The sequence below is a fragment of the Arachis hypogaea genome, chromosome 8 (genome assembly GCF_003086295.3).
Source record: "Arachis hypogaea cultivar Tifrunner chromosome 8, arahy.Tifrunner.gnm2.J5K5, whole genome shotgun sequence".
In the NCBI taxonomy this organism is placed as follows: domain Eukaryota; kingdom Viridiplantae; phylum Streptophyta; class Magnoliopsida; order Fabales; family Fabaceae; genus Arachis; species Arachis hypogaea.
Genome location: NC_092043.1, coordinates 41368239 through 41440327, shown reverse-complemented (window position 1 = coordinate 41440327; position 72089 = coordinate 41368239). Strand labels below are relative to the sequence as shown.

Genomic DNA, 72089 nt, shown 5'->3' with positions numbered 1-72089 from the left:
TTCCGACCTGCATCTGAAAAGCAACAACATAGTATGGAATGAGAACCAGCGGTTCTCAGCATAGTAAAGGTGTCCGCATAGTTAATATAAAAAGGTCCCGGGAAAGCCAGAGGCATTCCTAGGACTCCGACACTCAGATTTCAGCTTAAGGGTTCAACTAAACGAGAAATTAGGTAAGTTATCTAAGGTATTCAAGTTCTGAATCTAACTTTAACCTAATACTTCACGTTCTGTCTCCTCCAATCCTCCGAATCACTGGTGGAACAACCCTCGTCATTCCTTCGCCAGACAAGGGGCCTCTTAGTTGCATAAACAAACATTACAGACAAGAAAAACACAAATAGAAAAGCATTTACAGCAAGTAGAACAAGTAGCAGACAAGCAGAATTTAACAGTTAAGCAAACTAATACAATGCACACTTAAACAAAAAATACAAATGCATATGATGTATGCCTGTCCTATGGTTGATGAGTCTCATCTGTCAGTTATACAGCCAACCCGATATGTCATGGTAGTTAACCATTAGACAGTCCCTCTGTGCGCGCATCCGCAAGCTCAATAATTTTCCATGGAGTCAAACTCCAAGCTCAAATATAATATTCCATGGAGTCAAACTCCAAGTTCAATAATATAGTATTTCATGGAGTCAAACTCCAAGCTCAAATATAATATTCATAACTCATATATATGCATGCCCATGGGAGACCCGAGGAGTTAAAGTGCCCGGTCACATCTTGCGACAGAGGGTCAACAAATAGTCTCAAATACGCAAGCTACATAATAATCTCTTTCCTTTTTAAAATAACACTTCAAATCAAAACTCCAATTCTTATAGAAATTTTGGCAGTATCTCCTCTAAATTTCGAATTTCTGCCACCCTTCAAGGGTCCTAATTATCAAACCAAATACCTCTCAGTCATTCAAATAATTTCCAGTAACAAATTATTTCAAAATCAAATAAATACCAATATTAATTTTTTTTCAAAACCAACCAACTTCAACAGCAAATTACTAACAACAAATAAACCACACATTCTATTCCATATACACAATCCATCAATTATATATTCAGTTCATTCCTATCTTAAGGTCTTCTAGTCTAAGTTTTCACGTGACATTAAACATTAACTACGAGAAACCAAAACCATACCTTCGTACAGAATCAAAATATTCAAAGCTCCGGATAAGCTTTCTGACTGAGCTATCGAAAAAGAAAACGTCCAGAATCGTCCGTGCTTCCTATAACTCCAGTTGGCCGAAGTCAAAGGGGGTAAAGAAGTTACGTTATCGTCATCTTCTACCGATTAAAAGTGGTGCCAACATATAGAGAAGAAGGATACAAATACTTGTACCGGATTAGATTTTTTATTAGAATTACGAATTGTAAGAAATCGAAGCCAAAAAGTTAGAGGAGGTTTACGTTCTCACGCTTCACTCTCTCAGTCACTCTTCTCTTTCGCCACTTCTTCTTTCGTATTATATATATATATATATATGGCAGCGCAAGTATAATAATGATAATAAAATAAATACTATTTATTCTTTCAGATGATACTATTATATATAAAGCTAATGATATAATAAAGTTAATGATACTCATTAATTATATATTACATATATGTATACATATACAACGACTTTTCATTAGGTAAATGGCTGCCGCTATATATATATATATGCGTACCTGCATAAGATAATAATAATAATAATAATAATAATAATAATAATAATAATAATATATGCAACGTAATGCATAATCGAAGCTGTCTTTTGTTTTCGTGCTTTATGATTAATAATAATAATAATAATAATAATAATTTATATATTAAATTAATAATATATGAGTTATTAATTTAAATGGTATTAATAATTTAAAGGTAGAAGGTATTTGGTGAAGCATTAGCAAAGTTAAGCTCATAAAAAAATACCAATATTTATTTATATCGACAAATATCGAACTCAATAATAATATTATTAGTTAAACTCTATTTTTTAAATTAAAATATCGTTTACTTAAATTAAAATATACATATAAGTTTCATTACTTATAAATTACTAAAATTATAGTGTTAATTATGTAAAATATTTCATCATAAAATATACATATATAAGAATGTGAATTTGATTGAATTCAAATAGTTATAAAATTAGTTCAATTACTGATAATAAAATAATTTCTAAAAATAGAAAACTCCAATTTATAAAATAAATTATAACTTATTTATATTTATATTTTTAAAACTGAGGGTTGCTACAAGTTAAATCTCGACACTCTGTTGACCCTACGTCGTAAGAGTGACTGGGCACGTATAAATTTCTGGGTATGGATAGTCCCAATTGAGCGATTACTTGATGTTGAATGTAAAATATATGCATAAACTCTTGGGAATGCGCGACGGGGGACAATCTAAGATTTTCGGACTTGTCAGGTTGGCTGGATAACCGACAGATAAGCCTCATTAGCCATAGGATAGTTATGCTTCATATGCATTTGCTTGTTTTGATTGCTATGCATTTTCTGGGTTTGCCTAATTGATATATACCACCTGCTACCTGTTATACTTGCTACTTGCACTATCTGCTCATTGCTTGTGCGTGAACTTGTTTTGTTGCTTGTTTCTGTTGCATTATGGATGATGGCGGGATGGAGGAAAAGGTGAAATGGTTTGGTGTTATGTTAGGTTTGAAATTGGGTAAGTTAGGCAGATTTAGAATACCTACCCCTATTTATGGCTTCTGTTTAGTAATTAAGTTGGATAACTGAATAACAGAGTTCTAGGATTGCCTATGGCATTCTCAAGACCTTATTTATTATACGCGTGGCACTTTTACCATGCTGAAAACCTCCGGTTCTCATTCCATACTGTGTTATTATTTTTCAGATGCAAGTCGAGAGGCCCCTCGCTAGGCGTCTAGATCCGATTTTTATATAATAGAATAGATGCTCATACTTTGAATGTTGTTCTGTTTTGTTTTAAGGCTGTGTTTAGAAGAGGTGATTGATTTCTGAGTGTTGTTTTGTTTTTGTTTTAAATCTATGTGTTGTGTTCAATTTTCATTTTGTAGAAAATTCTTTGAGGTATATAAGAATTAAGAAGGGAGACTATTTTAACGGTATTATTCTGTTGATTCTGGTATGCTACAAGCTTGAACATAGAATTGAAGAGAGAAACCCCTTTTTATTTTATCATTGGCCTATTTTTGGCATTGCATATCATTGTAGTTTGTTTATTCATAAAACTAGTTGTTTATGATCCCCTTTTGAAATAAACAAATGCTGTAGAAGAGTGTTTAGAACCAATTGCTTTATTCATTGAATTTTTATAGAATCAAGTGTTTATTTTAAAACGGTTTTTCCAGTTAAATCGGTTAAATTAATAAACTACTGAATCAGTAATTAAAGTGGTTCGATAATCGATCCGATTTTCTGAACCTTGATATTGATCCAATTAAAATTAATCTATATTTAGTTATTTACACAATATTTGTTTCTTCTTTTTTAATTTTTAAACAGTGTCTAACAATTACTTTAAAAAACAGCAAAATTCTTAACAATTTTTTTTTTTAATTTCTGATCTTTACTTTTATTAAATTGATTAAATCACGTGTCAATATTAACAATAGAAATAACGAATCCCACAAAGTTACATATCCAAAATCGAAAAAGGTATTTTTCTTTTGGCCTGGTAGTCCCTCGAATAAATTGATTTAGGTATTCACTCTTATTTCTATCAAAATCCATCCAATGGTCTTGGATGAGAGTTCAGCGGAAGACAAATTGGATAACTTCATTGGAGTATCCGCTTTAAGACAGAGGCCGAGAGGGAAGGCCAAAGGGAGTGGCGTGGAAGTGTTGGCGGTATTGTAATTGTTGCACGTACGTAAGAGTCGTGGATAGCAGAGGAGAAGTGAGACCGTGAGAAAGGGAGGTTGAGAAGAGAGAAGAGGCGAGCTCGAAAAAGAGGAAGAGTCGCTGGGAGAAACCATTGCTGCTACTACGCCCTGCCGTCCCTGTCCGCTGGAACTGCTGCCGCTGAAGCTGCCGGAACCACTGCCGATTCTGCTTCTGAACCTGTTCCAACGCCGTCACCTCTGCCTTCTCTCTTCCACCGCCCCTATTTCACCGGATTCGGGCTGCGTCGCTGGTTCTGTTTTGTCTTATTGGAACTGCTGCCGTGAGTTGTAGTGGTAGTCGACGTCCATGTTACTGCTGAAACTGCCCGAGCTGTTGCTGCTTCTGCTAACTGCCTTTATCCCTAAAATTCTGCGACTATCAAATTAAGCTCTGTGGTAGGGTTTTTTGGTTAATTGTGATTATTGAGTTGATGATGCCGTTGATAATAGCTTTTTATGGTTTAACTGAGCTTAAAATGATGATGCATGTGGGTGATTATTAACACATGTTCATATTGGTTAGAGTGGGTAATTGATGTTCTTTCTAAGCTTAGGAATAAGCTGGTTTAAGCTTTGCAAATGGTCAACTAGGATTTATATAAGTTAATTAGAGCAGAAACCATTTCTGTGGCTAGAGAACTAATTAGATTAGGTGGCTTTTGGATTAATTACTAGAGTTAGAAAATGTAACTAGATGCTTTTTAATGAGTACCATTAGAGTTGTTGTCATGTAAGTAATTTGAGGTAAGAAAGTATGGTAGTCACTTGTATAGCTTCTTCGGAACTTATTGAAGGAATGGTACTAATCCTGGTATTATATTTTTTAGGAGGCCAGGCAGAAGAAAAGAATGAAGAGTTGAGTGCTGATGGGACTTCAAAGTCTGGGAAACGGCATGTAAAACGATCCACATGGGGAGAAGTTGTTGCAGGTTGAATTGTTTCCTTTATGTCTATTGGGACTCTTATTTGGCTGTTTTAAATTTGATTCATTATACAAAACACAGTTTGCTCCCTGATTCCATGTAGAAAATGAGTCAAACATAGGTACCATGCTGATGGTTGCCACCATGTCTTGTGGTATTTTGGATTTTTGCAAGAAATCCAATTGGAAATCATGATGAATGAGTGAATAGACCAGGAGTACAGATCTAATTCTTTTTGTTCATTAGCCTTTTCCTTTTGAGTACAAACATATCAAATTGATAAGTAAACAGTTCAAGTAATCACTAAGAATTACCCATAGGTTAACATTAAATGATGGTTAATTAGAAATTATGAATCAAGAATTCTAATTTTTAGTTTCTTAGAGTAATTAAGTTAACTTGGTTGAAACTAAAAGTAATTAAAATTAGAATTTTGATAAATGTAGTTTTCATAAAGTCTAGGGGAAAGTTGTAGTCAAGAGAAATATGAATTTAAGGCTTTGAGTTTCATATTAAGTAATGAAGGATATACGAATTGTTTGGTGAAATTATGAATCTTGTATGTCTTGGAAAGACATTTAAAAGCTTGTGGAATTAAAAGTTTAAGACTATCTGTGCCTAAGAATCCTTGAAGTTGGAATTAGCCAAATACGCTTACTATGCTAGACATAAGAATTGGCTAAAAAAGGTGCAAGATATAAATGATATGCTTACATAGATACTTTGATGGAAATCATAAAAGTGCACTGCACTTGCTTATGATTATGATTTAAAGGTTGGTACTTATAGATACATATAGGGGCATATAATATTGCTGATGCTCAAAGTTATTATGAGAATCTGTGTGCATCATCTATAGTTCAGCATCTTGTGCATTAACTGCACGAAGCCAAACATCAACTCACATCGTAGAATCCAATTGATTTGTCACATCATGCATGCTTCATTCTCCTATAGATATGACATGCATTATTTTGCCATTGACTATCAGTGCTTTGTTGCAGAACACATCAAAATTGACATGCATGAGCATGAAGGGTAATGCTTATGATTTGCTAGGGAAAAATGGTGGGAAAACACATGAATGTGGTGCCAAAATGTGGATCAATGGGATTGCTAAATGCATTGGAATTTTAATTTAGTAGTTGTGCTCGTCCTCTCATTCCCGCAAGCACAACCTGACTCACAGAAATCACACTCACTCTCTCCAATGGAGATTCATCTCGTGGACTCCATTTGCCTTAGATGGGCCTCTTCCGTCTCCTCCACAGCCCCTTTCATGCATTCAACGGAATTCCTTAAACACAGCCGCAGCAACACCGCTCCAAACCCACCATTCCCACTTCGTGTTGAATTCATGAAGCGAGGCTTGAAACCATTGTCTCCTGGGATCCAAAAGGATTCCAACAAGGACCTATCGCGGATTCTGCGAACGGAAGCTGCCATCAAAGGGGTGGAAAACAAAGGGAAGTCATGGAAGCACAGGCAGCTATGGCCCAAGGCTGTTCTTGAAGCCTTGGATGAGGCCATCAAAGGGTGTCGATGGCAGGCTGCACTCAAGGTAGGTTCTAGTTTGATGCTTTTTGCTGTGTTATGTATAAAGTTATTTCCAAATTAGGGTGAAAATAGAAATGGTCCATAAACTTTTTACTTTTTTTTGTCAAAATCATCCCTAACGTTTACAAACTGTTTTAAAAATCATACTTCTGTAAAACATGTGACAGAAACTTCTAAGAGGAAAGAAAGTTTCCTACAATACCCTTTCTAAGTTCTAACTCTCCCTTCATCCACCTCATCCTCATATAACGGAAGGATGATATTGAAGCTCTTTGTAAATGTTAGGGACAAGTTAAACAAAAAATCATGTAGGGGCCATTTTTATGTTCAATGTTGCATGGAGGCAAGGCAATCAAACAAGAGTTTCATTTAAACTTGGAGCTTTCATGAATTTAGACGAACTTGATTCATAAAGGCTAACATGTCAATTGGGTATCTAGTATACTCTTAAAATCAATAACACAGGGTAGAGGATATTTGTAATGTACAAATTGCAAGTGAGCGAGTCGAGCATCTCACCGTTCATGAGATTATGCTATTAAGAGGGTGAAAATTTGAAAAAAGTAATTGTTGAAATATGAGAAGTAATATTAATGTTATATAATGTTTAGTAGTTTAGATGGTGCATTACTGGAGAGTAGTTGATAGGTGTTTTACATTTATTACTCTCGCAGCCCAAAACCACCTTCCAACAATCTAACCACCTTCAGAACTTCTCTGGTGCTGCCGCCACCGTTCACCGTCATCCAATCTGACCAACGATCATATCATGAGCTTCTCCTTGTCTAGAGATGTCCAACCCTGTCAACAGTGTCGTGCCTGATAATCCACACGCTGCTTCTCTTTCATGAACAAGTCACTTCAAAGTTCCATCACTTCCACCAGCACATGAGGGCGCATCTGCTACTGTATTCTGCCGCTTCTTGCACCGCCTTGATTGCCTAGTTGTTCTCTTTCCAGAAGTGGTCGTTTTTTTTCACATCTGACAATTTTTCATCTGTTGCATTTTTTTTGCATTTCCCTTTTTGGTCAGGCTCTACTGCCCTGTTCATCCGTGTCTGTCTCGTACTCCACTGCTGATCACATCTTTCTTATTTTGCGCTTTTCTGCATTTCTGTCTATGCCCTTGGCCTTGTGGTCTTCTCAGCTGTCTATGTTTTTCTTCTTGTATTTGGTTGATTGTTCAATGCCACTGTCACATTGAGGGGGAGTATGTCACCTAACTTCCAAGCGTCTCACATCGGTATGTTGTGCATTTGGCCTCTAGTTTTCCTCATGGCATAAAGTGATGTTTATGGTGTTGTGTTAGATTCCAGCTTCCAATTTAAACCGTTGGCAATATAGTTTTCACTTATTAAGCTTTAGCTCGAGGTGGGAGTTTTAAACATAAAAGAGATTATCCTTTGATATCTCATAATATCTTCTATCAGTTATTTATGTTCCAAGTTTGATGCATGTTATCTACATGCTCAAGCTTGAGGGGGAGTGCTGAAATATGAGAAGTGATCCTATTGTTAGGTAGTGGTTAGTAGTTTAAATGGTGTATTAATGGAGAGTAGTTGAAATGTGCTTTACATTTATTACTCTCCTCTCTATATATATATTGGTCTATTGTAACAAACGAGAATCTAAACACAATATATTATCTTTCTCTCTTTAGTCTAGTTACTCTAATATTTCTTCTGAGTAACCATGAATTTTAACAACAAACAATGGTGAAAAATCAAAAGTAAAAAAATGTTGTGATCAATGGTGAGGATGTACACATGATGATGAATTTTCTTGGTTGGTTTTATGATATCTCCAATGTTTTGCAAGTTTAGTGTCTTGTTGTGTACTTAGGCAAGTTATGGGGAGATCTCCTTAACCATATAAGCGTATGTGTGGGTGTTTTCTTGATGATGGAAGGGCATGACTACTCTCAATGGAATAGAAGGGAAAGGCCAGTAGTGAAGGAGAATAGAACATGTCATTCTCTTGTTTGGATGATCAATAAGTTTGATGGGAAAAATAAAGAGAAATTTAGCTAGTTCCTATTTGTCCACCAATTTGGAGGGAGTTTTGAAATTGGAGACTGAGATGCAAGGGAGATAAAATGTGCCACTTTCTTGTCATTCCCCTCCCTTCTCTTAAATTGGTAGGTTTTAAGATTTTCTGACAAACAAGTTTTATGGGATAGGATAAGATGATTGGCATCTACTTTATAGATAGCTCTAATTTTGTTAAGAGGATTTTCCATCTCAGACATGATGAGAGATTCAAAAGCAATGGTTTATGGATAGCTCTGCTTTTGTTTTGTTTGTCATTTGTTGGAATTCTAATTGTTGTCCTCCATGATTTTTACCTTTCATCTTAATGAGTTTCTTTTATCAAGAAATAAAATAAAAGAAAATTGTGAGGAATCGGTGGGTGTACTCCATTTTAGCATGTTTTTGTGTTAATTATTTTATAGGGCTCATGATTTTGGTGGTTTAACTTAGGAAAAATTTCACTAATCTCTCTTGAATTATGTGTTGTTACACACAACACTCCATGATTTATAAAATTATACATTATCCTTGATATTTAGGTGATATGTCACTAACTCTACTGTCAGCATGACATTGATCTCCTATGTAAGGAAGTTAATGTAGCCATGACAATCAAAGGAAGAAATGTGTAATGTTACTTAAAGAAAGCCAATGCAGCACAATATCTTTTGCTCAAGTTTTTAATACTTTTCTTCTTGTTATTATTATTATTATCATCTAAAGGTTTAATTAATATGGAAGTCCTTATAATTTTACCAAATTTGTGAGTAGGTTCTTATACTTTAAAAGTTTGTAATTAGGTCGTGGTAGTTAATAAAAAAATTGTAATTAGATCCTTGTTAAAAAAATATTAAAAGAATTGGAATATTCTTAGGTATATTCTTATAGGGACTTATTGGGTTTAGGGTTTAGCTTTAGCCTTTTCTGAAATTTGATGGACATCTTTTTTGCAGATTTTTGCACTTCTTCGTAGGCAACATTGGTATGAACCTAGATGCCAAACATATGCAAAAATATTGATGATGCTTGGCAAGTGCAGGAAACCTGAAGAGGCTGGTCAGCTCTTTGAGATCATGTTGTCGGAAGGGCTTAGACCTACTGTTGATGTCTACACCGCTCTGGTAGGTGCTTACGGTCTAAGTGGTTCCCTTCATCAGGCATTTCGTACTGTTGAAGATATGAAATCAGTTGTTGACTGTGAACCGGATATATATACTTATTCTATTCTTATCAGCAGCTGCACAAAATTTCAACGTTTTGATTTAATTGGTCATGTTCTTTCGGAGATGTCTTATGTAGGCATTGAATGTAACAATGTCACATATAATACCATAATTGATGGGTATGGAAAGGCTGGCATGTTTGAACACATGGAAAACTCACTGGCGGATATGGTTGAAAGTGGCAATTGCCAACCAGATGTTTTCACACTGAACTCTATTATAGGAGCTTACGGAGAAGGTAGGAAAATTGACAAGATGGAGAAATGGTATGATGAATTTCAGCTAATGGGCGTTAAAGCAGACTTAAAGACATTCAATATGATGATAAAGTCCTATGGGAAAGCAGGCATGTATGAGAAGATGCAGTCTGTTATGGATTTTATGAAACGGAGATTTTTCTCTCCTACAATTGTAACATATAATACGGTTATTGATGTGTTTGGAAAAGCTGGAGAAATTGAGAAGATGGATAAACACTTCAACAGGATGAAGCATCTAGGTGTGAAGCCTAACACTGTAACTTATTGCTCTCTTGTCAATGCATATAGCAAAGCTGGGCTTATTGACAAAGTTGACTCAATCATGAGGCATGTAGAAAATTCCGACGTAGTATTGGATACTCCCTTCTTTAATAGTGTTATTAGTGCCTATGGCCAAGCTGGCGACTTAGAAAAGATGGGTGAAGTTTTCCGGGCAATGAAGGAAAGAAATTGTGAACCTGATAGCATCACTTTTGCTTGCTTAATGCAGGCTTACAATGCTCACGGCATGACTGAGGCTGCCAAAAAGTTGGAAAACATGATGATTACTGACAAAGGTAGCTTCGGTATGTTTTACTAGTTTATTTATGTAATTTTGATGTTTGGTCCTATTCCTCTTGCAAGGTTGGGTGACAATTTTAGGATTGAGTAGAATATTGATTTTTGAATGAAGGTTTTACTTTTGTTGACCTATTCCCATTGAACGAATTGTGCCTAACACTCCCAATATAGATATTTTCCATGCTGATCGAACTTTATTGTTGCACTTCAGTTGGTGATGTTTGATTCTCCATATGCCCTTTTTTTAAAGGGAGAAACTGATTTACCTGTCACTTTGAAAGCTATTTACTAATTTTCATGTTCAAGATTATATAACTTCCTATTTTTAGGTAGCAATTATATTAGAAATTGAATATAAAATTGTTGATTCATTTGATTACTTCCGTAAATAATACTCTGTTATTATGGCATTCACATGCAGTATTTAATGATGGTCATCCAAATTTTGATTTTCATGTAGGTCTTGAACATGTAATTGAAATTGTACTGCATGCCCCTTGAAGCATTCGTATTGAAATTTTCGTGTCTGCTTCTGCTACATATTCTTTTCATGTCAGTGCTTATTTACCTTCTGAGGTGTATCAATATTAGACTTTCCCCCTTAATTTTCAGGTTGACACTTGGCTGAATTTTTTAAACCATTACAATCCCCAGCTTATCCTTAAATTCTAATTTTATAAATTTTTTGGGTAGAGTTACAGCTAAAAAGGAAAGGAAAAAATGCAAAAAACAAGAAACACTGAACAGGGTCAGCACGCCATGGAGGCTTCCCTGTTCAAGATCTCACATAGCTCCAACGGCAGATCCAGCCACTCCTCAGCCCCAGCAAGGTTGTAAGCACCCATCTTGGCTAAACCGTCTGCCACAGAATTTGATTCTCTTGGGATAATGCTGAACTGAACTTCCCAACTCAGCTGAAGCAAATCTCTAATTTGCACGAGCAGATCAGCATCCTCTGCCAAAGACGGCTCATGAAGGTGGGACGTCACCATGAAAAACGCATCCAAGCACTCAGTCTCACACACTAGCTGACGGCAGCCACACTCCCTTGCAAGAGAAAGACCCCTCCAAATCGCAAAGAGTTCGGTCCTGTGAACAGACCCAGCTGGGATGCAACCGGCAGCTCCCTTCACCCACCTGCCGGTGGCATCATGACGAGCACAATCAAAACCAATGCCAGTCTTATCCCAAGGCATACTTCTGTCACAATTAATTTATGTATTTTATTTCTAATTCATGCCATTTATAGACCTAGAAACTTATAAATGTTAGTTTGAAAACTAATTTCAAACCAACCAGGGGGAAAAAACATTTTCAAGGCTTACAGGCTTAGAATTTGGATTGTGGTGAAACGAATGGTTGGTGGGGAATGCGTGACCTGAATTATTAAAAGAAAAATAATTGAGGGAAAAAATGGGAATAGTGAAAGAAAAATGTCAGGTGTACGTTCTCCATGTCCCAACCAAGCGACCCTAAAACCATTTTTAGATGCCTACATCGCACACTCCCACACTGGATTTTTTTTTTTCTCTAGCGATTAACCCCTTCATCATCGTGGTTCAAGTCTCTCTCAGATCACTGATTCACCAAAATTTTGTCATTATCATCTCTTTCAATCATTGCCATCGCTATCTCTTTCGTAGTCGCCATTTTCGTCTCTCGCAATGATTGCATTCTTTCTCGTCTTAATTTCCTTATTGCTATATTCACATCTCAATTCAAGTTCGTTTTGCTTTATTTCAATTGGATTCTCGTTTGAATCAAACTGTTTGGTTCTATTCAATTGATGAAACGATTCTAAGATCAAATAATTCAAATGAATATCAAATTGTTCAAACCTCTTACATGGCTGGGAAATGTGAGGTGTATTATCCTTTTTGTTCTTATTCTTATCTGGTTTAATTTGTCAACAACTATTGTTTATTTATGCTTTGGTAAATTTTATAATATTGTGCAAGGGTTATGTTCTAGAAGAGATGCTGGGACTTACAAAAAAATTACTTTGATAAAAATTATTTGAAGTGTAACAATTTCTTAGACTTACACGTGTCATTTTAAGCAAAGTAACAGCGTTTATATATTTCTATAAAAACTTAGTTTTACCATTATACCCAATAAATTACCGTAACTAGATTTATACCCCGCTTAATACAAGCTAATGGTATAAAATTTTTGTACACAATTTTTAGATAATTAAAATAATAATGGAATTTTGGATTTTATATATTATATCATAACAAATTCTATAGTATAATTCAATAATAATGATAATAATAATATAATAAAAATTAATTTTGACATTATATATATATATATATATATATATATATATATATATATTAAAATATTTACTTAAGGAGAATTTTTTGATAAAATATAAAAAAGAGAATAAATTTTTATCCTATTTGATTGTGATACATAAGTTAGATTTGAACAAAAAAAGTAACATAAATACAAAAGTAATATATAAGTTAAAAAAAGTTTGACTTATAAAATTGTACTTCACTAAAAACATTTCTTATGGTTGAATAATATTCTTCAATCATGTATATAAGCTAAAGAAAATACAATTATAAAATATTAAAATAAATTCAAGTATTTTTATAATGATTTTTTTAATATCATTGAATATCAATTGACTTTACAACTTATAATTTCATGTTTAAAATTCAAAAATCTATAAAAGTATAATATATAGGTTATTTTATGTATGACATAAATATATAAAAATAGAATAATGTTTTAATAAATATAGTTAATGACAAAGAAATAATAGGATAGTTTTTTTTCTAGAAAATAACTTAATAATAATATTAAATTCATTAATTAGAAGATAATAATAACATTGATTAAAATCATTACTAATATTAATTAGATGATAACGCTAATGGAGGCTGTTGAGCGAAGAGCAAATAGACATAAACAAATTTAAAAATTTATAAAAATTATAACTTAAAAGAAAAAAAACTTATGTGATAATAAGAGTTAACTACTAATTAGCAATTAGGTATCCGAAAGATTCAGGTATTGAAAAAAAGATTACTAAAAAGTATTATCAACAAAAAAAATTCATGAATAACTTTAAAATTTGAAGAGCGCATGATTTTGCCAGAGCCCATTTTTGTTGAGTTTAGTGTGGTAGTGGCCACATAAATTGGACAATTTGGCTACCTCTAAAGGTAAATTATTGATATGATATTTTGAATTAATTTAATTAGAGTCTATTTTCGATGCCCAGATCATTAATTTAGATCGTTCAGTTTCAGTGGCCGTTTTAGCATTATGCTCATCTAAAATGAGCTCTAGATGTGTTGTGGGCACACTTGAAGAGTCTTCAAATTAATTAGGAATTTTTCTTTGTCAATAACCTCTTTTGAGAATGTTTTTGGTCGGCACTTGAATCTTCCGGATCTCGAATTAGTATTCAACTCGTGATAATAAAGTAATAGATGAAATGACAATCTATAATTGTAAACAAATATGTCGATCAATTTTTATATAGATAAGATGGATGGATGGATGGATCATTAAGCTCTTTGTTCACATTTTGTAAAAATTAAAGATCAATATTGGTATAATATAACAAGTCATATTTATGGAGGTTTTAAATATTTATAACATCATAAATTTTTATTCATATAAAAGGGACATGATCTACACTATACAAACTTTTAATCCAAGAGAGGATTTTATAAAAAATTATTCCGAGATAACATATATATATATATATATATATATATATATATATATATGCAAAATTAGCTGGAAAGGCAAGCCTCAATTTTCACTCACGACATTCAACAAACACGTTGTGGGCACTCTTTTATCACGCATTGTTTGAAGTTCTGAACAACAATAGAGATGACAAACCTCTCTAGAATTCAATATCATAAGTCATAACCCAAAAAGTAAAAAAGAAACAAAACAATAAGGCAATCATGTTTTATCATCAGGAAAATCAGCTTCAGTTTGGGGAGGCAACGTATCCATTATCATTTGAGGGGGATCATGATGTTTTTGTTGTTCGGCATTCATGAGCGCGTCCATGTCCCTTATTGTTGTCCTCAACGCATTGCCAACTAATACTGCCAAAGAAAAAATGGTCATAATGTATTAGATTCTTCGAAATTGAGGGCACCGAATAAAAGAAGAAAGAAAGAGAGGCGAATTACCAGCAGCAGTTCCAAAAGTCCAGAGCCATAAGATCTTCAAGCCAGGGCTCTTCTCTTTGGGCATGATGAATTCCAGCTACCAATTTAGTGTGGACAAGAAGAACGATGTGTTCCCTTCGGTGGTGGAGGTCGCTGTGAGTTAGCTATTGCGGCGTTTACAGTTGGTCAAGGATTCCGCCTCTTTAAAAAAGAGAGGGTCACATATAGGACAGTAAAAATGGCTAAACCCGTCGGACCATCTAAAATAGTTAAAATAATTAGATCTCATTTAACTCTTATTTTAAAACACTTTTTTTTTCATAAAAATTTCAAAAATTTATCTCCTATCGCATTTTAGATCACAAAACAAAAACATATAAACAAACCATATATTTGTATTGTTGGGCCAAAACAAATAACAAAGAAAGTTTATCAAGCTTTTAAACCTATAATGAGCAAGGATATATTTAGTTTTGATTTTAAGATTAATTTATATTTTAAAAACAATTTTTATGGTGTTTAAAGTTGAATGGTAGAATGTAAAAGAAATAAAGTTTAAAAGATAATACATAACAATATATATTGGTTTAATTGAGATTTGTTTATATCCAGTCATCAATAATAATTGAGATATTCTTAAATTTTTTTAAGTTAAATATTAACTCAGATTTTATGAATATAAGAACTTTAAATATTCTTTCTTCAAATATTTTTAAGCTGAGTATTGATTTAAATCACTAAATAATCTAAGAACTTTAGATATTATTATCTCAACTCTTCTCAAACTAGGTTGGATCACTTCTAGGTTAAGGTATAATGAATACAGAAGTTTTGAGTATAAAATATACATACAAAGTATAGTGAATACATTTGGCGAATCCTTATCACTAAATTTTATTTTTTCTCGCATTCTTTTCTTAATAATCCCTTTATAGTGCACAAAAACTAAAAAATTATCTTCACTAACAATTGTGAGTGTCACTTTGATGAAAATTTAATGTTCTGTATGTATTTATACATATTAGTAACCCATAGCTAAATCGAATTAATAGAATTCAATTTATATTATATTGACTTAGGGTCTTGGTGAGAGTGACTAAGAGGCACCATTTTAAAACTAATTATATATCACATTTTTTGTTCCTCCAATATTAAATTTAAATAGAAATAATTAAAAAAATTAAACGTTGAATAACATTCTCACTTCTATTTGTTACTATTATATCATTAAATTCTCGATCTTCTTAAAAGATTTATTACCATTTATTAGCGTGTAAACTACCATCAATATTTTTTCCATTAAAGAGTTACAGAAGAACAATTTCAATATCATCATTATCATTATAATCATTCATATAAACATAGCTCGAATCCACGATTCAGTAGCACACACCCACAACAAAATACTTCATATAAAACACCAATGTTCAAATACACACATAACATCACTAAAACCCAACAATTCAACAAAATATAACATAATTAATAATACATATATATAACTCCATAACCATGACAATTAGAACCCACAACTAAACACTAATGAACTTGTGAATTCAAATAGTAAACAGGAACTGAAGAACATAACATAATAACATCTATGGAAAAGGCTCCATCTTGATCTTGACAACGGATAAAGGAACATCAAAACCAGGAGGAGCATCATAATTATTATTATGATGGGCTTGATCTTCCACGTTCACCTGCAAAGCAGATCCTCCTCCTCCTCCTCCAAAATTCTTGATATGTTGTTGCTGATGTTCAAGGACGGTCCCTTTTTTCCTTCTATGGATCATTTTGGCCATTTGTCTCTTCATTCTCTCAGCCTTACTCTCATGCTTGTAGTGAGAACATATATGAGTTGCAAACTTTTGTGATGTTTCAAACACCGCCATACACTTTGAACATGTGTGCGGCCTATTTTTCTTGTAAGAAAGGCTCTGGATTCTTCCATCCTCACCATCGTTAACAATAACATCATCAATTACCTTCTTTCGATTATTATTATTATCTGGATCATCGTGGTGATGGTGCTGTTCATTGATGTTGTTTCTAATTGGTTCGTTGTTACTGTTATCATTGTGATTAACTATTCTTATTCCTCTTCCTACTCCTCCTTGTGGCTTCAACACTACTTTCTCAAAGAATTTGTCATCACCAGAAGACCCATCAACTGTTTTAAAGAGAAAATCACGATCATACCTTTTGAGATTTTGTTGCGTCCAAATCAGACTCTCCTTCGTTGGACATGCATGTTCAACTTAATGAGTTTTCAACATCTCTTTTCCTGCATGATCACTCATACTTGCACCTCTGGATGATGACGATGATGCACGATGAATGAAATCGGGATTCACATCATCATTATTACCATATCCAATTGTTTTCTTCTCTTTCGACTTTTGATTCAGATCAAGTTAGTTAATCTCACTCATTGGTTCACTATTATTACTACCATTAATTGTTAATGGGTAGTGCGGATCACTGATGGTGGTGGTAGTATCATCACAAGCAGAATTGGATAAAGAAAGAGGTGAAAGAGTAATATTAAAGCTCTTGATAGCACTACCATCACCAATGCCATTTTCATGGTTAGGGCTATAAGAGTCACGAGATTTGGGCATGCTAGTTAGAGAAAAAAATTGAAATTCAGGGTGAAAGCAAATGGTATCTAGGGAAAGGTGCATTGCACCAAGTTAAATACTGAAAGCCCTTTTTTAACACTAGAATATTATTTTCTTAAATATAAACTATATTCACACAGATTCTTTTATATTTATTTTGAGTTTAATTTTGATACGCGTAAAATGTTTTATACAGACACTACAAGAAAAAGCTGTATTTGAAACAAAAAAAAATTGTTACAAAAAAGAAGAATTTTGAAACAAAAAGAATTTGTAACAAAAAAAAGGTTGATGCAGTATGTCCCGTTACAAAAAAAATTTATAAAAAAATGGAACTGTTACAATTCAAAGTAATATTTTGTAACAAATTTCTCTTATACAAAAAATCGAAAGTCGTTACAAAAGTGATAACAAATTTTGATGTTCAAAATATTTTTTGTGATAATATATTTTTTCCGATCATAAAATTTTGTTACAAAAGATAACTTGATTTTGTAACATTTTTTTCTTTATCATTTTTAAATTTTAATACTTTATTAATTAGTTTATATTAATTGTATTATTATAGTATTATTGGTGAAAACTCACATACAGTTGTTTTTGTGTGAAGTTGATATTTAAGAACTGTTAGATGATTTGACAAGTTTGACTGAATATCATCTAACAATTTTGAACTATTAACTTCTTTGAAAATAACTGAATGTGAGTCTTTACCTATTATTATATACTACAAGTATTTATTGAAAAAAATTGTGATTAATAAATATTTTTGTTTATCTTTTAAATTTGTATATTTAATAAAATTTATAATTAAATAAAATGTAACTAATTTTAAAATAAGTGCCGTTAAAATTAAAATAAATTGAATATAAGTAAAATAAAAGAATATATATATATATATTATAATTTGTATAAATATATCAGTAAGAAGCAATTTAGCTCGGTGGTATGATCAACCTCTTTTTATCCTTGGGGGGCAAGGTTCAAATCTCATGTGAAGCATTTTGGAAAATTTTCCAAAAATCACAAGCTATGGAGCACAAACTTGCAGAAACTGGAGCGTCGTAGATTTGTCTTTAACTGAGCGGTTTGGTCCGATCTAATTTACCGATTTTCTGGTCAAATTGACCGGTTCATTTCGATATTAATAACTATGCTAAGAGGCACCATGTTAATGCTAATTATATATCACATTTTTCGTTCCTCCAATATTGAATTTGAATGGAAATAATTAAAAAAAGTAAACGTTGAATAACATTCTCACTCCTATATGGTACTATTATCTCATTAAATTCTCGATCTTCTTAAAATATTTATTACCATTTATTTGCCTGTAAATTACTATCAATATTTTTTCCATTAAAGAATTACAGAAGGACAATTTCAATATCATCATTATCATTCTAATCATTCATATAAACATAGCTCGAATCCATGATTCAGTAGCACACACCCACAACAAAATAATTCATATAAAAGACCAATGTCCAAATACACACATAACATCACTAAAACCCAATAATTCAACAAAATATAACATAATTAATAATACATACATATAACTCCATAACCATGACAATTAGAACCCATAACTAAACACTAATGAACTTGTGAATTCAAATAGCAAACAGGAATGGAAGAACATAACATAATAACATCTATGGGAAAGGCTCCATATTGATCTTGCCAGCGGATAAATGAACATCACAACCAGGAGGAGCATCATAATTATTATTATGATGGGCTTGATCTTCCACGTTTACCTGCAAAGCAGATCCTCCTCCTCATCCTTCAAAATTCTTGATATGTTGTTGCTAATGTTCAAGGACGTTCCTTTTTTTGCTTCTACGCATCATTTTGGCCATTTGTCTCTTCATTCTCTCAGCCTTACTCTCATGCTTGTAGTGAGAACATATATGAGCTGCAAACTTTTGTGATGTTTCGAACACCGCCATACACTTTGAACATGTGTGCAGCCTATTTTTCTTGTAAGGAAGGCTCTGGATTCTTCCATCCTCACCATCGTTAACAATAACATCATCAATTACCTTCCTTTGATTATTATTATCTGGATCATCGTGGTGATGGTGTTGTTCATTGATGTTGTTTCTAATTGGTTTGTTGTTACTGTTATCATTGTGATTAACTATTCTTATTCCTCTTCCTACTCCTCCTTGTGGCTTCAACACTACTTTCTCAAAGAATTTGTCATAACCAGAATAACCATGAATTGTTTTAAAGAGAAAATCATTATCATACCTTTTGAGATTTTGCTACGTCTAAATCAGACTCTCCTTCATTGGACATGCATGTTCAACTTGATGAGTTTTTAACATCTTTTTTGCTGCATGATCACTCATACTTGCACCTCTGGATGATGATGATGATGATGCACGATGAATGAAACTGGGATTCACATCATCATTATTACCATATCCAATTGTTTTCTTCTCTTTCAACTTTTGATTCATGTCAAGTTGGTTAATCTCACTCATTGGTTCACTATTACTACTACCATTAATTGTTAATGGGTAATGCGGATCACTGATGGTGGTGGTAGTATCATCCCAAGCAGAATTGGGTAAAAAAGAGGTGAAAGGGTAATATTAATGCTCTTGATAGCACTACCATTACCAATGCTATTTTCATGGTTAGGGCTATAAGAGTCACGAGATTTGGGCATGATAGCTGGAGAAAAAAAAAATTAAAATTCAGAGTGAAAGCAAATGGTATCTAGGGAAAGGTGCGTTGCATCAAGTTAAATACTGAAAGCCCTTTTTTAACACTAGAATATTATTTTCTTAAATATAAACTATGTTCACGCATATTCTTTTATATTTATTTTGAGTTTAATTTTGATACACGTAAAATATTTTATACAGACACTACAAGAAAAAGCAATATTTGAAAAAAAATTGTTAAAAAAAGAAGAATTTTGAGACAAAATGAATTTGTAAAAAAAAAGGCCGATGCTGTATGTTCCGTTACAAAAAATTTTTGTAACAAAAAATGGAACTGTTATAATTCAAAGTATATTTTGTAACAAATTTCTCTGATACAAAAAACCGAAAGTCGTTACAAAAGTGATAACAAATTTTGATTTTCAAAATATTTTTTTTTTGACAATATATTTTTTCCAATCATAAAATTTTGCTACAAAAGATAACTTGATTTTGTAACATTTTTTTTCTTTATCATTTTCAAATTTTAATACTTTATTAATTAGTTTATATTAATTGTATTATTATAATATTATAGGTGAAAACTCACATACATTTGTTTTCGTGTGAAGATGATATTTAAGAACTGTTAGATGATTTGACAAATTTGGCTGAATATCATCTAACAATTTTCAACTATTAACTTCATTTGAAAACAACTGAATGTGATTCTTTACCTATTATCATGTACTACAACTATTTATTGAAAAAATAAATTGTGATGAATAAATGTTTTTGTTTATCTTTTAAATTTGTATATATTTAATAAAATTTATAGTTAAATAAAATATAATTAATTTTAAAATGAGTGCCGTTAAAATTAAAATAAATTGAATATAAGTTAAATAAAAGATTTATATATATATATATATATATATATATATATATATATATATAGAAGCATTCTAGCTTGGTGGTATGAACATCCTTTTTTTATCCTTGGGGGCGAGGGTTCAAATCCCATGTGAAGCATTTTGGAAAAACTTCCAAAAATCACAAGCTTGACAATTGGCAGCGTTGGAGCATATGGAGCACGGTAAATTTGCAGAAAGTTGGAGCGTCGTAGATTTGCCTTCAACCGAGTGGTTCGGTCCGCTCTAATTCTGTAAGGTCCTACATCGGTTGGGGAGGAAACGAAGCATTGTGGATACCTCTCCCTAGCATGACACGTTTTGACAAGTCAATGTGGGGGATTTCGGCTATCATCCCTATCATCTAAGGCAAAACCATTAGGCCTTGTGTGCCAAAGTGGACAATATCGTGCTAGCGGGTGGTCTGGGCTATTACAGATAGTATCAGAGCTGGAGCCCAGATCGATGTGCCAGCGAGGGCGCTGGGCTCCCTTAAGGGGTGGATTGTAAGGTCCCACATCGGTTGGGGAGGAGAACGAAGCATGCCTTATAAGGGTGTGGATACCTCTCCCTAGCATGATGCGTTTTGACGAGTGAGTGTGGGAGGCTTCGGCTATCATCCCTATCGTCAAAAGCAAAACCGTGAGGTCTTGTGTGCCAAAGCGGACAATATCGTGCTAGCGGGTGGTTTGGGCTGTTACAAGTTCTCTTAGGGTTTGATCGGTTTGCGACGGTTCTCTACCTTAACGGGTTTTAATCTTATACCGGACCGGTGTTGGGTCTGGTTTATCGATTTTCTGGTCAAATTGGCTGGTCCGGTCCGATTTTAATAACTATGCTACGAGGCACTGTTTTAAAAGCTAATTATATATCACATTTTTCGTTGCTCCAATATTGAATTTGAATGGAAAAAATTAAAAAAGTAAACGTTGAATAACATTCTCACTCCTATCTGTTACTATCATCTCATTAAATTCTCGATCTTCTTAAAAGATTTATTACCATTTATTAGCCTCTAAACTACAATCAATATTTTTGCCATTAAAGAGTTACAGAAGAACAATTTCAATATCATCATTATCATTCTAATCATTCATATAACCATAGCTCGAATCCACGATTCAGTAGAACACACCCACAACAAAATAATTCATATAAAAGACCAATGTCCAAATACACACATAACATCACTAAAACCCAACAATTCAACAAAATATAACATAATTAATAATACATATATATAACTCTATAACCATGACAATTAGAACCCATAACTAAACAATAATGAACTTGTGAATTCAAATAGCAAACAGGAACTGAAGAACATAACATAATAACATCTATGGGAAAGGCTCTATCTTGATCTTGCCAACGGATAAATGAACATCAAAACCAGGAGGAGCATCATAATTATTATTATGATGGGCTTGATCTTCCATGTTCACCTGCAAAGCAGATCCTCCTCCTCCTCCTCCAAAATTCTTGATATGTTGTTGCTGATGTTCAAGGATGGTCCCTTTTTTGCTTCTACGCATCATTTTGGCCATTTGTCTCTTCATTCTCTCAGCCTTACTCTCATGCTTGTAGTGAGAACATATATGAGCTACAAACTTTTGTGATGTTTCAAACACCGCCATACACTTTGAATATGTGTACGGCCTATTTTTCTTGTAAGGAAGGCTCTGGATTCTTCCATCCTCGCCATCGTTAACAATAACATCATCAATTACCTTCTTTCGATTATTATTATCTGGATTATCGTGGTGATGGTGCTGTTCATTGATGTTGTTTCTAATTGGTTCGTTGTTACTATTATCATTGTGATTAACTATTCTTATTCCTCTTCCTACTCCTCCTTGTGGCTTCAACACTACTTTCTCAAAGATTTTGTCATAACCAGAAGACCCATAAACTGTTTTAAAGAGAAAATCCTGATCATACCTTTTGAGATTTTGTTGCGTCCAAATCAGACTCTCCTTCATTGGACATGCATGTTCAACTTTATGAGTTTTCAACATCTCTTTTGCTGCATGATCACTCATACTTGCACCTCTGGATGATGATGATGATGCACGATGAATGAAATCGAAATTCACATCATCATTATTACCATATCCAATTGTTTTCTTCCCTTTCAACTTTTGATTCAGGTTAAGTTGGTTAATCTCACTCATTGGTTCACTATTATTACTACCATTAATTGTTAATGGGTAATGTGGATCACTGATGGTGGTGGTAGTATCATCACAAGCAGAATTGGGTGAAGAATGAGGTGAAAGGATAACGTTAAAGCTTTTAATAGCACCACCATCACCAATGCAATTTTCATGGTTGGGGCTATAAGAGTCACGAGATTTGGGCATGATAGCTGGAGAAAAAAAATTGAAATTCAGGGTGAACGCAAATGGTATCTAGGGAAAGGTGCATTGCACCAAGTTAAGTACTGAAAGCCCTTTTATAACACTAGAATATTATTTTCTTAAATATAAACTATGTTCACGCAGATATTTGTATATTTATTTTGAGTTTAATTTTGATACACGTAAAATATTTTATACAAACACTACAAGAAAAAACAATATTTGTAACAAAAAAAATTGTTAGAAAAAAGAAGAATTTTGAAACAAAAGGAATTTGTAACAAAAAAAGGCCAGTGCAATATGTCCCGTTACAAAAAATTTTTATAACAAAACATGGAACTGTTACAATTCAAAGTAATATTTTGTAACAAATTTCTCTGATACAAAAAATCGAAAATCGTTACAAAAGTGATAACAAATTTTGATCTTCAAAATATTTTTTGTGACAATATATTTTTTCCTATCATAAAATTTTGTTACAAAAGATAACTTGATTTTGTAACTTTTTTTCTTTAGTTACAAAAGCAAAAAATTTATTTTGTAACAGTTTTTTTTAATACAAATTGCATGCATAATTTATGAAATTAATTTTTTAATTAACTGATATATTAACTACTTTACTAAACAAGTCAACATTCATATAATATGTAAATACATACATAATTCAAGCATGTTTCATTTAACTGAAATTGTTTTAAAACAAAATAACATTAGTAAGTACATTGATTAGTTCTATAAGTTATATTTCTTGCACAAGTTCAACCAAAAGTTACAAGTCTAACATAGATTAGTGTATCTATGAATCAAAATATTCTTGAGCCCTTAAGGTAGTATGTTCTCACAATTTTAGCACTTCTGTAAATAAAAAAAGCAACACAAAAAATTATAAACAAGATTATAACACCAATTATAATTTTTTTCATTAACTTTTATCCAAAATGTTTAGAAATATTTTGGCTGAATCTCCCCTAAAACTTGGATATTTCCACCGTCTACGATTCTGTCAAAAACAATCAATTCACTACTTATTTCTCAGCCAATACACAACCAAATTTATCAAACCAAATAATAGGACATTTGTTATTTCTCAATCATGACATAAGTCTAATGTAATAAATAGATCCATATATAAATTAAACTATACTAATAATATATGAATAATCTAGGAATATGTATTAAAACCATAATAATTTTAGGAGTACCTTTAATTGTCTAGTTTCTTTCATTGTCAAAGCGCGCTATGAAAGAGTTCACAACGGCTTATTGAGCTTCTAATTGAGCTTTCACTCGAGCTAATTTCTCCTCTTGTTGTGTTCGTTGCTCTTCAAATTTTTCTTTGAGCACATCTATTTCCTTTGTTAGCTTCTCATGGTCTTGCATTGCCTCTTGCAATTAATTTTGACAGATTATTAATTACAATAAATTTTAATTACCAGATCATGATTAAAGAGCAAACAAATGAGTTCAATGAGAAACCAAGTTAATCATGCTGCAATTCTGTTAGTTGGACCGACTAAAAATGTGATAAAGTATATATGTGCAAATTTACATGGAATCTGGCGGTCCCAGAGTAGAACAAGTCCTTTATACAACCTGCACATCAAATCCATATCCTTAACAAATTTGAAGCTTCAAATTCCAACAAACAATATCTATGAAGAAGCCATTAAAATATAATAGATAGTTACTAAGTAATGAAATGATAGATCCGAATTAAGAGCAAAGAAAAGCATGTATACTCTCCGGCACCCTCAGCCTTAATGAACTTGGGTAATCCATCTGACAAACCTCTCGCAAAGCCAGGTTGGGCTTGCACACGAACTTTGACAGCTTCAATGGGGCACAGAGCAATATCAGCAATGACTTCAGCAGAGGTTGATCCTGCTAGAAATATGAAGGTTTTGTACTTGGCTGCATTCTCTGGGCTTACAAGATCTGAGTAGTATTTCTTGAAGAATTCATAGAATCCAAACTTGCATGCTCCCTGAGCACTGTACCCAAGCAGTGTTAGGACCCAACACCTGAAGAACTCTCTCATTCCTTACTCCTTCATTAGAACTCTGAATCCTGATGATATGTTCTTGTACTTTACTCGGTCAATCTGAAATACATGTTAATCACTCGTAAAAATACATAGAATAATTCTCTAAGAAAAGAAAGCAAAAATTAGAATAAAAAACAAAAATTACTAAAAAATATAAAAAGAAACAAAAACAAAAATAATAGAACACAGAAACAAAATAGAATCAAAATCACTAAAAAAGAAAGCAAAAACTAGAATCAAAATAATAGAACACAGAAACAAAAATTAGAATCAAATATCAACTCTCCAAATAAGCTAAAACAAGATTATCAACTATATTACACACTAATATTTTCAACCACAACATCAGCAGAATCAACTAACAATATAGGGTTCAATATTTCAGCTAAGATTATCAACTAACAACATAGTTAACAATACTCAAATAAACTGCACTTACCTTCAGTAGAGACGTAATCGAACCAGACCGGCAGCAGACGAACAAAGCACGGCTGAACCAGGCTATAAGAGACAGAGCACGATGCGAATTTCAGCAGAGAAGCAGAGCTAACGGTGACAACGAACAACGACGACGACCACCACCATGAAAACCCCCGTGACGACGACCACAAGGTGACGACGCACACGATGGCGGAGGAGACGGTGATTGCAAAGGACACAACGACGAGGTAGACGTTTCCCGGGGGCTACGCCGATACTTCTTCTTCCCGCAGCAGCTCCATTTTGCTTCGCAGAGTAGACGGCGCAGAGATGAGAGTTGAGAGTGAGGCTCAGAGTGAGGGGTGGGAGCTTAGGGTTTTTTTACAGCTTTTTTACTTTTTATACTTTTGCTTTTAGTATCTTAGTTTTTTTTTCATTGTATATTTAATTATTGTTATTTATATTTATAATTTAATAAAATTTCTTTAAGTTTCACAAATTAATTTTTAGTTAACTTTAAAAATCTGATTATTAATTAAAATTGTATATTAATTTTCTAAAAGAATATAAAATAATATTTATAATTTTTAAAAATTAATGAATATGTAAAAAATAATATGTAAAATATATTTTAAAAAAATTATATAAACAATTTTTTTTACTCTTAAAGTATTTAACATTTTGAAAAAAAAATTGTTATAAAATATACTTATATTTTGTGACAAAAAGATAATTTGTTACAAACAATATTAAATTTTGTGACAAATTAATTTTTTGTTACAAAATAATTGGAATTTTTTAAAGAAAAAGATATTTTGTTACAAAATATTTTGAATTTTTGTAACAAAACATCATCTCGTTACAAAAACTAACATAATTTGTAACAAAAAAAATATATTGTTACAAAACATTATTCTTTTGTAAAAATCACCAATTATTATTACAAAAAATATTTTTCGTAACAATTTTAAATTTGATACAAAGTTTTTGTCACAAATGTTCTATTTTTTGTAGTCATTAAAGGAGCACATGAGTGATAATTTCTGAGCTTTCTCAGCCCATTTCCAAACCCAAACAAAGGCTAATTAACTGGAGAACAGAAGTAGATGGACACACTCTCATACTTAAAAAATCTTTTTATTTTTGTTTTAAGTTTTTAGTTTTTTTTTTCCTAAAAAGAAAAATTTCTCCTTCTCTCTAGGTTTTAGGATTAACAATACTTTACTATTGAATTGTGGTTTGGATCTTGTTTAATTTTAATTTTGTAGTCATTGCACTCTCAATTATTTAATCTGCATATGCATAGATAGAGATGTTGAACTTGTTTGCTATTGGAAATAGCACACTTTATGCAGGGGCTGCTTTGATGTATCTTAACACTTGATGGAATGCTTGAAGGTGGGGAACACACGGGTCAGACATGTACTGCGCAAGCTTCGTCACTGCAAATGTGATGTATGGCCGTGAATTTGTAAAGTACATAAGTATGCTGATAAGTCTTCGGTATAGGGTTAGGTCAGGTAGAGGCTCACCCTTTGAAGCCTTTATCTTCGAATTTTTATCCAATTGTGAAGTGGCACGCTTGCACTCTAAGAAGTTTGTGTCTTCAAGAAGGGATAGAGCTGACTTGCGCTGTGAAAGATATATCTCTTTTTCGGATTTTGCTAGTTCCAATCCAACAAAAAATTTGAGATCTCCAAGGCTTTTAACTTGAAAAAAGCAAGGTTCTCCAAGGCTTTTAACTTGAAGAAAGCAAGGTTCCGAGAATCGATCGATTATTGAATCGTTTTAGTTATTGATTTATTGGTCTAATTATAGTTCAATCGAAAAAATTATTTTAGAGTAAAATAATAAATAAATTATAAATAAACACCTTAAAACATAATTATAGTCTAATATAAATCTTAAAATATTTTTTAAATTTAAAATACTACATAAAATATTATCAATCAAAGTCATAAGATCTTATCAAAGTACAAATTTAAAAATTAAATAATATAAAAAAAATTTAAATATTAAGAAGCAACATATTTTCAAGTTAGATCTCTTTTTTCCCCGTAAATTAGAAGAAGCTTATGACTGACTATCGTTAGAACTAAGAGATTAATATTAGCAACATCATTCAAAATAGGAGGATTAGCAGGTAAATTATTATCCACAAATAATTTATTATCAGCAATTATTTCTTGATCAATACTATTGTCTATAACTGAAATCAATAAATCATCAACATAGTCAAAAATAGCAGCAGTACAACAGAATAAAAAATCAAATAATCATTCAACAAAATAATAATCCATAACTGAAAATCAATAAATTATTAATACAGTCAAAAACAACAACAGCACAATAGAGCTAAAAATAAAATAATCATTCAACAAAAAGTCAAAAATACAACACAATAGCATAGCAAAGCCAGAGCTTATCAATAATTTCAACAAAAACACAAAACTCCTATAATCATTCAATGATTTCACTTTTAGAATAGAAAATAAATAGAAAAATGAATTATTCTGAGTACTGTCACTGACCTTCGAAAGGGGTTGAGCGCGACGGAGAGAGCAGGACGACGAGACGACGGCGACGAGATGAAGGCGACAAGTCGACGACAAGCAGAACGAAGATGATGGAGGATGGACGCTGAATGCGAAAGAAGAAAGCTAACATAGAGCTGAGGATAGGACAAAGAGAGAAGTCTTGGACAACCACAAACGACAGTAATCATTCACTCCGTTCAGCGGTGGTGGAAGCAAGCTAGGGTTTTCAGTTCACCTTTTCTCTCTGAGTTGAGGAAGGAAGGAAACGAAGTTAGGATTTAGGAAGGAGGGAGGGGTTAGGGGGAGAGCAACACATTCTTTTTTTTTTTTTATTTTAACCAAAACAACGTCGTTCTAGAAAAACCAACTAGGTTTTGGTCCGGTTCAACCAGTCGATTTTCAGCCGATTCAGCAGTTTGTGTCCGATTCTGTCATGAGCGATTTTGAGTATAGAACCAAATCATTGGCATTGCTGGTTCCCGATCGAACTAATTCGACCAGCCGATTCGGTCCGATTTTCAAAATCATGGAAGAAAGTCTCTAATGTCTTTTTCACCTCTTATATCATGTTGATGTTTGGTCTGGTCACAATGATGTCATTAGCATAGATGAGAAAAAAAAGTCGAATTGTCACCACAAGCAAATGATAAAAGAGATTAATCATTTTTGCATTATGTAAAACCATGTGCGGTGAGTGTGGAGAAAAATCTTGGGAACCATTGGCGCGATGCTTGTTGAAGGCCATAAAGGAATTTTGTTAGCTTGCAAATTAATCCTTTTTTTTGTTTCAGGTGGCCAAGAGGGAGTTCCATATATGCTTTCTCAAATAATTCCTCACTAAGAAAAGCATTATCGATGTCCAACTGAAGTAAACTTTAATTTTTTGCTACAGCTAAGTTGAGAAGTACCCTTGTAGTAGATATCTTTACTACATTGTTAAAGATATCTTTGAAATCAATCCCTGCTTGTCGTGTATATCCTTTTGCAATGAGGTGAGCCTTGTATCTATCAGGGCTGCCATCAGCCTTTATCTTGACTTTGTAAACCCACTTACATTTGACCTGATTGATTTGTGAAAAAACGTAAAAATAGATCTCCATCGAAAAATTGAAGTCCAGAGAATTAGAGAAAGAAGGATTCTTGGCATTGAAATGAAAGATCGATGGATCTTTGAGTCTAGAAGATCTAAAACTTTTTATCTTAAACTCGTTGTTCAGAGCTTTTATTCTCAGCAAGAATAAGAATTGTAAGCTAAGCAAGCTCTAATCAAACTCTATTATGTGAACTTGAGAGAAAAGGGGGAAAATGAGAAAAAGGTGAGAGGAAGAAGAAGAAGAACATAATAAAAGCTTAAGGAAGTAGAAGGTTTAAATTAGAATATCTTTTGATACCATATTGGAGAAATGAGAAAAAAAATTGTATTAATCTAGAAAAGAAATTACACTAGAACTATTGAACTAGCAGATTTTAATTTTTTTTATTACCTTTGATGGGCTACTATGAAAGTGAAATATCCTTTTTTTTTTCTAATTGTACCACTAGAACCAACCCTATCATAAATAAATAGAATTAATAGGATTTTTTTATGTGTTTGATAAATATTGTAAATTTGTTATTTATATTATAAATTTAATAAAATACTTTAATCTGCTAAATTAATTTTAATATGTTATATCATGTACAAAAATAAAAATTGTTGGCAAAAATTAATACACAAAAAGTATTGGCAAAAATAATTTCAAAAAATAAAAAAATATTATCTGTCATGTAATATCAATATAATGAGCATAATTAAGAACAATCTTAATTAAGGTTCTAAGTTCTAACTGCACAATAGTAAATAAAAATTAATAATATGATAATTCTAGAATTAATTTTTGTGACTATATAAATTAAGACCGTTAAAATGGGTCATATCTATTAGACAAGTTCATTTATTTTTTTATTTTATTTTTTTGGATTTTCAGGTATCTCCCAACTTGACAGGTCAAGGATAAATTCGTCGTAGATTTGAGTTTTATTTAAGGGTCTGTCGCTGGCTAATGGATTGCTACATGCACAAGGCGAAATTCGAACCCCCAAAATTTACTTAAGTAGACGAGTTAGCTAACCATTCGATTAACCCAAGTTGATTGTCCATTTACTTGTTTAAACAGGTGGTTGTCTCTAAAATGAGACCCATTTGAAGTTCGGAATAAATGGGCAAAGCCCAGTTGATCCGAAAAAGTAGTGCTTTAAACAGGCGGACTTTTGTGCTTTAAAATAAGACCTGTTTAAATGTTTTTTTTAGCACTTTTAAAAAATTTCGACAATTTTTTTAATATTTTTCATTATTCGACTCAAAGACTTAACCCACTCACTAAAAAAATCTCTGTTTTGTTTAAGGTTTTTTGCTCAAAGCTGGCATTTTTTTCCAAAAGATATTTTTTTTATCCTAAAACTAGAATTTTATCCATTTTTATTGAAAAATAAAAAAATAAATGATCCAACTGGTATAACTCATTGAACTAGTCATAAACAGTCCAAACTTAAAAATTGAGACACGTGAACAAAAAAAAATATAGGGACAATTTGTATAATCCACATGCTTAGACAAATCTTGCTTATATGGATTGGGTTGGCCCGTTTGATGGCCATAAAATAAATTTATCTAAAATAATGGACACTAAAATTTATAGGTTTTTTTGCAAAATTAAATTATTATTTTTATCCATAGAAATTTCAAACGCTAATAAATTTATTTAAATAAATTAAATAAAAATTTTATTTATTGAAATAAATAATTTTAAAAATTATTACAAAAATACGTAAGATTATTTATTTCGTTTACACTATAAACGAGATAAAACAGTGCGCGTGATACGTGTATATCTTCTTTACAATGTAAACAAGATACATGCAAGCTTATCTCGTTTATACTGTAAACAAGATAAGACTGGGTCACGCATTTATATAGATATCGTCTACATCCTTCATCTGGCCCCATTTCAAACTTTTCCACCACTTTTTTCTCTCTTCTATCCCTTTCTGATCATATTATTGAGTAAGATGAAGATGGCGCGTGAAGATGCACGTGATCTAGACATCAATAGACTGAACACGAAATGGCACTATACCGGAACAGCCGACTTTGCGGTTAGTTTTATTATCTTGACGTTTATGTTATCCCATATATGTATAGTCATGGTTAGGATACTTGTCAAGAACTAGAAATTAATTTATATCGTTAACAATAAGTCACTAATAGGGTGAAATTCTAAAAATTTGGTTATCATTTTTTTGTAATTAAGTTGTTAACTACATAATTATTAATTTAGATATTAAATGGTGGGGTAGATATTTTCCAACGGTTGAAGTTAGTTTATTGGTTACACGTTTCTTAATTTATTAATTTAGTTATTAACTATCCAAGTTTGATAGTTATATTATTAGGTTAAAGTTTGATAATTAGATTATTAATTACATTACTGAATATTTTTATTTTAAGTAACATATTGAAGAAATGTCTATTAATTAAATAAGTACATATTAACGTAAAAGCTTTTATCGACATAAATTCAGTTAGTACATACGCGTAAATTTTTGTTAAGCAAATGTATACAATAGTTAAGTCACTTTGATATGTTGATGGACCTATACAAATTTTTAATAATTGTGATCATTTATTTTTTGTCAGAGGCCTCACTTACTTCTGCCGCGACGAGTGAGTCACATTTCCACCATCCGACACCATCGTCCCGTATCTGAGGGAGGCTGGGTTCGACGACACGGTGCCTCTCAGGGACTTCGTCTTCGACAACTCCCTTAGCACGACATTCGTAGAGCAATAGCGTCCGGAGGCCCATCACATTCCACCTGCCATGGGGTGAGACCACTATCACCCTACAGGACGTGGCGTACCCTCTTGGGCTATGCGTGCACGGAGAGCCAGTAGGGGGTACTTCCGTGACTTCTATGGGTGGTACGACACGGAGATGTGGGAGTTGGTGGATCGACTGCTCGGTGCCAGGCCTCCGGTGGTTGCGCAGTAGGAGGCGCAGAGAAAAGAGTCATTCTCGCTGAAGCTGACATGGCTGTGGGACTGTGTCTGCCATATGCTTCAAACGGATGATTCAAAGACACTCCGACAGTATGCCAGGTGTTACATCTTGTTATTGATCGGTGGTTACCTGATGACGGACAAGTCGAACAACCTGGTCCATCTCCGATGGCTGCCACTGCTTGCAGACTTTGTCAGGTGCCGTGAGTTGTCTTGGGAATCGGCGGTGCTTGCATGGACATACTATTTGATGTTCTTTGCAGTACACTAAGGTACAACAGACATCTCTAGCTGCACTCCGCTATTGATGTCTTGGATATATCAGAGATTTTTCAAGTGGTGTCTACCTGACTGACAGGTTTTCATGTATCCCATGGCAGCAAAGTAACTATTGTTTATATCTTGCCTGTGTTTTGAATTTGTAACTTGTTATGACATTCCGTAAATTGAACTCGTGTTATTCTTATAACTGGTGGCAGGTTGATAGGGTTGACGCAGCAAAGCAGGGACCAACACGAGATGAGGATCCTCTGACGGCATCTATCGCTAGACCAGTTATGGATGATTGTAGAAGCTTTAGCACCTTATTGTATGACTCTTCTCAGTCCCCATATATTTATGCAATTGTCTTTTGCTTCGCCATCTAGACCTTTCTATAAGAGGGTTTGAAGTGATAACTTTGCCGAACTACACCTTGCAGAATAGGATGCTGACAGATGGGTTGGATTGTATGAACGGCAGGATGATTTTGCAGATGTGGCTGCTGTCCAACTGTCGATGGTTTTTGGACATGGTGGGTGCTAAACACCTATGCGATCCACCAACCCTTCAGATCTTCCTAACAAAATAAAACATTCATGGTTGGAAACTACACTACATATAGCAATCATAAATGAGTAAATACGTCATAATTAAACTTGAAATCACCAGTATATGAGGTTCTGTCAGAGGGCTACACGGAGACTCTAGGGACATCCAGTTGCAGCTTGGCAGCAATGCACATGGTACTTTAATCAGTCCGATTCGACCACTCGGTACTCAGCACTTCTACAGATGCTGTAGTTCTTTACACGCCCTGTATTACTGCATCTCTGCTTTTGAATCTATGGCCGACCCGAAACTCTACCTCACCGTCTAGGTTGTAATCCTCTTTCCCGGTGTTGGAAATGGAGATTTCTCATGCATAGCGTCTAAATCCAACTTATGATAGTGACTTGGTACATGTAATAGCGACAGAATCGGGTGAAGGGTGGCAAAACATAGCGCATCGCTGCCTCGGCCGGTGTCTCCGGTACAAACTCCTCCTGATCATCATCTTCAGATGAATCACTATCGTTTCTATCCGCAACGTACTCTTCGTCGAAATCTTCATCACCCACGTCCATGTCTTCCACTGGACTGACAACATAAATCGGGGGTGGTGCGAGAGGTGGGTCATCTTGCACAAAGGTCGAGTGGACAGAACCACCGCCACCAATATCACTAACCTTGGCACCAAGATCCATCACTTGTTCTGCCATGATACTCCCATGGATGTCAAACATGAATCACACGTGCTCGTCGCCTTGGAGCTGAAACAGGCGAAACCGAAAAACTCTGTTGTCCAACGGTGTTAGCAACCTATACCCCACACTTCTGATATCTTTTCTCCCTAAACCACCAAGGTTGCTCAATATCAGACTCCTCAACTCGGACAATGAACTTACGCACCGAGTACACAGTAGTAATGGATTCTCTCACTCAAATATCACCCCATTCTTGGTAATAATGGTGGTGGGTTTAGAGAGAGAAAGAGAAAGGATGGTTATGGTGGTGATGATGGTGACAACAGTGGTAGTTGAGGATAAGAGTGGAGGTGATGAAAAATTTGGGGGTGATGGAGTTAAGGATTGGGATAGTGGTGGAATGGAGTAAAATTAGAATTAAGGGTTAGATTAAATTAGAGGATAATTTAAAAATTTTGAATAATTTTTTAAAGGTTTGAGTAGTTTTGTCAACAAAAATTCATCTTTTATGGATATAAAGTCAATTTTATTTGTTTCAAGAATAAATTTGTCAATACTCTAAACTTTTATGGATAAAAATAACAGTTTACTATTTTTTGCAATCATTAAGGGGGTCTTTATGCGTAAATGTTATAATTGTCTCAAAAATATTTTAATGACAGCATACAACGATTAGTGTGTAATTGCCGTTAAAAATTTTAATGGTGATTTTTATTGTAACTGAAGAAAAAATAAATTGTCACTAGAAATTATTTTTTTATTATAGTGATAGATTATATTAAACCAAATAAGTTTTTTAATTAGTGTTACTTTGAAACGAAAATCTAGCAATACATAATTAAGACTTCATTGCACCACATAATTTTCACTTGAACAATTTTCCAAGATAAACAAGCAGCTTAAATTTCTGTTTAAGATTTAATTTCTTACAAGATACGAGAAGGTTTATTCACTTATTAATTACCATATTTACAGCTAAATTTACCCACAATTCAGCGCACAATAAAATCTTGAACATTAATGTGAGCTAAAAATAGAAGTAATGAGTCATCTCAAGATGAATCATGAGCCTTGCAAACAGGTAAATCATCCTTGAAATTCGGGGGCAACTTTAAAATTGGATTTCTCTCAAAGAAATTGACAGGCTTGAGGTCGAAGCTTGATGACACAGTAGGCATGATGGGGTAGTCTTCTTGACATGGTATGTGATGGAACCCAAGTGTGTACCACAGCACAATATCCTTATTCTCAATTGGACGATCCCTGTTTTTAACAAATTTAAAATTTCAACAACATCGTAATCAAACTAATTATCATAATTGATACAGAAATGTATTCTACAGATTTCATAAACTAAACCTTAATTTGTGGGGACTAGGAGACAGATTTAAAGTCATAATTGGGCTTTAAATTAGGTAATTACTCTGCTGCAGAGTAAGATTGTACAGAGTTACAGAGTAAGAATGAAAGAAGTATATGATATATGTTGTGAATTTCACTAGATAATTTTTTTTAAATAAAAGAGAGTTACAGCTTTTTTTTTATATCTCTGTACATTTTTACTCTGTATCAGAGTCATCACCTTAAATTATTAGAAATTAGTAACATTCATTATCATGACAAATGAATATGAAGCTTTACAAATTATTACATAATTTCACTTCCTAAAATATGCATTGAGTTTTGCTAGGTTTGAGGAAACACCAACTTAATAGGACCACGGCTGTAATTTCCCCTAAACTTCATTCCCTCAGCTTCTCTAACCTATGAATTCTCTGTTGTCCGTGTTAGATTTGGAGATGTTTTGAAAGCAATTTAACTATAAGTCAAATGAAATACATTAAGCGAGTTAGTACTTTGTCCAACTTTAGTTTGTGTTGAGTACGAGCAATTGTTTTCTTATTTTAACTATAACGATAGCATCCTCTACCAAGCTACAAACTATTATAGTAGTTTACGTAAATTGTGTCTCTCTTCTCTCTATATGGATAAAAATCTAATGTTCCTATATTGTATTTTTTCCCTATACCTTGCTATGATGTGACCCAATTTCAATTACAGCACAATGTAGTGATACACTAAGTAGACATTAATATTTACAATCTGAAAATCTTGGGACTAATAGCTTTTAGCAATTTTGATCAATATTTGACTAACACAAATATTAAAATGTCTTCAACAAATATATTTTATTGATTTATGTTTATAAACTGTTGATAAATTTGGATATAAACCGTGTTAACTCTTGTGTGTAAATTCTAATAAATATAAGTGTAAATTATGTATTTTATGTGTACAAATTTTTGTAAATATGGGTGAAAATTATTGTTGACCAAATACTAGTCCAAAATAATAATATATCAAATGTTGATCCAAAATAATAATATTTATTAGTCATATAATATTGCTGATTTAAAATAGGATAAAGTGTACTTTTTATACTTAATGTAAGTGATTTTTTTATAAACATTCTTAATATTTAATTTTATTAAATTTTGTCCCCTAATATTTTCAGTTTAGGTCAAAACTATTCTTGGACATTTTTTATTTGTGTTAAAATTATTATTAGACATTTTTTATTTTGTCCTTTTGTTTTAGACAAAGTTAATATTCAGAGATAATTTTTATACAAATTAAAAAGGTTAGAGATAAAATTAAATAAAATTAAATGTAAAAAGTTTTTTTTTAAAATGACAAATATTAAAGAGAAAAAAAACACAGGAAATAGATCTTTTCCAATTTTTTTAACACTTGAAGAAATTCAGTATGATCTCTCACCGTTAATTTTATAAGTGGGGCCAAAATTAAATATGAGAGAATTCAATTTTTTTTTATTAGAGAGAATCCACTCCCAAAAGCACATGCTTTACGGAACACATGGTCATGAATGTAGGTATTGAATGAGTAATGACTGACCTGTTGGACCACACTTGAAGAGTATCATCACCTTCGCTCTGGTAAACAAATAAGCCACCAGCCCATTGCTCACTCTTGTTGTAAGGAGTGACCCATATTTGGTTATTTGTAAATGCAGCCCTCTTCTGTGGTGGGTCTTCAGGGTCCAAAAGACTAGCTGCTGTGCCACTTGGAACCACTTTGTACCCAACAGGGTTTCCAACCCTTGTCTTCTTTGATGGGTTTATCATGTGAAATTCTGATGGGTCATACAGCTTAAGCTTTATTTGTGCATCCTTCTCTGTCTTTGCAACATTTTTCACTGCCTTTAGGTAGCTTTTTCTAGGTGATTCTCCTGGCAATGTCTCTTGCTTCTTGATATTTACTTTCATGAAGGAATTGTCGCTTCCATCTACGTCCAAATCAAGGTAGTAAGTGATAAAATGGTCATGGATTACACCAATTATGTTTTCGCTCAAAAGGGTGCCATAGAGGTATTCTTGGCTCGGAACTTGGTTCATATGATCGTAGGTTGTTCCTTTCACCATCAAAATACCACTTAGTCCAACCTGTGAAATTAAATAACCCCATGTAAATAACATAAATTATTGATGAAAATGACAATTAGACTCAACATACATGTAGGCGAGTTAGTCAGTGCTCTTGTCATGAATCTTGATCATACTTAGATCTTCCAATAAAATAAATTAGTTTGGAAAAAATACTTGAAACATCCTTATCATTTTGGTTTGCATCTTTCTCAGTTAGATATTGACATAAATTAAAACTAATGACGAAAATGATAGTTACTTAGACGCATGTAAGTCATCCGTCATACGGTCAATGGCCTTTATCATAATTATATTTATAAATTAAAATTCATTTCAATAAATTAGTTTTTGAATAAAATACTTCAATTATTGCCAACTAGCTATAGCTCAAATGGCATAATTTTTTCATATTCACCTAGAGATTGCGGGTTTGAGTTTTCCTATTTTTGATAAAATATATATATATATATATATATATATATATACTTCAATTATTGTTACTATGGTTATTGTTATCACTCTAGCATATTCTTTTTTAATTTGTCCTGTGTAAAATATAAATCAATAATAATTTCGCTATGTTTACACCTTTTATAATAATACTTATTTGATAATTGATATTATTAGTATTTTCTTAATTAAATATGTATTTTTTATTTTGTTAAATAAAAAAAATTTTCTGTCCAATAAAAAATAATTTAAAATAATTAATTAATAAAAATTATATTTTTATACCAGTATTATGAGTATTTAGTATATGAACAATGTTTTCAATCAAAATTATGAATAAACTAGTTATTAATACCAACTCAACCACTTAAGACACGGGACAAAGAGTAACAAAGTCACAATCACAAAGCAGATTTTTTACAACGATATAGAAGAGTTTTACGAGTTTCACAAAAATATTTGTTAAAATTTAAATAAAACGGTAAAGTATTTTTTTTTTAAGATAAGAAGGATATTTGAAAAAATAACATTTAAATTTTCAGAATAAAATTTAGTAAAATTTTAAAATATTAAATAGCATTTTTAACAGAACACTAAAAATAATTAAAAAATAAAATATTTTTTATGGATTATAAGTTTTCTTTTTACTTTATTACAAGTGAGACCAATAAGGAAAACTAAAAACAAGTAATTAATTAAATAAGGGAATTAGATATTCAAAGATTTAATAATTCAATTAAAATTCATTTAAATTAAATCAGATATAATAAAATAATATGTTATGTACAAAATATATATTTAAAAATATTTTTTATTATTTTAAATTGATTAACTATTAAAAATTGAATAGATTCGACTTATTTATTAATTTTTTACCAATTTTTTAATTTTCAACCAATTCAGTTATCAGGACATTATAACAAACATTTACAGTCCGTTTGAAAACTTTAGAAGTAATTTTTTTTAACTTTTGATTTATAAAAAGTAATAGTATTAATGTCTGGTATAATTTTTAAAATCAAATTGTAACTTTTTAAAAAGCTATTTAAGAATTTACAGAGAAGTTAAAAAAAATAACTTCTTTCATAATACTTCTACTTTTCATCATATTTCTATAAAATAAGTATTTTTAAAATAAAAAATCTAAACATAAAATAACTTATTTATAAATTATTTTTAAAAGAAATCATTTATTATTTAAGTTATTTTATAAAAAAAACTTAATTAAGTTGGCTACCCAAATTAGGCCTTAATTTGTTAAGAAAAGTCTCAATTAAAATATGGATTAAGTGCAAGTGGAGGAGGGGACCATATACCACTACTTGTCCACTTCTAATTCAATTATCTGTCTACGGATTCTTGGGGAATCCAAGTGGCTTATCAACTTGCTTGTCCCCTAAAACAGATTAGAATAATAATAAACTGAAATTGAATTTCGATCACTAACCTTTGCTCTGATTAGTCCGTCCGTTTGAAATTCCCAGTCAATAATATAGTCATAGTTTGCCACGGCTGCTGCCATTCGAACCACCAGGTTCACTTTCGGCCTCACCTCTGTAACCTAACATTTTTATTTGTATTTTTTCAGGGAAAAATTAACAGCGTAAAAATGTGTAAACATCAAATTAGTTATGCAAACGAAACAACATTGTTCAGGATATATTGCTTTACAAAAATGTTAAAAACACACTAAAAATGTTTATTTTGGATTTGGAAGTGTATTCTATATTAATAGCTGAGTACCTTTAAGTCAGTAATGGGGCACTCAGAATGGCGCCAGGCAATATCGCCAGCGTAGGACTCAAAGACGCAGATCATGTTGGGTTGAAGGTAGGGAGTTCCATCAGCGGCAGCAAAGACGCCATCCATGTAGTATGCATTTCTTGGGCAGTCGTTGAGTGGGTCCAGAGGCATCGCCTGCAGCCCAAACCCGTACTCTCCTGCGTCCATGTATGTCTTGAAGTACCACGCGTCTGTGGGGTCCATGTATGGCACAAATAACTCTGATGTGAACCCTTTGTACATCACGCTCCTTAGCTCTGATGTTTCTGGATCCCTCACCTTTCGTTCATCAACAAACATATAACTAAAATATCTTCACCAATGCACACACAAATGAAATACTCAGCTACATTCATTCATGTCTACTATACGCCGTGAGTCTATGGTGCCTATATTTACCGTGATTATAATGGCTAAACAACATCACCAATGCAACTAGGTATCTTTTAAAAATTATCTATCATTAAGTCTTTGAAAAAAAATTAAAAAATAAATAACTTCTTATACAAAATAAATAATTTTTTATAAAAATAGATAATTAAATTAATTAAATAATATTATTTAAATTAAAAAACTGACTAAAAACTAAAAATTTAAAAGATAAATAATATTTTTCATAATTTTAACACTTAAAAAAATATTGCTAATAACTAAAAAAATTACTTTAACCACAAACAACAATAAAAAGTGTTGTTAAACTTAAATAGCTAATAAGGTATACTATGGTTATAGTATCTCTGGAATTTTAGTAACACTTAAAAAATATTATTAAAATTAAAATAATTTTTTTAATTTAAAATAAAATTAAATAATATTAATAAACAATTATATTAAATATATACTAAAATTAAATATTAAAATTAATTATTAATATAAAATTTATATTAAAATATAACATATATAATAAAAATAAATTAAATAATACATATATTTATATGCAAATATATAATAATTAATTTTAGTGAATATCTAATATTTTTTGTTAGCAAAATATAAAAGAGTATAACTTTAATTTTATCTAAACTTATATATGATTGGCATAGTAACCATAACCAGGCAGGCACCATATATATCTATTAGAGAGTAAAGACTAGTCCGCTCACCTTGACCTGCGAGATTATGATTCCAGCTCTGGCATCTGCCTTCAGATGAAATTCCCAGTTTGCCCATTTAACTAAGTGGCCGTCTTCCACTGTGAAGCTTGGTCCTTTGGGCTGCTCCAGTGAGATCGGATTGAAGAGACGGAAGTCACCGTTAAGCTTCTGAACGGAATAACGGTAATCAGTGTTGATTCCGTTAGCAATAGGGATGTCTCTGCCGTTATCCGAAATGCTCACAACTTCTTTCTTATCCATGTCAACCAGCACAGTAAGCCCCTCAATCGGTTTCATGTAGAAGTTCACAGTGTCCTTCTTCGAATAACACTGCACTTTAATCAGCCTTCTGTTCTCCTCTACGGCCAAGTCATACCAACCCGAAGAGATAGGGAGGCATGCAAGATCCCCCATGTTTACGCCACGTTGGGAGATGGTGCGGTTGAACTCAATGCTCTTTAATGGAACATCGAGTACCCCCACCATCTCCTCCATGGCCATTGTTGGGTACCCTGAAACTACAGAGCTTTTTTCGTCAATGGATACTTCATCAGTGTTGAGATCTACGGTTAGAAAATGAGATTTTCCTTTCACCATTGCAGTGACCGAGGCCTTCCTCGCCGGAAGTGGATCTCCTCGCTTCCATTTGATCACGAGCTCTTTGTCTGGCTCTTCGAGGGAAACGGTGTTGAGAGTGTATTTGGATACCGACTCAAAGAAAGGGTGTGCGGCGAGAATGGCGTGGATCTTGTTGAATTCTTGGACGGTTAGTGGGTCTAGGGGATGGTGAGGAACATCAGAGTCGTGTTGTTGGTGTTGTGTGGTTGATGATGATTGTTGTGGTTTTTTTATTAAATTGTTGGGTTTTGTGGAAGATTGGATGCGATTTTTGGAAGAGCACCATGCAGAGGAGAGGGTGCAGTCTAGGAACACCTTGTTGGGGGATGATGGAAGATGAACCCAGGTGACTACTAAAACGAGTGTTACACAGATTGAGAGAACAAGGAACTGCAACGATTTTCTGGACTCCATGGATATGGTGTATGTGAATCAGTGAATATGCGATAGGTTTAGTTTCTGCTTATCTGTTTCAACCTGCAGTGAGTGAGTGATAAATAGTTAAGAATCTCCGAGGGAGACATAGAAGAATCTTGACTTTGTTTACAATAAATTGGGTATTTAGTCTTATAAGAATAAATAATAAAAATTATTTTAAAATTTTCATTCATCAAATTTTAAATTTTAAATTTTAAACTTTTAATAATTTTAGTTAGTTATTTAAAAAAAATTAATATTTTATTTTTTTGTATAAAAATTAATTAATTCCAAAAAAATAAAAATTAAAAATAAAAAAAAAACTTTTTTTAAAAAATTTTATTATTTCTTCGAAATAATTATCCGGAGCCAATTAGAAGACGAAGTGATATTTATTTCACAAAATACTATATCTAAACTGATTTGAATTTTACAATGGTCTAATGAGTCAGAGCTTCACGTGAAGTTTCTCTTGGATGCAGTTGAACTTTAAAATTTTTCTTTTAAATAATATCACTATATGTACTTTTCGTATTATAATATGGATTTATATTTGATTTTACTTAAAAACAAATTTTAAAATACTTGATTTCACTTAAAAAAATTTAAAAAATCTGCCCAAGGGACTATTGACTTTTAGACATGGGGACAAGAAATATGTCAATATTAATTAGTCCTACCATAGAAGTACTTATCTTTCTATCTACAAAATCTTATATTAGATAAAGTTCTTGGTCCTGAATCACTTAGAATATGTATTTTTATGTTTGAGCTGTTAATTAAAATAGTATAATTTAATATATATTATTATATTATATTATGAGTTAGTTTCGTATCGTCTAAATCATAAAGATTTTTTTTTTATTAGTATAAATATGTGTATGTACTTCTTTTATTAAAATTACTTTAAATATGAAATAAGTTATATGCTTATTTTTTTTAGACTTTTTAAGAATAAGAGGTGTATTATTTCTTTGGCCAACCAAAATAAATTTATGACTATTTTTACTATAATGGAATTATTAATCTCATCAAAATTGATTCTCGACTTGCTCCAGTAAAATTTTATTTGGTTTGTGGGTATGATCTTTAGTCCGATTCTCTCGCTGTTGGTACGAATCGTCGTCAGTATGGATTGTCTGCTGCGAAGTTTTGAGTAATATCGTTCTTTTCTCTTCTTTTGATGTCTTTTTCCATCATCATAATTGGTGCATTTCTATCATTATTGTGCTTCATCAATATCATCAAAACATCGACACCAAGCATCAACTTCATTGCATAGTAATAAAAGATGGTTTCAAAGCATAGAACTATTCAAGAGATTGAAATGGAGGAGTTACGCTGTCAAGTTAAGGAGTTGTAAGAGTAACTTGCAAAATATGAAGTTGCTCAAAATAATCACGGCAAGCAAAGTGATTACAGTTCTTCTAGTGAAGAAGATAATGCAAATCCATTTCATTATTCTTCTTCGTCTGAAGATTTGTTCACACAAAGAGCATGACACGACACGACTCACAAAACCAAAGACTTAGGAATCAAAATTGATATTCCTAAGTTTTAAGGGAGACTCTAACCTGATGATTTCATCGACTGGCTTTACACAGTGAAAAGAGTGTTCGAGTTAAAAGACATTCCAAACGACAAGCGCATGAAACTTGTAGCAATCAAGTTGAAGAAGCACGCGTCAGTATGGTTGGAGAATCTCAAGCATCAGTGAGAAAGAGAAGGAAGAAGAAAGATCAAGACATGGGATAAAATGCGTCGTGAGCTCAAACGCAAGTTCCTTCCTGAACATTACAGGCAAGACACCTTCATCAAATTTTATAATTTGAGACAAAAGTCATTATCTGTAGAAGAATATACAATGGATTTTGAAGAGTTGCTTAAGAAGTGTGATATTCAAGAGCCTGAAAAACAAATAATTGTTCGTTATCTTAAAAGACTGAACACAGAAATTTCTGATGTTGTCCAGCTGAAACTATATTGGACTTTGGATGATGTTATTAGGCTGTCATTAAAGATTGAAAAGCAAAGAATACAAAGGAATAACACTTAGTCACCAAAGGATAAAGAAGTCATCCTTGATGTTCAACAAAAAATGAAGACAAAATTTTTTAAAGGCAACAAGGAGCATGGATAATTAGGTAAGAAATGCTTCAAATGTCAAAGTTTTGGACATATTGCTGTTGATTGTCCAAATAGAAAGGTTATCACTTTTATCGAAAAAAAATTAATAAAGAACCAATTCAGGAGCAAAAGGAGTAAGGTGAGGTTAACTATGCTATTGAAAAAGTTTCAGTTGATTGTGAAGAAGTTTTAGTAGTTTGCCGAAGTTTGAATACTACAAGGGTAATAGAATATGAGAGTTAGCGACGCCACAACATCTTTCACACAAGATGCACTGTTGAAGAGAAGGTTTGCAAGGTCATCATAAATAGCAAAAGTTGTGAAAATGTTGTCTCAAATTATATGGTAGACAAACTAAAATTTTCAATCGAGTTACGTTCCTGTCCTTACAAGTTGTATTGGTTAAACAAAAGAAAATGAAGTTAAAGTCACAAAGCGATGTTTAGTCCAAATTTCTATGGGAAGTAAATACAAAGATAAAGTGTGGTGTGACGTCATTCCGATAGACATGTCACTTACTACTATACGTCCTTAGCAATATCATTGTCGAGCTATTCACGATGGTTTCAAAAATATATATTCCTTTATTAAAGATGGCAAGAAGATCACATTAACTTCGTTACAACATGTAGATGGTCAAAAAAATCAAGTTAAGCTATGTTTTTTCACATCTTTCAAATGCACTCACCAATGAAATCTTTCGCCAATACAAAATGAGCCTTTTTCAACCCAGGAAGGATAATGTAGGAGCCATTTCCAACCCAAAGAGAAATGAAAAATGATGCAGGAGCATGTATCTTTATGTTTGTGTTATGAGTTAGTTTAGTATATATTATTATATTGTGTTATGAGTTAGTCATACATCGTCCGAGTCATGAAGGTTTTCCCTCCCCTACTAGTATAAATATGCGTATGTACCATTTTTATTGATGGAGTTGAATTGATTAAGTTATATATTTAAATAAGTTGCGTGCTTATTTTCTTCTAGACTCTTTGAGAGTAAGAGGTGTATCTTTAGTTTAGCCAACCAAGATAAATTTTTGGCTACTTTCACCATAGTGGGATTATTAACTTCGTTGCGAATCTGAATTCCATTTAAGTGTCTATTACTGGCTAATAAATTAATAAATGCAAAAGGTGAAATTCAAAATTGACATTTACTAAAAAAGACGAGTAAATTGCATAAATGCTATTTTAAATGAATCAAGTCTGTATTAACATGGTAAAATTAGCGAAAAAATGTTATTTTCTCTTACTTTTTTTATTTATTTTATATTTATTTAATAAAAAAATTTTATTTTTCTCTTTTGAAAGATGCTAAAATAACACTCCTCTTTTTTTTATTTGTAAAATGTTCATTCCCCTTTTTTATAATTTTTAAAAAATTTATTCTTTAATCCATTTTAAATTTTTTGTGTTAACTAATGTTAACTTTATCCATTTTTCAAGAAAAAATAAATTGTTTTTTACAAAAATATCCTTTAACAAAAGTTTTATTTTTGTCATTAAATTTTGTTTACCAAAATACCTTTAATAAATTATTTTTTATTGATTAAATTGTATTTTAACAAAATATTTTAAAAAAAAGTTTAATAATTAAATTATTTATTTTTAAAAAATTCTTCAATAATTTTTTAATTATTAAATTATGATTTTACCAGAATTTTTGTTAACAATTATTTTTATATTTTTTATTAATTTTTTATATCAATATATATTATTTTAATATTAAATAAAAAAATCTTGATAAAATTATTTTCTGATATCAATATATATTAATTGTTATACATATTAACAGTGGTAAGATTTTTTTTATTTAATGTTAAAATAATATATATTGATATCGAATAATTAATAGTAAAATATAAAAATAATTGTTAATAAAAATTTTAGTAAAATCACAATTTAATGATTAAAAAAATATTAGAAGATATCTTAAAAAATAATTTAATTATTAAATTTTTTATAAATATTTTAATAAAAATACAATTTAATTAATAAAAAATTATTATTAAAAAGATATTTTTGTAAAAAATAATTTATTTTTTTTTAAAATAAATAAAGTTAACATTAGTTAACACAATAAATTTAAAATTAATTAAAGTGAAAATTTTTTAAAAATTATAAAAGAGGAGAATGTACCTTTTATAAATAAAGAAAAAAAGAATATCATTTTAATATTTTTCAAAAAAAGGAAAGTAAAATTTTTCCATTTAATAATATAAAAGATAAAATAATATATACAAAAATAATAGTATTACTTTTTCTAGAATGCCTCTATAACGGACTTGAGAGGTGATATGATTGTAATATTTGACTCCATTTCATTAGGATTCGCATGATCATCGATATACCTAGTAATAAGGACTTTAGATATCCTTATTGGGGTCCATTTGACAAAAAATGAAACAAGATCTTCAATCTGTGATGTTACTAAAGCTAACATCAGAAAGAGCGATAACTTTTGTCCTGAATAACTCACTATTTAATATTTTATATCTTCGTAAACTCTCGCTTCAACGATAACATTTTCGAAGTAGTTTTTCTCGGTCGAAAAATTAAAAAGGACCTAAATTTTAATAATACTCAAAGGATCTACAAAAGCAAGATTAAAAAGAAAAACAAAAATCTTAAAATACAATCAGAGAGAAAGATTCGTCCTTTTCTATTTCCTCTCTATCTCTGTTATGCATCGCAGGGATAAGGACAAGCAAAATGTTTGGCCTTGCATGTACATCGAAATTGGTAGCTTATATTAAAATAGTTATAAGATTTCAATTGCATTACGTTAGTTTCTCAGCATTTTTTCAAGTTACTCATTAAATTTATAAGATTAATATAGTATATTTTTGTCAATTTTAAACATGTAATTAACGAAACTAAAATTTTAGAAATTATTTTAGTGACAATTTTAGATTTCTTTTCTCCGTAATAAATAATATGTTAAAACAAATTTTTTATTCTTCAACTTTTATTTTTATAAACCAAAAATATTATTTATATACTAAAATTAATTACTGACATAATTAACTATCAATATATTTATATATAAATATATATAATTTATTTTTAATATATATTTATATTTTAATATATATTTTATATTAATCACTGATTTTAGAGTATACACATAATATAATCCATTATAAACACAAGTCTAGTGAGATATTTATTTTAAAAAATTTGGTATATATATATATATATATCAGCACCTCACTAAAGAATCATATTGTGTAGGAGATTCATGCAATTTCAAAAAATCGAGATCTACGATTCTAATTAAATAAGATATCCCGTGACTCAGGCAGCACTTGCTATTTTAGAAATAAAAAATAAAAGGAAAAAATTAAAAAGGGTAAAATTTCCCCTGCAAGTCTGCAACACATGAAAATAATGAAGAAGCAGTGCCTAAGATAGAAAGTGGAAACTGGAAACACCTAATAACTGAGCGCAACAAATTAACGGAAGCTATAGATAAAGGAAGTAGTTTAGTTAGTTACCTGACTTCGTTTTCTCCTCTTCCACTACTTATTACTTTTATCTTCAGTCACATGCATAAATGGCTGTCAACACTAAACAGAGGAGATCGAGGCCTGTGCTACTCTATCTATCTTCTACTAAAGTGGAAGATGTGGAAAAGATATAAAACAAAAGGTTTTGTTGATGGGGGGCATGAATCACGAACTTCAGAGTGAGTGAGGTTTTTTTCAATTCACAATGTAAAAATAGGTTTATGCTTTCAGAATACGGTGCGAGGATTGGAAATATATGGTGACAAGCATTGGAAATTAGTGGAGAGTGGAGGCATTGTCATTTTGCGCTACGTCATCCCTCCACACCCCTAAACCAAACAAACTTCCATTCAATAATATTGTAGGTGAATTCTATGATGCTTATGATATAGTGTCTAACTTTTGCTTAATTTATCTGATATGATAAGTTTTGAATATTTAATAATTTTTTATTTTTATACTTTTAAAATTAAATATTAATTTTTAACCCTTTTAAAAAGTTAGTCAAATATTTGTAGACACCATAGCAATAACCAATATTGTAATTCATTTTCTTTGGACTTTACGGCCCAACTTATGCATAATGATACTTTAGTAGGGGAATCTTTTCATAAATCACTAACTTCTTTTAAATGTTCATGCAATTTAAAAAAGGAAAAGCATATATATACGATGAAAATACTAAATAATATGAACAATAGATATGTTGGATATTCAATTTAATAGGTATACAGATGATTATATTCGTTATTTTTAATTGAATGATTATTTTTTTTATTCGATTTATTCATACACAATTAACAATAGATTTCAATTCACTAGATGTGCTGATGGTTATCCTAATATTAAAATTTAAGAGGTATTTTGGAGTGGAGTGTTTTTTACTTTATTCGATTAATTTTAAAGTCCAATATTTACATTATTTACAAAAATCATTATTTATTTAACAAAACTTTTTAAAAAATATTAGATGTACACTCAAATTAAATGAGTTATAAAAATCAATTATTAATATAACTAATTTTTAGTATATATAGTATTTTTATTTAAAAATGTATTAAAATTACAAAAAGCAACAGATAATTTATTATAAAATTATTCTTTTGGTAATTTCTTATTTATTTTATTCAATTTCTTGTACTAATACATTGTATTGATATTTCTCTTTTATATATGGGAGTCACTTTGATAAAGACGTCAAAAACGTCTTTTTTTAAAGATGTTTTTTAATAATTAAAATTTAACACATATAATCGATTAAATCGTGTTATTTTTGTCAAAATTAGACTAGACAAATTAATTTGACCAAAAAATGGTGAATCAAATTTTGATTCGGTCTAAATTAATATTATTTTTTATAGAAAATGATTATAATATCCCTATTATAGAAAATGACTAAAATACTCTTTTATATATATATATATATATATATATATATATATATATATATATATATATATATATATTAATTTTGAAAATTCTAAATCCTAACTCTATGACGACAGAAAAGAAAAGAGTTAGAATTTAGAATTCTCAAAATTAATATATAATAAGAGTATTTTAGTTATTTTTTATAATAGGGGTATTGTAGTCATTTTTTATAAAAATAATATTAATTTCGACCGAAATAAAATTGGATTCACCATTTTTTGGTCAAGTTAATTTGTCTTGCCTAATTTTAATAAAAATAACAGGATTTAATCGATTATATATATTAAATTTTAATTATTAAAAAATATCTTTAAAAAAAGATGTTTTAGACATCTTTATTAAAATGGCTTGTTTTATTATACAGTAGTGCTTAGAGAAAAGAAAAACAGTTACAATACTAATTTTTTAAAAATAAAAAATTATTTATAAACAAAGAAAAATTACAGTGAATTTAAAAGCTGACCCCTTTTTCAAATAATTATTCATAAATCATATATATAGTTCCCTTCGTTTGTTCGTACATCATATCAACACCACTTACGTGAATGACAAAATTATACTTACGTGTTAAAGTTTATTTAATTCTCCTAAGGTTGCTTTTATTAGCTTCAGCCCACTCACTACTCAAATTGTTTGTCCTCGATCTGTGTGCTCATCCGTCCTATTCTCTAAACATAAATGATACTAAGATATTTTGTAAAAGAATTGCTCCTGCTAGTATATAATTATTAATTAGTGGCTTATTACGCTGATTTTTTTTATTATTTTCTTATATAATCCTAAGACAACATTATTGTAACAACATAAATAAAATAGAAAAAAATTGAGAACCTACATGGCTGATAGCTTTCAATATTCAAATTATAACTTGTAATTTGATTTTTTAAAGATGATGATAATTGTATGATAAGATCATACCGTGTTATGGCTGGCCAAAGAGAGCATTCGGTACTCAATCATTTTCTTTTCCGCATATGGTGATCATTTGCAACTGGGTTTCTATAGGATATGATAGAAGCCATATTCATTCTTTGTTTGTTTTAATATGGCAAATAACAAAATACAAAAATAGTCAGGACGATTGATGAAATGACACGCACTGAATAAAGAAGGTTTAGATCAGATGCCTGTTTTCATATATTTTCTTTTAAGAAAAAGTTCATTAGAAAAAATTTGGTATTGGATTTAGATCCTGTAAATTTTAGATTTTTATTTTAGAGGATAAAATTAAATCTCTCACTATTAAATGCTTTCTCTCTTATGTTTTTTCTTTGTCCCACCTATAAAATAAATGGTGATAGATCATATTTTACCCTCTAAAGTAAGTTTCAAAATTTAGAAGATCCAAATCCTGATTGATCATATCTAGTAAAAAGAATGAATATAAATTTATAGTCACTATTTTTTATTTTAAGTCCTAATTTTTCAATCATAATTTATTCTAGTGTGATCATAGATTTATAATTATGATGTTTTTTTGTTAGAATTATAATGTTTTCTATCTGACACTTTATACCACGATTTTTAGCTGTGACAATAGTTTTTTATTTTATTGATGGGAACAAACTTGATGAATCTTGATATGGTGGGTAAAAATTTTACTTGATCTAATAAACGGAGAGGTGATGAGCATATTTTGGAGTGTTTGGATCGTGTTCTAACAAGCAATAAACAAGTTGAAAATGTCTCATACAAATATGAATCTCAGACTGTCGAAAAATGGATTGGATCACGTATTTATCTTATTGGATACCAGCCCTCATTTAGAATGATCTAAACACAGGTTCAAATTCCAACAGAGATGGTGTAAAGTGAAAGTGTCAAAAAAATTATTATCGAAGCTTAGAAATCCAATTTTAAAGGTTCAACTATGTTTATTTTAGCTCAGAAATTGAAACTTTGTGGACATAAACTTGTACGGTGACACAAATGTCAAAATCCATTTCCAAAGACGAAGTAGAAGAGATCCTGAAGAAGCTAGAAGAGCTTAGGGAAACAGGAAGTAACTGAGCGATTGAGGTTAAGGCACTGAAAAATATGCTAGAGGATGCATATGTTAGAGAAGAAAGCTATTGGAGAAAAAAAGTTCGGATAAAAAAACTGAAAGAAGGGGATAAAAACACTAAATTCTTCCATTAGTCCTTCCAATCCTGGATTCATTGCAATAAAATTTGAAAGTTGGAAAGGAATGATGGGAATTATGCCACTTTTCAAACTGATATCACCTCAGTTGCAGAAGGTTATTTTAGAAGTGTTTTCTCTTCTACTAATTCAGCTGATCCGGAATTGAAATTCGAAAATTTTAATGCCATAGTAACCCCATCCATGAATAGAAATCTGCTTTGGCTAGTTTCAATAGAAAAGGTCAAACGAACTGTTTTTAGTGTGCACCCTAAAAGTGTCCCAAGAAAGAACGATTTTACATGAAATTCTTTTATTATTATTGGAATATAGTGGTTGGAAATATGTCTAAAGCAGTGAAAAATTTCTTTGTTGGGGATAGAATACTGAGAGGTTTCAATCACACGCAGTTTGCTTAATTCCAAAAGTACCGAATGCTAAGGACATGTCACAGGTTAGGTCTATTAGTTTATCTTCTGTGGTTTATAAATTCATTTCTAAAGTATTTGTTCATTGGCTACAAAAGATTATGAATAAATTAATTAGTCATAATCAAAGCACTTTTTAAAAACAAGGCTAATTAGTGATAATATCATTATAGCTCACGAATGTATGTATTATTTGAAAACCAAGACGATAGGTTTGAACATTGAAATAACCTTAAAACTTGACATGAGTAAAGTTTATGATAGAGTGAAATGGCATTATTTATGGCTCATGCTTGAAAAGCTAGGTTTTGATTCTAGATAGATAAGTTGGATATAGGAGATGGTGAACACAATTTTTTACTCTGTTGTTGTTGAAAGTCAATCTTGTATTTTTTTTCAAGCCAAATAGAAAAATTCGACAAGAAAATCCTCTATTGTCATATCTTTTCTTATTATGTGCGAAAATTTAATTTTTTTTGCTGAACAAGGCAGAGCAAAATTGTCTCATCTCGAATATTCAAGTAAACAGAAGATGTCCTTCCATCAACTATTTACTCTTTGTGGATGACTCTATTCTATTCAATAGGGCTTCTGAAGATAGCTGTGATAATATCTTAGAGCTCCTCACGTTGTATGAGAGCTTTAATGGTCAGAAAATGAATCTATTTGTGCCGATAGACTCAACATTAGACATAGAGGAGCCCATGATAAATACTTGGGGCTTCTTTCGACTGTTAATCGATCAAAGAGAGAAATCTTTGGAATCATTAAAAAGAAGGTGATACAGAAAGTTCATGACTGAAAACACCATTTATTGTCTACTTCAGGAAGGCATGTGCTCATTAATGTAGTAGGGATGGCCATTCCTATCTACTCTCTATCTTATTTCAGACTTCCAGATTCTCTTATTAGTGAGATCCACAATATTCTCTTAATTTTGGTGGCGTGAGAAAGACACAAAAAAAGATAACTTGAATTAGTTGAAATATTATATCTAGACTAAAGAGAGAATGAGGGCTGGTTTCAAAGACCTACAAACTCAAAATCTAGCATTAATAGCCAAACAATGCTGGAAAATAACTACTTAACCACAATCACTCTTATCCAAAATTCTAAAAGGCAAGTACATCGATACAGCAATGTTATGAAAACAGAGACAAGAAACCAACCTTCTTGGGGTTGGAGAAGCCTACTAGAGGGCCAAAACATTCTGAAAAAGGCTTGTGTTGGAGAATCAGCAATAAAAATAGTGTTAAAATATTCAGGATCCATGGGTAGCTCCTTTCGTTCTAGTTTTTGTCTTCCCCAATTCAGTCATCAATCAATAGATTTCTGCTATAGAATGGGTAAATAAATTAATTCTACCATGCAAATAATAGAATTAGGACTTAATTAACATATGGCTAATCGTATTCTGTCAATAAATATTGGGAAAGGAGATTATTATTTAATTTGGGTCAAAACTAAAAGTGAAAAATATGAAGTTAGTTTAGGTTACTAAGTTGCCTACCACCTTTAGCATCCTCCTCTTAAACTATGCTCAAAATTACTACAACACAAACAGACTTGGACAGAACTCTGGAAATTGCCCCTAATTTCCAAAATCAAATTCTTCCTCTGGCATACTTGCATGAGAAATTACTGGTCCTCCAGAACCTTCACTGTCGTATTCCAACCGTTTCCCCTTCTATCATCAACCTTCACTGTCGTATTCCAACCGTTTCCCCTTCTATCATCGCTACAATCTCAAACCTAAAACCATTAGTCATTGTTTGTTCTTTTATTCAAAATCAGTGGAAGTATGGGCAAGAAGTTCATTACCTAAACTTATTTCTGGAGATGAAACTCTCTCCTTTTGACAGGTATGGAAAGATAGCGTCAGAAAGCTACAAAGAAGTAGGAGCAATAACCGTGATTTGTAGATACTGGTGATCCTGTACAGACAAATCTAGAAGTTAAGGAACCGATTCACCATCGAAGACTACTCTGAGGAAACAACATAGGCTCTGGAGTCTTGCTGCAAGCTTCTTCAAGACATGCAATCTCACTTGCTTTGATGTTTTTTTCCCCTAATATTTTCAGTTTCTTCGTCTTTAATTTTAGGTTAAATTACATAAATTACATAGTTGGTTCCTATACTTTTAGTAAAATTATAAATTGATCCTTACACTTTAAAAGTTTGTAATTAGGTTCCCAATGACGTTTATTGTAAAAAAATGCACATTTACCATAATATCCTCTTCTTTCTCTCTTCTTCCCGTTTCAATTCTTCTTTCCAAAACATCATTGTCGAACCACCATCAACTGCCCGTTATCACCATCGTCGTCGAGCCTCTATCCTTCGCAGGCCACCCTCCTCCTCCTCCTCCTCCTCCTCTATTAGTACAGTGGGCCTGCCCACATTCCCTTCTTCTATTATCCCTTTTGTCTAGTGACTTTTTCTTCTGTTTCAATTCTAATACTGAACATCATTAATAAGAGAACAATTCTAATCCCAAACATGCTCAAAGCAAACAATCTAATGTCTAAGAAGAAAACAACAACAAATCAACATAAAAACAGCAATACAATTTACCATAATCATATAAAATAGTAACAAATCAACATATTATAATCCAATAAGTAATAACTAAAGGATGGAAAGAGGGAAAACCGCAATGACACGAGTTCCTAGATGACAGAGGTGAGAGGGAGGCGAGACAGAAGAAGGTGGCGAGACGCAACTCATGAACATAGATGCGGTGGATCCGATGCGACAACGAAGGCGAGAGGCGCGACGATAGTGAACCAAGGTGAGAGACAGAGGGTGTTGGAGATGGGATACTATTTTGGAAAGTGAGAAACTGAAAGTAAGAGAGCTGGGGAGGGGTGGGGTTGGTTTAGATAGCTTAAGGAATTTTTGGTTATTTTTAAATGGTTAAGTTAAACAGTTGGTCCCTATACTTTTACTAAAATTGCAAATTGATATTTACTGTCAAACATGTGCAAAAGCGAATATGCTAGCGAATATTTTATTAAATCAAGTGTTGTTTGAACAATGGAAACTAAATTACAAAATTTAATTTTGTTTAGAAATTTAATTACAAATTTTTAAAATGTAAAAGTTAATTTGCAATTTCAGTAAAAATATAAAAATTAACTGTGTAATTTAATCTTAATTTTATTCTTGGTTTAGTTTGTGTACGAGTTTTTGAAAAATGTTTTTTGTTTTTGCTGTCCAAAACGTGGATAATGTCTTTTTTATTCTTATTGAATAAAATATTTTAATTTTGGTAAAAAAAATAAAAAAAATTATTAATAAATATATTATAATATCTATTAATATATTTTTTTATGTGAATAAATCTATAAATTAAAGACAGAAAAATGTGTGGATTATGATTCAAAATATAAAAAAAAAAACAAAAGAGTTCAAATAAATGCTTGATGACTTTATGTTACCATGCGGAGCATACATACATGTGAACAATTTGTATAACCACATAATTTAATTGCATTCAATTGGGAATTAACTCTACTGTGTTTTTAACTTTTTATTGTTATTATAAGGATGCTTGTTGCAATTTTTACATTATCAGATGTGTAGGTCGGAATTTACAAAAGAAAGATTTTTTATCCGACGTATGTTTAGTTAATAAAGATTTCACATATTCGGATAAAATGTTTGAACCCAATGCAATAAAAAAAATTAAGACTAAATTAAATATATTTATACTTTTTTTCATTGATACTTTGAGTTTCACTGAACATAAATGTTTAATTTTTTTCATTACTAAAATTGAAAATTTGAATAAATACTTAAGTTGGATCCTCCAATTTTACTTATATGTCAAATTATTCTTCTAAATTTTAGTTAAATCCGCAAATTAACTAACATGATAGTACCTAATATGTTTTCCATCCTGACACTATAGTGTGCTTGAAAGAGTATAGTAATTAAGTTAGATTGATTTAGTGGTTAATTTATTAATTTGTTTAAATAAATATTAAAATTTTAATTTTAATTTGTATATGTAATAATTTATTAACTAGCAACAAATTCTTAAATCAAACTTTGATAGGTACAAATTAATACTTAGTTTGTCAATTTAGGAGATATTGCGAAAAAAATAATAAGGAATCTCCAATTTCAGCTCTCATAATTATAAATTATTTCCTATAATGAACACTGAAAATTTATTTTATTCCATCTATTTCTCGAAACACTATATAGTTTCAAGAATTTCACAGAATTTAAAAAACAAAATATAATAATAAAATGAACTTACAGTCTAGCCCAATCAACTTTTCAAGCCCATTATTGTGGCACCTACTATTGTGCTGTTTGTGCACAACAACCTTTACCCTTTCCAAGTAGCTAATCACAACTGTTCATTAAAAAAATCTGCACATCCAACATGCAGGTCATCTCGCCAAGAGTATGAATTATGAAACTATGAATACATTGACTAGTGACTAGTCCAAGTGTATCATAATTATTTTTAAATGACTAATTATTTAATGATTTTAATATTTGAACCATTTAAATAACTAATATTAAAAAATATAATAACTTTATATTCTAAATATTTTATTTAAAAATTTTAATAGGTTAATATTTTAAAATTATATTATATATAATATGTTCCGGGGCTTACCTAGAACCGGACGGTGGTTGGACTTGTTTGAGGCCCAAGCGCTGGAGGAGTGTGGTCTCCGACTTGGTTTACGTCTGGGAGCTGCCTCCGAGTTGTGTGTTCCAAGAGATGGGGGGTGGTACCTGCAAAGACACTCCGATGCCTAAGTCAGCATGGGGTTAAGCAGGTTTAGAATGTATTGGAACTTGGTTATACCTGAGGAGTGTCAGGGTATTTATAGTGGTGATCCAATAACCACTGTTGGAGTAGTGCCACCTTTTTAGGTGGATAACCGTCCCTTTATCTAGGGATTGTTGGGATATGGCTTCTAGAAGTGGTTAGAGAGATTTTAGGGGCAGTTACTTATTTGAATAAGTGTTATCTGCCAGCTATTTCTTGAGCCCGACTTCTTTGGAAAGAAGTCTGTGTTGAGTCCGACCTCTTTTGAAGAGGTCGGTGAATAACGAAGGCCAATCTTTGGATTGGGCCTTTTGGTGTATTTGGACCTGGGCCATACCGTTGGGTCAGGGTAGGAACAGTGCCCCTACTCGAGTCCAATCTCTTTTGCTTATGAGTTGGATTCGAGTATTGAACTTGGTCTGTAGCTGACGTGACTTTTAAAACTGGCGTGATTTTAAATTTCTTAACCGCCAAGTCTAATCAAACGTCGCGTCTGTTGGGGTTTTCGCATTTACACGTGGGAGCAGTTACATTGGTAACAGCGCGTTTCTTTAATGATCGCGTCAATTTACCCTTATGCCCCTGGCGTGCTATAAATACTTTTCCCTCTTTAAACGACTTGTTTTTGGCCAAGTCTTTTTTCTAAGACTGATTGGTACAACTCGTTCTTTCTGAGTTATTTAAGGCTTGTAGGCTTTGTATGACTGGTTTTAGCACATCGTGCTTAACCAGAAAACATTTCTTATCCTAATTTTGTACAACTCGTTCAGTTCGAGCTGTTTTGAGGATGCATGACTTGTTTTAATACAAATCACCTTTCTGAAACTTATTCTGATTTCTTACGACTTGTTTTGATACAAATCGTTTATTTCAAAACTCGTAATTATTTTTTTAGTATAACCTCATCTAGCTCGTTCAATGCGAGTAGTTTTAAGGTCTTACGATTTGTTCCATTTCAAATCGTTTAATTTAAACGTGGCTATTTCTTGATCTAATTTCATACAACTCATTTAAATTCGAGCTGTTTTTTAGGACTTCACAACTTGTTTCAAGTACAAATTGTTTATTTTGAGTCCTTTTAAACTATCAGATCATCTTTATAACCATCGGACTTCGTTGCTTTATCCATTATGCCCCTGCTCGCGGTCGAGCTTTATGAAGTCGGACTCGAGCTATCAAGCAAAAAGGATTTTCGAATGAAGCCTTTTTTTGTTGAACTCATTTATTCTGAGTTTTCTAGATGACTTGTTTTTTATACAAGTCACTTTTTTGAAGCACAACTCGTTATATATCAAGTTGTTTTGCGCAATTTAAATTACTTAGATCATATGGTTATTTTTTACTCGATTTTGTTCAACTCATGGGCTTGAGTTGTTTTAAATCATCAAGCCGTATTATAACCATTGGACACCAATTTATACCTCGTCGCTTTATCCGAGCAACCATTGAAAAGGCCAACTCGTGATTTTTGCGCTTTGTCGAGCATAAATTGGCGCCTTAGGTGAAGGGATTATATGCTTATTCCCTCCCCTTTCTAGTTTTTACAAGGTTGTCGTCCTTGTGTATGATACAACTTGTTTTATCCAAGTTGTTTTGGAGGATAGTTTTTACGTTTCGATTTTGTTCAAAAACGTTTACAATCCTTCCTTTTTAACTCGTTTCTATACGAGTCGTTTGGTTGAAGTGATTCATTTTCATACAAATCACTTTTAAAGCTTTGCTTTTAGATAGACACGACTTGTGCTTAACACAATTTCGTTGAAAATATGGTTGACTGGCATAACTCGTTTAATCCAAGTTATCCTTATGTTGTTGTGAATGCTAGAACGAGTTTTCTTGGAACAACTTGTTTTTGTGAAAGTGTTCCATTTTATACGACTAGGTCGTTTATTTTTAGAACTTGTAGAGATGAGATTGTGGGCTTGAGATTTTGTACGATCCATTTGTTATTCGTGTGGATCGAGTTGTTAGATCGTATTTATGCCTCAAGGGGCATATTTAGTCAAGTTACTTTTGCGACTTGTTCTAAACACAACTTTTTCAACCCGTTTGGCCCGAGCTGTTTCGAGGTGTTTTCTTTCCAATTCGCATATGTAACTTCTTTCCATCAATTGGTTCCTCGTCGCTTCATCCAGGCGATTTCTATATGATCGGCCCGTGATTTTCGTGGTTTATCGAGCTTCAATTGGTGTGTGTTAATTGTAGAAAATCAATTTTCATAAGGAATTGTTTTATCTCCTTATGTTGGAGGTGTGTTGTGACCTGGGTAGTTTTTCACCCTCGAAGTTAGACACTTTGTAGTAGCCCTTTTCTAAGATTTCAGTAATCTTAGAAAAAACCTTTTTGATCTTTGTTTTGAAAAACCTTTTTCTTGGCTGACTGTCCCTTTCTTTAAGTTAAGTTTTCCTTAACAACTCGGGACAGCCTTTTGCCTTGGTGCTTTCAATAGGTTTCCTGATCTCTTTTTGGTATTCCTTATACTCAATTTTTGATTTATTGAGCTCTTATGATTTAGGTTATTTTTGCGATGCGTTTCCTTTTTTCTCGGTTTTTCCGACTTGTAAGTCAGATAATTTCCGAGTTTATTACGATCGACTTTTATAACCTCTTTACACCGACTTGTACCTCGTCGTTTTATCCTGACGACCATCTAGGTCGGTTCATGGGATTTTCACGCTTTGTCGAGCTTAAGTCGGTGCGTTTCGTAGAAAGAAAGAAAAACGAGAAGGAATTTATAAGAGATAAAAGATCTTTATTTATTTGCGAAGGTACTTTTATTGCTACTAAGGGTTTTTCACTATCTATGATCCCTTAGTCTCTACTACGATGCCTCGTTAAAAACCCTTCTTCAGAAAAAATCCTTTAATTTTTGGGAAAAAATCATGAAGTTGGAAAAAGAGTACATCAGGGAGTAGAGTTCGTTTTTAATACCTTTTCATGTTACAAGCATGCCACGACCTTGGTAGCTCGGTGTTGTTTAAGTCAGTCACCTTGTAATAACCTTTTCCTAAGATCTAAGTAATCTTGTAGGGTCCTATCCTTTTTGTTGTCAGCTTTCATTCGCCCGAACTCAGTAGCCTGATATTTTTTCTTATCAAGATGAGGTCTTTTGCGGCGAATCTCATAGTCATCCTTTGTCTCAAGAGCTCTTTCCTTATCTGAGTTTGCTCTCAGGTTTCTGGAAGGGGGTCACGTTCTTCTTTCGTGCTCTAGCATCATTGTAGAATGTTGTCTTTAGTTTTTAATAATTTTGGACTTAGCTTTCATGATAAGCCAGTGCCCCTACTCGAGGTCGAGCTTCATAAAGTCGGACTCGAGTATTCAGTCATGCCATTCTTGAATCTTACTATTTGTTGCTATGTGACTTTTACAAGTTATTTTGGACTCTCTTTTTGGGAGGTCGGATAACTTGTTTTATACTTGTTGTGTCAACTTAGTAAGGTTGGATACTTATCTCTTGGCTTGAGGAGGCATTCTTATAAATCGCCGTCCTTTCTCAATTTGTTTTAAACAAATTGTTGTGACGTCGGGTTTACATCCTCTTCGTGTTGATGTTTGATTATGATCACGTTGTCCTTAAGTTATTTGTGCAATTCGTTTTAGGCTTTGCCCCTTGCCAGTTTGATTTAGTACAAGTGGCTTAATGAGGTCGGACCACGATTTGCATTTATAACTTCTTGCGCCACTTTGGATCTCATCACTTCAAGTCAGAAAAAGTGTGCATTAAGGAGTAAGGTGCGCTTTCTAGCTGTAGTATCCCTTTTGTTGTAAACATCGCACAATCTAGGTAGATTGTTTTCGAGTAAGTTGAGTATGTTGTAGTAGTTCTTTTTCAAGTCTTAAGTGACTTTGTGGGATCTTTTCATTTTGGTGTTGGCTTTTCTTCGTCTGCTTTTGGCCCGATGTCATTTTGGATCAAGACGAGGTTGTCAGTTGAGAAATTTCTTCGTATGACCTTCTCATGGCCATTTATGCTTGGGATCTGGTTCTCGAAGTTGTACCTCAAGAAAGAAGTCGGACTTTTCTTTGTAAGCTCTTAAAGGAAGTCGGATTTTTATTTGTAGACTTGAATCCTCAGAGGAGGTCAAATTATCTTCATAAGCTTGGATCTTTAGAAGAGATCGGATTTTTCTTTCTAAGCTTGGATAGAGGTCGGAATTTCTTTCTAAGCTTGGAGGTTTTCGACCTCATTGTAGACCCTGATCTTTAAAAGAAGTCGGAATCTCTTTCTGATATTCTTCGAGGTTTTTGACCTCATTGTAGAGTTGATCGTGAAAGAGGTCGGATTTTTTACAGACTCCAAAACGAGGTCGGATTTTTTCCTTGTCGGATCTAAAGAGGTCGGATTCTGCTGAGCAATGAGGTTTTAGACCTCATTGTAGAGTCTAACCTTTAAAAGAGGTCGGACTTTCTTCGTGGGATCTAAAAGAGGTCGGATTTTTTTGTGAGCTCCAGCTCATCCGACCTTGTTGTAAAGTCTGACCTTTAAAAGAGGTCGGACTTTTCTTCTTGAGCTCTTTAAAAGAGGTCGGATTTTCTTTGGTGAGCTCCCAACTCATCCGACTTTATTGTAAAGTCTGACCTTTAAAAGAGGTCAGACTTTTATTCGTGAGCTCTCTAAAAGAGGTCGGATTTTCTTTGTGAGCTCCCGGCTCATCTGACCTTTGAAGAAAAGTCTGACCATCATTCCCTCCAATGAAGACTGGGCCTTTGTCACTCCGACTTTCTTTTTTTTTTTTTTGGATCGGATTCCAGTTTTCTTCCTGGAAGACATCCATCTTTATTGGTGTGCAAACAACATCAAATTCTACCGTAGGAATATTTCTTTCCATATTCATTGGCAGTGATGTAATTTGTGAGCAACCAACGAAAGATGTACCATGTGAATTTTTCGTGTTATTCACTGCTCTGTTGTAATTGATATGTGAATCCAATGAAGAGAAAACTGGATTCATCACTTCATTGTCGGATTGGGTTGCATTCAAATGGATTGATGCTGCACTTTTTGGCATAAGTTGAAAAGAGAGGTTTCATTGTTTTTATCAACAACGTTTTCCCTTCTTTCTTCAATTACTGACTAATATGGGATATTTTATTTATTTAAAAAACCTGTGAATTTGGAACATGCAACTGCTCCATTCCATGAGTGGGTATCATGAACTTTTCCGAGATTGTAAGTCGGCACAGATGTCATTGTCCATCCTATTTCACGAAGAGGTTGGGATTAGTCACGTTCCCTTTTCTCCCCTTCTTTTTTTATACGTAACTTCTTTTGCCAATTAAATTTTCTGAATTGAAAATTCTTTTATTCAATTGGCTTTTGAGTTTGTCTTTTTTTTTTTCACGTAACTTCTTTCGCCAATTGAATTTTCTGAATTGAAAATTCTTTTATTCAATTGGCTTGAGTTCGTCCCTTTTTTTTTCACGTAACTTCTTTTGCCAATTGAATTTTTTGAATTGAAAATTCTTTTATTCAATTGGCTTTTGAGTTTGTCTTTTTTTTTCACGTAACTTCTTTCGCCAATTGAATTTTCTGAATTGAAAATTCTTTTATTCAATTGGCTTGAGTTCGTCCCTTTTTTTTTCACGTAACTTCTTTTGCCAATTTAATTTTTTGAATTGAAAATTCTTTTATTCAATTGGCTTTTGAGTTCGTCTTTTTTTTTCACGTAACTTCTTTCGCCAATTGAATTTTCTGAATTGAAAATTCTTTTATTCAATTGGCTTGAGTTCGTCCCTTTTTTTTTTCACGTAACTTCTTTTGCCAATTGAATTTTTTGAATTGAAAATTCTTTTATTCAATTGGCTTTTGAGTTCATCTTTTTTTCAAGTAGCTTCTTTTGCCAATTGAATTTTCTGAATTGAAAATTCTTTTATTCAATTGGCTTTCGAGTTCATCTTGGTTTGCTTTCTACAATGGCCTTGGGACGGTGCTTTCTTCTCTTTTAATCCAATTTAACTGTAGAAGTAGAATCATCATCCCTATTTGATATCCTCTGCCCATTGGGAGAAGTTTTTACGGGATTTCTGGTATCCATAGAAACTGTATTCCAACTTCTTTTTAACATGCTTGCATCTTATTCATGTCGAGTGGTTGTCTGACTATGTTATTGATCATCCGCCATTATCAAGAGTTGAGCTCCAGGTCCCCGGCAACGGCGCCAATGTTCCGGGGCTTACCTAGAACCGGACGGTGGTTGGACTTGTTTGAGGCCCAAGCGCTGGAGGAGTGTGGTCTCCGACTTGGTTTACGTCTGGGAGCTGCCTCCGAGTTGTGTGTTCCAAGAGATGGGGGGTGGTACCTGCAAAGACACTCCGATGCCTAAGTCAGCATGGGGTTAAGCAGGTTTAGAATGTATTGGAACTTGGTTATACCTGAGGAGTGTCAGGGTATTTATAGTGGTGATCCAATAACCACCGTTGGAGTAGTGCCACCTTTTTAGGTGGATAACCGTCCCTTTATCTAGGGATTGTTGGGATATGGCTTCTAGAAGTGGTTAGAGAGATTTTAGGGGCAGTTACTTATTTGAATAAGTGTTATCTGCAGCTATTTCTTGAGCCCGACTTCTTTGGAAAGAAGTCTGTGTTGAGTCCGACCTCTTTTGAAGAGGTCGGTGAATAACGAAGGCCAATCTTTGAATTGGGCCTTTTGGTGTATTTGGACCTGGGCCATACCGTTGGGTCAGGGTAGGAACATAATATTTATTTATTTATTTGTATAAGATACAAATATTATTAATTTAAACTAGGATAAAGTATTAGTTTAGTTTTCAATATTTTAATTAAATCTTAGTTTTGTTTATAACGTTTGAAAATCCTATTTTTTAAAATATTTTATTTTTTCTTATTTCAACTTTTTTTATTAATTTTTTTTTAAAAATCTATTTCCTTCGTGAATTATTATTTTTTTTCTACGTAATAGTAAAAGTTATATTGTAGTGATCATCATATATAATAGTAATTCTAATTATTTGAGAGTTAAAATAATAGAAGAAAAAAAATTTGACTGAAAAATAAAAATAAAATAATATAAAATATTTAGAATAAAAATAAATTGTTTTAAACATTAGATACGAGATTAAAATTTAATATCCAATATTAAAGACTAAAATAATATTTTTACAGTACTTTAAGTTAAGATACTCTTTCATTATGTTTTTTGGTCTGTTATTAGTATATATGGAGACTAGCTTAATTTATTTACTTAATGATAAAAGTTTAGAGTTGTCTTAAATTTTTAAAAAATTATAAGAATAAATTTGAAAAAATAAACTAAGAATAAATAATTATTTGTACTCATCAAAAATAAAAACGCTGATATATGTACTCACACTAAATCGAAACTAAATTTGTATATACATAAGATATTTTTTTTGTGACAAAAATATTTTACGTAGTACTCCAACCATCCAAAAACAAGATATTTTTGTGCAGATACAAATTTAATTTCGATTTAATATGGATATATATAAATATTTTTATCTTTTATAAATACAAATAATTATTTATTCAATAAATTAAATATTATTTTTTAATTCACCCAAAGTTTAAGCAAACAAGCCAAATATAAAAATATCACAGTAGCTAATCGGTGTAAATCTCCAAATCCTGATGTTGCTACTACTGTATCGTCACCACTAGCCAAAAACTATAGATTTTCTAAAACAGCACAATAGCTAGCATGTCAAACCAACAAAGACATCAACAAAGCAATTGGTTGAATTTAGAATACTGGAATTTTTAACAAATGGTTGAACATTGAACTTGTATGAATGTATGTTACATGCATGATTCATCCATAACTAAAATACGCATACAATATACCACATCGCCGTTATCAACTTTCAGTGTCAATTTTACGTGTCCTCGTCCAATTTCTACACGCCGATCACTATGAACCACCGCTCCACATCTTCAATTTTTTCTGTGTGATAGAGAATGTGGGTAAAAGACGATTTTATATATGTTGGATATTTGGCATTTATAATAAGTAATATCCATAACTTAATTGTCTTCTTTTAATTAAATTTATAGATTTGTGATTAGAAATTTAATCTGATTTTTTTTTATATATAAAATGTAATTTAATGAATGGTGGAAATTATGTTCTATATATGAATTTTATTTCCGATAGTTAATAGGCAAATTAAATGAAAACGTTAATTTTGTCATCTAAATATTTTTATCAATTAAAATTAATTAAGTTAACTTAAATCTAATCTAATAAAATTCACTTACATAAAATACATCTAAATCACGTAATTTTTTTTTCGTATTTTTTTATTATTCTTTTATTATTTTTATTGTTGCTTATTTTTTATAATATTTTTTACTATAATATTTTTTTATTGTTTTATTTTTTATTATAATATATCATAAAAAATATATAATTCATCTATTCGAGATTGTTTAAACGTTGAATACAGATTAGAAAATTATGTTTATTGGCCAATACATTAGAAATTTTGTAGCATAATAACTTCGACTCCATATTATGCACAAGCAAATGGTCAAGTCAAAAGTAGCAAACAAAATTTTGATCAATTTGATCGAAAAACAAATTGGTCGAAAACTCCGAACTTAGACATGAATAAGTTAAGTGTTATGGACTTATCAAAATTCACTTAGAGAATCGACGAATACGTCTCTTTATAAATTGGTTTATGAATATGATGCAGCATTACCTTTAGAGATTAATCTTAATACCTTAAGAGTAATGAGGCAAGATGAATTGCCTATTAAGGATTATTGGAATATAATGTACGATGAATTAAACGATTTTTGGATCATAAATACATTTTAGCGCTCGAGAATATGATTCATCAGAAAAATAATATCGCTCAAATCTTTAATCGACGCGTGAAAGAGAAATATTTTTGTGTAAGGGAATTAGTTTTAAAAGTTATATTGCCAATGAAAAGAAAATCGAGATTCTTTGGTAAATGATTTCATAATTGGAAGGTCCTCTGAAAATGCATATCGTATTAAGGATATTGAGTCTGGTAATGAGGTTAAGTCAATATGATCCCTTCCTGTTTCATATGCTTTTGGAAGATGGCATTTAGCCAGAGTTACAAAAGCCAGAGGGGACCTCCTGCACTAATCGAAGACTTTTTCCGAAAGCTATCGATTAAGTGTCCCACCTCATCAAATAGGTTTCCTAAGAGTAATTTAGCCAAATTGAATTTGTGGCTTTCATGGAGTATGGCAGCCAAGGGGATAAACAGTTTCTGCATTGAGATGCTTCTCGAACAAAAGACTATGGCATTCAACTAGTAATATAAAAAGACCACATGTTCATCGTCCGTAACAGGACTATCCTCTTGACCCATGTTGCTTTTGATAAAATTACCATAAGAGCTTTTTTGTATAACGTTGTAAGATTGGTAGGTGTCATATCAAATGTAGCTACAAAATTTTTCATCGACAGTTCTGTGATGGCAACTACGTCAAAAAGTGTGGGGCCAACCATTCCACAGGACAAATGAAAATTGTTTGTGGTTTTATTCTAGAAACAAAGCATGGCACCAATCATCCAATGATGGACAGTTGGTGTGAAATATAAGATGCGAAGGAGTTCGTGAATACCCTGTATTCTCCAAACTCCACCTTTTACTAGTTCAAGTTATTGGTACCAAGTAAGGAAATCGACTCCAATCATAAAGGTGATTTTAGGATTGTTTCTGAAGGGTTTTTGCCATAAATGAAAGGAGTTATGAAAAGAGTTTGTTTGATGAGTAGATCTTTCCCTTCAGCACTTGGGAAGAAGTGGGCGTTCTTTTTAGTTTGATCTAAAGTCTGCAAAGGGCCGACGAAGCCAGTAAAAAGGACAAGGATTCTCTTGTCATTCGCAATATGCTCAGGATCTTCAATGATAATGTCATTGAACCGAGATAGTATCTTCAAATCTGATTGATTGAAGACTTCAACCTGTTTGCCTTTGTCTTGAGTTTCTGAGGTCCTTGGGGCTTTGGAAGTAGCCATTGTTATCAGAAAGGAAAGAAATGAGTATTGATGTGATACAGAAGAGAGAAGGGCACACCAAAAGTTTGAGGAAGAAGGCTGGAAGAGCTATTTAAAGAGGATAAAAATTTGAAGACGAAAGGTTAACATTGTGTAACGGTGAGCTTAATGATTAATGAAAGTAAAGGAGGTAAATAATGTTTTTGCCATTTTATATTTCACAATTTCAAAATTTGAAAAGGGGAGACTTCCCTGAGAAGGCAAATTAGAAGAGAGAGAGACGAAAAGTAAGGAAGTGCTGTAGTAGGTGGTTAGTAAATTTCATTTAAATCAAATTTGTTGATTTAAGTGGTAAAATTAAATTGAATATGATTAAGCGTTTTGTTTTTGAATAATATCGAAAAGACGCATTAATCTTAATGGGGCAATTTGTTAATCGAAAAAATATATTTTCGAAGACATCAAGGTCGAAGTACAATGAACACTCTTTTGAAGAAAGTAATTCTTATCATGAAGAATTCGTCGAGAGGAAGAGGTAGAGGTTAAACGATACACCTAATCGAAGGAAAGGAACATTTAAAGTTGATTGTTGGTGGTTACCCATGTTGCGCAGTAAGAGCGGGAACAATTACTCAAGAATTAATGTACGTGAGAGTTACATTCAAATATGATTGATCGAATATTTCTATAAATAGGTGAGAGATCGAAGAAACAATGGTTGAAATCTTGTATCAGAAAATACTCTCGCACACTCATATCCCCAGCAAATTCTTGAGTCTGCATAGAGCTTTCTTTTCTGTAAGGTTTCTTCCGTTGTCTTTTATTTTCAATTTACCTTTCTTGTAATATTTATTTTCATGCAAATTTATTTTTCAAACTAACAGTTACTTTTCCTGTTTTCCTTTAAGTTTCAACATTTTGTTTTTTATTTCAAAAGCCCTTCGACTTCATCAAAGATAGTTTATCGCGTTATTTAGATTTAATACAACTTATTCCAATTTCAGTCAATTTATTTTCAAGACAACTTTGTTTATCTTTCAAATTTTTTTTATTGTTTTATCCGAGCGAAAGACTCTTTGATGCACTTTTGAAAAATGGTATTCACAAAAAGAGTAGGTTTCGCTCTCAGACCACTAGTTATCAAACCACTTTCGATTTACTAAAAATCGATAAAACAATTTGAAAGTGGTTATGTATTCAATTACATAATCTATTGAAATCATAACTACTTTACAAGTGTGTCTACAAGAACAAATCTTTTAGGTAGTGTTTGTTTGCAGAGACTAGAACTGATACTGGGGGACAGGGTCTCAGTATTGTGTTTGTTGAGGTAGAGACTAGCACTGAAAATTGTGTCTCTGTCTCAATAATTTGAGTATTTCAGTGCTTCAAAAAATTGGGGACACTAGAGACTGGGACAAAGACAGAATTTGAACTAATTAATTTCTATCTAAAATACCCCTAACATAATTATGTAATTCCAAAATTACCCTTTCACTATATGAAATTAGGGCTTCAGTTTTTACTCAGCCCCTCGAAACACCTTCTCCTTCATGCTCGAAGGAGATCCTGGTCGGCGTCCATAGGCAGCGAAGGTCCGTCAACTGCGCCGGCGTAACCGGTTGAAGGTAAGTGCTTGGGACTTCCAACGTCCTCTCCGTAGGCCTCCGTTTCTGATGTCGTCTCCCTTGTTCACAGATCTGGCGGTCCCACGAACCTGTAGGAGAGAGCCTGCCGAGTAGGTGTGGAGTCCATCTGAGAGTTGTTGCGACCATAGTTTCTGTTATCCAGGTTAGTAATGCTCCCTTTCTGTGATCTGGGTTCCTCTGTCTTCATTTGGTGTGGGATGCAGTTCGGGTGAAGAGGTTTATGTGTAATTTATTTTGTGGAACACTAGTTGGAAATAACTTAGTTGAATGATTAACTTCAAATTATTGTTATAACTGTATTTTATTTGGACATAATAGGAATGGATATATGCTGTATTCCTCATTTGCCACATGAAACATACTTGTTGCATGCATCCCTTGCATCTGCTGAAATTGGAATCAATAGCATGAGTCACGTTATAATAATAAGGAATCTCAATTCAGTGTTATGTATTGCTTGCGTAGATGAGATGAACCCGATTAATGTCAATGTTCAGTGTTTCGGTATTTTAGGTATTTTAGTATAGTTTTAGTTAATTGAAAGGGTGTAACTATAAATTCTGTTTGTTGGGTGATTAGAGCTTGCTTCTTTGCTAAGGTAAATGTTCCAAAACTATGCTAATTTATTTTATGAAATTAATGATGGAATCTTAATTTAGAGACTGACACTGCTTTGTTGTTAACGTTGGTTTTCATAAAAATTCCAAAGTCCAAACTCCATACTCCCTTTAAAGTTTTGTTTGTTTCTTATTCTTTTAGTTAATAAAAATATATGGTAAGCATTTCCTTGGATGTAATCACGTTATTTATTTTAATAAAAATTTTGAAGTTGTGTAAGAGTTGTTTGGAAATTATATTTTTTTATGAAACGATTTTGGTAGGAAGAAATGGAGCTGTCGAAAATTATTAAGCGATACGTGTCTTTTTATGAAGAGATGAGATCCAACCATGAAGAAAAAATGTTGTTCTTTGTGCTTACGCTGTTTGTTTACTTTAGGGATAGAACTACTGGGCAACTATCGTTAGGCGGAAGAATGAATAGTAGAATTAGACGTGAGGCGTTAGAGCGTATTGTTGGTGAGGGTGATAGGAATTATATCTGGGAGTTGAGAATGAACACAAATGCCTTTGCTAACTTGTGTGAGTTGCTCCAAGTTCAGGGAGGACTTACAGAGGATGGTCATGTAAGCCTGCCGGAGCAGGTTGCGACCTTCTTAATTATCTTAGCGCATCACAAGAAAAACCGTAGTCTACAGGTTAGATTTTGTAGGTCCGGCGAGACAGTGAGTAAGTATTTTAATAAAGTTTTGAAGTTTGTAATACGGATTCAAGGGATGTTGTTCGCGAAGGCTACACCAATTGCCGAGGACTGTATGGACCCCACATGGAGAAGGTTTAAGGTAGATCCTATTCGATGTTCTGTATGATTCATGTTTATCTGATGGATTCTCTATCTGAGTATCAAAGCTTTCTATGGATGGTAGGGTTGCTTGGGAGCATTAGATGGCACTTATATAGAGGTGACAGTCCCCGAGTCTGAGAAGACAAGGTACCGAACAAGAAAGGATAAAATCTGCACGAATTTCTTAGGGGTGTGTAACCGGGAGATGGGTTTTGTCTACGTACTCAGCGGATGGGAGGGTTCGGCATCTGATTCACGGGTACTTCGAGATGCAATAACTCGTCGTAATAGTCTTAAGATACCCCACGGTAATTATGCCTCTCTATAGTTAAGCTTATACAACTAGATTGAGTTCATGATAGCCACCGTCTTACCTTATTTGCGTTACTTGTGCATAGGTAATTACTATTTATTTGATGCTGGCTACACAAATGGTCCGGGGTTTCTTGCACCGTATAGAGGGACTCGATATCATATAAGAGAGTGGGCCCAGGGTGCACGTGCACCGCGCAACTACCAAGAATATTTTAACCGGGTACACTCTTCTGCAAGGAATATTATTGAGCACTACTTTGGTTTGCTGAAGAAGAGGTGGTCCATCTTAAGAAGCCCTAGCTTTTATCCCCTAAAGACACAATTTCAGATAATTATTGCCTGTTGTTTGCTGCAAAATTTCATTAGGAAGAGTATGGAGATGGATCCGGAGGAGGAAGGTAGCATATTGGATGAATTCACGCCCGATGGAGACGAGGAACAAGATGGATTGATCGATGTGGTCGAAAACACGAACGAGTGGAGTCACTGGCGTGACAACATAGCAAATGAGATGTATGAAGAGTGGCGTGCGAGTCGTACGAAGTAGTGTTGTGTGGTTTAGGGTTGTTGTAATGGCGGCAATTTTAGTTGTATCAATAGTTGAGTGTTGAGACATTGTAACAGCACATTATTTAATTTTCGGGTACTGCGTATTTGTGATATTGTTTGGTGTTTTATTTTCATTTGTAATGGCAACGACCAGTGTTTTAATAATTGAACTACTTGTCTACTTTTTCCTTATTTCATCTCTTATGGCAAAGACCAGTTTTACTAATTTTATCTGTGGTGTAATTCTTTGGTATTCTTCATTGGTGATAAGTGATTGTAACTTGCATTATTAATGCAGGGTTTTTATTATCATAATATTGGTAGCAAGAAATGGAGAACAAGCGAATGTGGAGTGATGAAGAGACATTGGCCTTTGTTGGTTTCATGGAGGAGTTTGTCGTTGACGGTCAGCGGGCTGATTATGGGCAGTTTAAACCGGGAACATTCGAGAAACTGGCTTTGAAGATGTTGGAGGCTTTCCCCGGTTGTACACTGACCGCGAAGCATTGCAAGAATAAGCACAAGCGGCTGAAGGAGAAGTACCAGTACGCCGCTGATATGCTTGCTTGTAGCGGATTTGGCTGGAACAACGAGAAACAATGTGTTGAGGTTGACAGCAAAGACGTCCTTGATGCTTGGTTGAAGGTGTGTGTGTTTGAAGTATTTCATTGGGTTGTTCCCACTGTGTGCTACTTGATAAATCTGTTTGAATATCATTGGTATAAATTAATCATTCATGAATATCTGGCTGAAATTTTTCCCTGCCAGATTGCTCAGTTTAAGCACTTCGATATTTGTATTGAAATTTGACATGATAGGATCCTACTTATCATTGGATTGACAAAAACATTTCAGTAATGCAGCAGACAATAATTCATTGAATCTTTTGTATTACATATGTGAGATTGCTAGAGTTAATGCCCAGAATATCATGAGCTCATCACGGATTAGTAGCTCACCTACACATAAAATGTGAGCACTTAATCTATCTTAAATTTTGGGATTGACAAATTTTCAAGACTTGGTGCAGATTATGTAGAAAAGGATTCAAACTCAAAAGATATACCCTAAAGAAAGGTGGATTTGAATATAATTAATATTATGGTAACTGTTTGATTAAGTTTCCAGTTTCATGAGTGGAAAAAACAGTGATTTAATGATTTCTGATATAGTTATCTTGGTTATTGAGTTGTTTTTGCTAAATTATTTTGTACTTGTCCCAATGATGCTCTGAATGGCTACTGATCAAGTTTGATTTTAGCATAAAAGAAATATTTTATGTCCTCATATTTGTCTTGTGGAGCCATTGCATGTGATTAACACAACACTATATGGAAACTATTTGAATATAACAAATTAAGAATAGTGATGGAAGATATCATTTTTTGTGCTCAAGAGGTGGAGCCACATGTAACTGATAATAATTACATTATCTTAAAACTTAGATTAGTATTTATTTATTTTAAATCCCCAGCTAGAAAATTATATGTAGCTTAACTGATACACTGATTATAATTTATAATCATGCTTTTTTTTTATGGCTTCTATAGGCTGAAGATTGGTAGAGAGGTCAAAGATGCTATGCTAGAATACTGGGTTTGGTTTGTTACTTTGTTTTTAACAACCATCTGAATGGTTAGAATAAGTGTTTGTACTTGATGACTATGGCTATGACTATGTTTGGATATTAATAACAGGCTGTTATATTGTTGAATTTATCTTGTAGACATGATATGATTGATGGATACGAGTACTATTTCCCACTTTTTGACTATGATATTTTAATTTCTTTCTGTTCGTTAGATTAGCTTATACTTACTATTTTTGATGCGATATGAGTAATAATTCCCAATCATGCGATATTTTTGTCTAACTTCACGAGTGTGTTTATCTGTAATTATCATGTTTTCTGAACGTTACTAATTCCGGTGTACAAGTTTCGCAGGCACATCCGACCAAGTTCTACAGTCCTGGCAAGCCATTTCCTTTATTTCACCGACTGGAAGGTATCTTTGGCAGGGATAGAGCCACGGGAGTGGCGGCCGTTAGTGGCTTCAATGCGGAGGAACAGGTTAACGAAGAGACAGACGACAGTGCTGCTGGATTTGATCAGTCCGAGATGTCTCCACCTCCAGACCAAGACGGAGTTGCAGCAATGCAAGGACAAGCATCACATTCTGAGGTCGGTGCAAGCGCGGGAAGCACTAGGCAATGCGGAAGGAAGAGGAAACAAGTTGACGTACTCGAGAGGATGGCCAATCAGATTCAACAATCATCGGCTGACCAACG

The 72089-nt window shown here is 32.4% G+C and overlaps 4 protein-coding genes and 1 long non-coding RNA gene across 15 annotated transcripts in view; 2 read left to right on the top strand and 3 right to left on the bottom strand.

The window, feature by feature from the left end:
* The first annotated feature begins 3629 nt into the window (after positions 1 to 3629).
* On the top strand, positions 3630 to 12041 carry LOC112707519 (uncharacterized). 4 transcript variants are annotated; one of them, XM_025759276.2, is made up of 6 exons: positions 3630 to 4291; positions 4723 to 4824; positions 5823 to 6379; positions 9359 to 10445; positions 10910 to 11061; positions 11143 to 12041. In XM_025759276.2, exons 3-5 carry the CDS (start codon positions 5939 to 5941, stop codon positions 10948 to 10950), a joined length of 1569 nt encoding a protein of 522 aa, XP_025615061.1. In that variant the 5' UTR covers positions 3630 to 4291; positions 4723 to 4824; positions 5823 to 5938; the 3' UTR covers positions 10951 to 11061; positions 11143 to 12041. The 4 variants fall into 4 exon arrangements, with proteins under 4 accessions (XP_025615061.1, XP_025615060.1, XP_025615059.1 ...); XM_025759275.3 differs by having other exon boundaries at positions 9359 to 10454; XM_025759274.2 differs by lacking the exon at positions 10910 to 11061.
* Positions 12042 to 14245: 2204 nt separating this feature from the next.
* LOC112708445 (uncharacterized) lies at positions 14246 to 14876 on the bottom strand. The gene is made up of 2 exons (XR_003156336.3): positions 14622 to 14876; positions 14246 to 14534 (listed from the first exon to the last, which is right to left on the bottom strand). It is a non-coding gene; the product is annotated as an uncharacterized lncRNA (long non-coding RNA).
* Positions 14877 to 24639: 9763 nt separating this feature from the next.
* Positions 24640 to 25193, bottom strand: LOC140174737 (mitochondrial phosphate carrier protein 3, mitochondrial-like). Its single transcript, XM_072200242.1, has 2 exons — positions 24895 to 25193; positions 24640 to 24748 (listed from the first exon to the last, which is right to left on the bottom strand). The coding sequence occupies exons 1-2, from the start codon at positions 25191 to 25193 to the stop codon at positions 24640 to 24642; spliced, it is 408 nt and encodes a 135-aa protein (XP_072056343.1).
* Positions 25194 to 34577: 9384 nt separating this feature from the next.
* Positions 34578 to 47504, bottom strand: LOC112707518 (amine oxidase [copper-containing] gamma 2). Of its 2 annotated transcripts, XM_029288565.2 has the most exons (7): positions 47135 to 47375; positions 43082 to 43294; positions 40482 to 41567; positions 39340 to 39657; positions 39044 to 39157; positions 36617 to 37164; positions 34578 to 34963 (listed from the first exon to the last, which is right to left on the bottom strand). In XM_029288565.2, exons 3-7 carry the CDS (start codon positions 41502 to 41504, stop codon positions 34753 to 34755), a joined length of 2214 nt encoding a protein of 737 aa, XP_029144398.1. In that variant the 5' UTR covers positions 41505 to 41567; positions 43082 to 43294; positions 47135 to 47375; the 3' UTR covers positions 34578 to 34752. The 2 variants fall into 2 exon arrangements, with proteins under 2 accessions (XP_029144398.1, XP_025615056.1); XM_025759271.3 differs by lacking the exon at positions 43082 to 43294 and having other exon boundaries at positions 47135 to 47504.
* A 19383-nt stretch (positions 47505 to 66887) lies between these two features.
* The window catches only part of LOC112707516 (uncharacterized), a 5655-nt gene continuing 453 nt past the window's right edge, over positions 66888 to 72089 (top strand). Inside the window, exons 1-6 of one of the 7 annotated variants that reach the window (XM_025759269.3) lie at positions 67240 to 67513; positions 67584 to 67676; positions 68695 to 68934; positions 69019 to 69244; positions 69335 to 70445; positions 71746 to 72089. The exon at positions 71746 to 72089 is cut by the window's right edge and continues 453 nt beyond it. In XM_025759269.3, the coding sequence (XP_025615054.2) occupies positions 70131 to 70445; positions 71746 to 72089 (659 nt within the window). In that variant the 5' untranslated portion in view covers positions 67240 to 67513; positions 67584 to 67676; positions 68695 to 68934; positions 69019 to 69244; positions 69335 to 70130. Of the gene's footprint in view, positions 67071 to 67191; positions 67514 to 67583; positions 67677 to 68415; positions 68935 to 69018; positions 69245 to 69334; positions 70446 to 71745 lie in introns of those variants that run through there. The other 6 variants (XM_072201318.1, XM_072201317.1, XM_029288564.2 and 3 more) reach the window with 6 other exon arrangements.

What these genes read in the sequence shown, in the direction of transcription:
- LOC112707519 (XM_025759273.2), top strand. Translation starts at nt 5,939, where the DNA reads ATGCATTGGAATTTTAATTTAGTAGTTGTGCTCGTCCTCTCATTCCCG. An exon ending in GATGGCAGGCTGCACTCAAG is followed by an intron (nt 6,380 to 9,358) that starts GTAGGTTCTAGT and finishes TCTTTTTTGCAG; the next exon opens with ATTTTTGCACTTCTTCGTAG. An exon ending in TACTGACAAAGGTAGCTTCG is followed by an intron (nt 10,455 to 11,142) that starts GTATGTTTTACT and finishes TTTTTTGGGTAG; the next exon opens with AGTTACAGCTAAAAAGGAAA.
- LOC140174737 (XM_072200242.1), bottom strand. Translation starts at nt 25,193, where the DNA reads ATGAGAGAGTTCTTCAGGTGTTGGGTCCTAACACTGCTTGGGTACAGT. An exon ending in AAGGCTGAGGGTGCCGGAGA is followed by an intron (nt 24,749 to 24,894) that starts GTATACATGCTT and finishes TTTGATGTGCAG; the next exon opens with GTTGTATAAAGGACTTGTTC.
- LOC112707518 (XM_025759271.3), bottom strand. Translation starts at nt 41,504, where the DNA reads ATGGAGTCCAGAAAATCGTTGCAGTTCCTTGTTCTCTCAATCTGTGTA. An exon ending in ACGGACTAATCAGAGCAAAG is followed by an intron (nt 37,165 to 39,043) that starts GTTAGTGATCGA and finishes TTAATTTCACAG; the next exon opens with GTTGGACTAAGTGGTATTTT. An exon ending in CTTCAAGTGTGGTCCAACAG is followed by an intron (nt 34,964 to 36,616) that starts GTCAGTCATTAC and finishes TGTTAAAAACAG; the next exon opens with GGATCGTCCAATTGAGAATA.